General features: G+C 43.6%; 2 pseudogenes; both read left to right on the forward strand.

The window, feature by feature from the left end:
* Positions 1–44,111: 44,111 nt before the first annotated feature.
* On the forward strand, positions 44,112–45,043 carry LOC102392765 (annotated as a pseudogene).
* A 12,278-nt stretch (positions 45,044–57,321) lies between these two features.
* Positions 57,322–58,239, forward strand: LOC102393094 (annotated as a pseudogene).
* The last annotated feature ends 2,709 nt before the right edge of the window (positions 58,240–60,948 follow it).

Raw genomic sequence — 60,948 nt, forward strand, 5'->3', positions numbered from 1 at the left:
TTCCCATGAAGTGATGGGACCAGATGCCATGATCTTCGTTTTCTGAATGTTGAGCTTTAAGCCAACTTTTTCACTCTCCATTTTCACTTTCATCAAGAGGCTTTTTAGTTCCTCTTCACTTTCTGCCATAAGGGTGGTGTCATCTGCATATCTGAGGTTATTGATATTTCTTCTGGCAATCTTGATTCCAGCTTGTGTTTCTTCCAGTCCAGCATTTCACTTAGTAATATAAGCGTTAGATTCATGGTTTTCTTTTTTTATAAGTGGGTTGGTTGTTCATTCCTTTATATCTCTGAGTACTATTGTATTGCATTATGTGAGAGGAAAAATAATTTACCCTCTACCCTCAATGTTCTTCACTGAGATGCTCGTAGTGAAAGGGAGATGGACTGGAGAAAAACAATCAGAAGTTTAATATATGCCATGCATACCTCCTGTATAGTTGAAAGATACCTGGGAAAACTGAGTCACTTCCTAAAATGATCCAAGACTTTACCTTAAATGCTATCATCAGCTAAGAATGAAAGAAGGAGGTTAGGGAATGGAAGAAGCCACTTAAGGGAGATAATTGAGTGAAGCAGAGTAAACAAAGGTATGGTGGTTATGCAGATTAACATCCAGGTCCACTGCATAGATCTTCTTGATATTTAGTCAAGTCAAGTCATTCTTGATATTTAGCCATCCTCCATTTCCTTGTCCAGAGAGGGACACATCCTTACAGATGGAGCTATCCTTAATAAATGTAAATCTACTTCATAAAATGGCTTTTCTACATGGTTTTCAAAGATTCTCCAGGGGCTGCTGTTTTTTTTTAAATTAATCAGTCTAAAATAATCCTTTTGTCAATTGGGCATATTTTGGGTGTGCTGTTTTGAGCTCCCTTTGAAATGTCTGTGCCCTAATTTACCTATGAAAGCACATCTATGGAAGGATATCCTGATATTTTTAAGTTTTTAATTATTATGAATAGTGCTCTTGTACATTACTTGATGGTAGTTTTTATTTCAGTTTTCCAAAGCAGTTGTCTAAATACAAGAGGTGCACTTCTTGATTCCTAAGGTGAGACTTTTTTAGATTTGGAGAAAAGTGCCAAACTGTCTTCTAAAGTTGACTGTACATGCATTCCACCAGCATCTTGAGTATACTCTTGTATGCTTATTTACAATCTCTTTACCTTCTTTGGCCAGGTGTGTGTTTCAATCTTCACCAAATTTGGATACTGTGGATACAGTCTTGAATAATTGAACTTTTCTAAAAATCTATCCATTTCTTCCATTTATCGATTTTATTGACATATAGTTGTTCATAAGTCTATTATAATCGTTTGTATTTCTGCATTGTCTTTTGTAACCGCTACCCAGGTTCAGGTTCTGGGAGGTGGGTTCACCATGGAGACTGTGGATGTGTGACCCCAATAGAGGGTCTAGGAGGTGGGGTTCACCCTTGAGACTGTGGATATGTGACCACAGGTACAGTGTCTGGGAGGTGGGGTCACCCTGGAGACTGTGGATGTGTGAACCCACAAGCAGGGTCTTGAGTGTGGGGTCACCCTAGAAATTGTGGACATGTGACCTCAGTTGCTGGGTGTAGGGAGCGGGTTCACCATGAAGATGGTGGATGTGTGACTCAGTTTCTGGTCTGGAGGGTGCAGTCATCCTAGAAACTGTGGACATGTGACCCCAGTTTCAGTTTCAGGGTCTAGAAGGGTGTCACCCTGGAAAGTGTGGACATGTGACCCCAGGTTTAGGGTCTGGGGAGGAGTGTCACTCTGGAGACTGTGGATATGTGACCCCATAGACAGGGACTGGGGTGATCACCCTGGGGAATGTGGCTATGTGACCCTAGGGGAATGGTCAGGAGGAGGTCACCCTGGAGACTGTGGAATTGTGAGCACAGTTTCAGGGCTTGGGAAGGGGTCACCCTGGAGACTGTGGATGTGTGACTCGAGGTACAGTACCTGGGAGGGATCACCTAGGGGACTGTAGCTATGTGACCCTAGGTATAGGGTTTGGGAGAGTGTCATCCTACAGACTGTGGACCTGTGACCCCAGGGACATGGTCTGGTGTGGTGGGGTCTCCCTGGAGATTGTGGAAGTGTGACCCTAGGTGCAGGGTCTGGGGTGAGGTCACTCTGGAGACTGTGGATGAGTGACAAATGTGCAGAGTTAGGGAATGGGGTCACCTTGGAGACTGTGGACATGTGACCCCAGGTGCACTCTCTGGGAGGGACATCATCCTGGAGACTGGACATGTGACCATAGATACAGGGTCTGAATGGGGTCACCCTAGACACTTGGATATCTGACCCCAGGTACAGGGTCTGGGACGGGAATGACCCAGGGGACTCTGGACATGTGACCCCAGGTATAGTGTATGGGGGGGGGGTCACTCTGGAGACAGCAGACTTTTAACCACAGGTAAAGGGTCTTCAAGGGGTGTCACCCTGGAGAATGTGGATGTGTGAGCCCATGTGCAGTGTGTGAAATGGAGTTCATGCTGGAGACTGTGGACATGTGAATCCAGCTGCAGGGTCAAGGAGGGCAGTCATCTTGGAGATTGTGGACGTGTGGAAACAAGTATAGTGTCTGATGGGGGGGGGTGCTGTACCCTGGAAACTGTGGACAACTCACCCCAGGTACAGATTATGAGAGGTGGGGTCACACTGGAAACTGAGGACATGTGGTTTCAATTACAGAGTCTGGGAAGGGGGTTACACTGGAGCCTGTGGACCTGTGACCACAGGTTCAGTGTCTGGGAAGTGACATCACACAGGAGACTGTGGACATGTGACCCCAGGTGCAGGGTCTGGGAGGGAGTCGCCCTGGAGACTGGATGTGTGATCCCAGGTACAGGATTTTGGATGAGTCACTCTGGAGACTGTGGATATGTGACTCCAGGGGGAGTGTCTGTGAGGGGCTCACCTTGGAGACTGTGTAAGTGTGATCCCAGGTACAGGGTCTGGAAGTTGGGGTAACCCTGGCAACTGAGAACATGTGACACCAGGTGCAGCATCTGAGGAGGGTTGTTATCCTGGCCACCATGAATATGTGACCCCCAGGTACAGGGTCTGAGATATGGGGTCACCATGGAGACTGAGGCCAAGTAAACTGAGGAACAAAGTTTGGTGAGGTGGGCGTCACACTGGAGACTGTGGATATGTAACCCCAGCTGCAGGGTCTGGGAGGGGTGTCACCCTGGAATCTATGGACATGTGACCCTAAGTGGAAGAGGGGAGTCACATTGGAGACTGTGGCCACATGACCCCAGATGCAGTGCCTCAGACATGGGGTCACACTGGAGACTGTGGATGTGTGAGCCAGGTACAAGAAATGGGAGGGGTGTTAACCTGGAGACTGTGGACATGTGAAACCACGTACATGAACTGGGAGGGTTTACACCCTGGTGAACGTGGACCTGTGACCCTGCTTCAGAATCTGTGAAGGGTGTCACTCTGTAGAATGTGGAAACCTGATCTCAGAGTTCCTCTAGATTTTCAGCGGGGAACATGGGGTTCCTCTCGAGTTGCAGCAGGAAACTTGGGATTCCTCTTGAGTTGTATCAGGGGACTCAAATCTCCCCTCTAGTTGGAGTGGGAATTCAGTGTTCCTCTCCAATTACAGCATGGGACTCAGGGTTCCACTCAAGGCATGGTGGGGAACTTGGGTTCCTCTCGAGTTGGGGGGTTACTCAGGGTTCTTCTCGACTTGTGGTGGGGCCTCCTCTCGAGTTTCCTTGGGGCAATTCATCTCTAGCAGGGATGTGGACGGTGGCTCCTTTCTTCTTGCAATGTGCTGGTGGCTACTCACCAGTTTTGGCATGGGATTTCTCTAGTTGTGGTCAGGGTCAACTCTAGCTGTGGTGGGTTCGATTCTCTCTAGCTGTGGTGTGCAAGCTCCTCTCTAGTTGTGGTGTGAGGTTCTTCTCTATTAGCAGCAGAAGGGCTCCTCTCAATGTGTGATGTCCATTGAGTTCCTCTGGAGTAGCGGTGGAGGGCTCCTCTCGAGTTGCAGGGCAATGTCCTCTCTGGTTGGGGTGTGGGTGGCTCCATGGGGAAGGTCCTCTACTTTTGGAGATACGGGTTCCTCATTAACATTAGTGGGATTGCTTCTCTGTTGTTGTGAAGGATGCCACTCAACTTACTTCAGGGAGCTCATCTCTATTTGTGGGAGAGTGGGTTCTCTCTAGGTGTGGTGTCCTGGGGGAATCCACTCTAGTTTTTCTGGGGGAATCTGCTTCAGTTTTATCTGGGAAGCCCCAGTATCATTATGGCCAGTGTCCCCTTTTCTTGTTATTGCCTAGGGCTCCTGTCAAATTGCAGCAGGGAACTCAGCGTGCCTCTTGAGTTACAGCAGGTGACTCAGGGTTCCTTTAGAGTTGTGGTGGAGCCTCCTCTCGAGCTGCAGTGGGGCAGATCCTCTCTAGTAGTGCTGTGCAGTCTAGTCCCTGTCTACCTCCATTGTGTAGGAGGCTAGTCTCTAGTTGAGCCATGGGGATCCACTCTAGTTGCAGTGGGGGTCCACTCTTTATTTGTGGTGGGTCAGCTCCTCCCTACTTGTCATTTGCAGACTCCTCTCTAGTTGTGTTGGGGGGCTTCTCTTTAGTTGTGGTAATTGGGCTCCTCTCTAGTTGTGGTAGAATGCTCTCCTCAAACTGTGATGGGGTGGCTACTGTCTGGTCGTGATGTGAAGGGGCACGTTTTCTAGCTTTAATGTGCAGGAGGCTACTCTGTAGTTGCAGCAATGGGAGGCCTCTTTAGTTGTAACATGGTGGGCTCTACTCTACTTGTGGAAGGAGGCTTCTGTCTAATTGTGATGTGTGGGTATGCTTCTCTCTAATGGCGATGTTAAGGGGGGGATTATCCCTAATTGTGGCAGGGGTCTCCTCTCTAGCTGCAGTGTTGGCCTCTTTCATTTTGATCCGTGTGGGTGTTTCACTCTAGTTGTGATGTGCATGGGAACTTTTTTCTAATTGTGATGTGTGGGGCGTGCTCATATCTAACTGTGGGAGGGGTGTCCACTCTAGTTGTGGCAGTGGTTCTCCACTCTAAATGCAATGTAAGGGAGGGCGGGGCACCTCTCTAGGTCCGGCAGTGTGCTCCTCTAGTTGAGCCTGAGGGTCAACTATCTGGTTGTGGTGTGTATTCAACTCTGCAGTTTTGGCTGTTGGACTTCTCTCTAGTTGTGATGTGCCAGGGCGCTCCTCCCTAGCTGTTTGTGCCTGGGGAAGTCCTCTTTAGCTGTGGAGTGGGAACTCCTGCCTTGTTGCATTAAGCTGTGCAGCTTTTCTCTAGGTGCAGTTTTCTGGCTCATCACTATTTGTGGTTTTATGGGCTACTCTCTAGTAGTGGTGTAAAGCCTCCTCTCTAGATGAGGTGTACGAGATTGCTCCTCTCTAGCGGTGGGGTGTGGGACCCCCTTTCCTCATGCGGAGTCTGGGTGGGCTCCTTTCTTGTTACAATGTGTGGGCTCCTCTCTAGTTGTGGTGGGGGACTCCTCTTGAGTTTCATTGGGAGACTTGGTGTTCCTCTCGAGGTGAGGTGGGGCCTCCACTCGAATTTTGGTGGGGTAGCTTCTCTCTAGTAGCATTGTTCAGGGTGTCTTCTGTTTAGTTGTGATGTGTAGGTGGCTAAACTCCCTGCGGAATGGGTCTCCTCTCTAGCTGGTGTGGGGGGTCAACTCTTAGTTGTGTTGGTTTGGCTTCTCTCTAGTTGTGGTGTGCAGTCTCCTTTCAAGTTGCTTTAGGGATTTCTTCTCTATTTATGGTGTTCGGGGGGGCACCTCTAGAGCTGCAGTGGAATGTTCCTCTCGAATTGGGAAGGGGGTTTCCTCTCTGGTAGTGATGTGCACAGGCACTCTTTCCAGGTGTGAAATTTGCAAGCCTACTTTCTAATTTTGGCATGGCCCCTCCTCTTTAGCTGTGGCATGGGAGCCTCCTCTCTAGTTGTGGAAGGAGGCTTCTGTGTAATTGTGATGTGTGGGAATGCTCCTCCCAAGTGGCGGTGTTCAAGAGGCTGCTCTCTAGTTGGGACATGAGGTCTGCTCTCTAGATGTGGTGAGGATACTCCTCTTGATGGTGGTAGGGGGATGTACTCGACTTGCATCCGGGGATCATCTCTATTTGCGATGGAGGGGACCTTCTCTAGGTGCAATGTCCAGGGTTTCCTCTCCTGTTGTGGTGGTGGGACACTCTCCAGTTTAGGCAGGTGAGCTCCTCTCTCATTGTGGCCATGGGCCTCTTGAGTTGTGGCATAGGCCTCCTCTCAAGTTCAGGAGGGGACCTGGGGCTCCTCTCTAGTTGGGGTGGTGATTCCTCTGAGAGTTCTATGTAGGGAGTTTGTTCTACTTGTGGCACTGGGGATTCCTCATTAGTTTTCATGGGGTTCCTCTGCTCTAGTTGTGACAGGCTCGTCTCAAGTAACTTCAGGGGCCTCATCTCTATTTGCAGCAGAGGGTCTCCTCCCAGGGTACAATATGCTGGAGGGCTCCTATCTAATTTTGGCAAGGGAATCCTCTCCAGTTTTGGCAGGGGGCTCCTAGCTTTGTCGCTGGGGGCTCCTTCCTTGTGATGGCATAGGGCTCCTCTCGAGATGCAGTGGGGGACTCTGTTGTGGTTTGGACTCCTCTCTAGTTGTGGTTTGCAGACTTCTCTCTAGTTGTGGTTTGCAGACTCCTCTCTAGTTGTGGCAGGGTAGGACTCCTCTTTATTTGTGGTATGAAGCTCTCTCTCTTGTTGTGGTAGAGTTCTCTCGAATTGTGGTGGGGGTGGCTCCTCTTGGGAATCCTCTCGAGTTGCCTCAGTGCTTGGGGCTCGTCTTGATTTGTGGTGGGGAACTCGGTGTTCCTCTTGAGTCACAGCAGGGGAATTGGGCCTCTTCTCCAGTTGAGGTGGGTAACTCTGGGTTCCTCTTGAGTTTCAGTGAGAAACTCAGGATTCCTCTTGAGTTGTGATGGGGAAACTTGGGGTTCATCTCAAGTTGCAACAAGGGAGTCAGGTCTCCTCTCGAGTTGAGGTGAGGAACTTGGGTTTCCTCTCGAGTTGCAGCAAGGGAGTTGGGCCTCCTCTCAAGTTGTGAGGGGAAACTCAGGGTTCCTCTCTAGTTGCAACAGGGTACTTGGGTTTCCACTTGAGTTGTAGCTGGTAACACTGGGTAGCTCTCAAGTTGCAGCATGAATCTTGGGGGTCCTTTTGAGTTACAGTAGGGTACTCAGAGCTCCTCTCGAGTTGTGGAAAGAACTCAGGGTTCCTCTTAGAGTTGCAGTGGAGGACTCAGGGCTCCACTTGAGCCATGGCAGGGAACTCAATTTCTTCTCAAGTTGGGGGGCTACACATGGTTCCTCTTGTGTTGTGATGGGGCCTCCTCTCATGATGTCTTGGGGCGACTGGCCTATAGTAGGGATGTGCAGGTTGGCTTCTCTCTTGTTACAATGTGTGGGTGACTACTCACTAGTTTTGGCATGGGACTTCTCTCTAGATATGGTCGGGGTCAACTCTGTGGTTGTGTTGGTTTCATTCTCTCTATTGTGGTCTTCAACCTCCTGTCTAGTTGTGTTGTGAGGGTTGTTTCTATTAGCAGCAGAAGAGCTCCTCTCTATGTGTGAAGTCCAGTAGGCTCCTCTCAAGTTGTAGTGGAGGGCTCCTCTTGAGTTGGAGGGCTGTGTCCTCTCTGGTTAGGGTGTTGGTGGCTCCATGGGAAGGGTCCTCTCTACTTTTGGTGCTAGAGGTTCCTAATATTGGTGGGCTTGCTTCTCTCTGGTTGTGAGTGACTCCACTCGATTTAATTCAGGGAGCTTATTTCTATTTGCTGCAGAGGGACTTCTGTCTAGGTGTGATGTCCTGGGGGACTCCACTCTATTTCTGCCTGGGGAATCCACTACAGTTTTGCCAGGGGAGCTCCTCTGTCATTTGGCCAGGTTATCCTTTCTTGTTACAGCATAGTGGTCCTGTCAGACTGCAGTGGGGAACTTGGCATTTCCCTTGAGTTTCAGCATGGGACTGAGGGTTCCTTTAACTTGTGGTAGAGCCTCCTCTTGAATTGCACTGGGGCAGATACTCTAGAAGTGATGTTCAGGCTGACTCCTGTCTTGTTGCAATTTGTGGGACTCTACTCTCTAGTTGCAGCATGGGGCTCAACTCCAGTTGCAGTGGGGATCCACTGTTTATTTGTGGTGGGTCAGCTCCTCTCTAATTGTCACTTGCAGACGCCTCTCTAGCTTTGCCAGGGGGGATCCTCCTCTCTAGTTGTGGCAGGAGGGTCCTCCTTAGTTGTGTAGTTGGGCTCCTCTCTAGTTGTGGTGAAGAGCTCTTCTCAAATTGTGATGGGTGTAGCTCCTCTCTGGTTGTGATGTGAAGCGGTCTTTTTCTAGTTGCAATGTGCAGGAGACTACTCTCTAGTTGTGGTAGTGGGTGTTTTCTTCAGTTGTTGCATTGTGTGCTCCTTTCTACTCGTGGTAAGGGGTTTCTGTCTAATTGTGATGTGTGGGTATGCTCCTCTCTAATGGCAATGTTCAGGGGGGCTTATCTCTAGTTGTGGCAGGGGTCTTTTCTTTAGTTGCAGTGTTGGTCTCCTCTTTCATTTTGATCCGTGTGGGAGTTCCACTCTAGTTTTGATGTGCATGGGCACTTTTCTCTAATTGTGATGTGTTGGATGCACTCCCATCTATCTGTGCAAGGGTTATTGACTCTAGTGATGGCAGTGGTGCTCCACTCTAGTTGCGATTTAAGGCGGGGGTCGCACCTCTGTAGTTGCAGTGATATGCTCCTTACCATGTTGTTGCAGTGATATGTTCCTTATTCCTGAATGTCAGATATCTAGTTGTGGCATGTATTCCACTCTCTAGTTTTGGCAGTTGGGCTTCACTCTAGTAGTGATGTGCTGCAGTGCTCTTCCCTGGTTGTATTCTTCCTGGGGTTGTCCTCTCCAGTTGTGGAGTGGGAACTCCTGTCTTGTTGCATTGTGCTATGCTACTCCTCTCTAGGTGCAATTTTCTGGCTCATCTCTATTTGTGGTTTGAGTGGCTATCCTCTAGTATTGGAGTGGATCCTCCTCTCTAGATGTGGTCTGCAAGACTGCTTCTCTCTAGGGGCGGGACGTGGGGCCTCCTTTCTACATGCGGTGTCCAGTTTGGCTCCTCTCTTGTTGCAGTGTTAGGCTCCTCCCAAGTTGTGGTGGGGGACTCCAATCGAGTTGCACTGGGGGACTTGTTGTTCCTCTCGAGTTGAGGTAGGGCTCCACTCGAGTTTTTTTTTTTTTTTTTTTTTTTTTTGGGTGGCTCCTCTCTAGTAGCAGTGTGCATGGTTGTTTCTGTTTAGTTTTGATGTGTAGGTGGCTAAACTACCTGTGACATGGGGCTCCTCTAGTTGGTGTGGGAAGTCAACTCTTAGTTGTATTGGGTGGGTTCCTCTCTGGTTGTGGTGTGCAGGCTCCTCTTGAGTTGTGTTAAGGGAGGTCTTCCCTAGTTGTAGTGTTCAGGAGGGCACCTCTAGAGTTGTGGTGGAGTGCTTCTCTCGAATTGTGTTGGGGGTTTGCTTTCTGGGAGTGATGTGAACAGGCACTCTTTCTAAGTACGATATCTGCGAGCCTACTCTCTAATTTTGGCATGGCCCCTCCTTTTTAGTTGTGGCATCTGTGCCTCCTCTCTTGTTTTGGCAGGAGACTTCTGTCTAATTGCATTGTGCTGGAATCCTCCTCTCAAGTGTCGATATTCAGGGAGCTGCTCTCTATTTGTGGCATGTGGTCTACTTGCTAGTTTTGGCTAGTTTGTTCCTCTCTGACATTTGTAAGGACATCTACTCGACTTGCAGGAGTGGGTTCGTCTCTTTTTGCTATGGAGGTGACCCTCTCTAGGTGCAATGTCAGAGGTCTCCTCTCTAGCTGTGGTAGGGGTGATAATCTCCAGTTTTGGTGGGTGGGCTCGTCTCTCATTGTGGCCATTGGCTTCTCTTGAGTGGCTTCTCATTGTGGCATACACCTTCTCTCAAATTCAGGAGGGGTCAGGGGGCTCCTCTATCGTTGCAAGGTGCCTCATCTGGGTGTTCTCTGTGGGGTGGTTGTTCGCTCTAATTGTTTTTGGGGGCTCCTAACTGTTTTTCATGGGGTTGCTCCACTCTAGTTGTGACGAGCTTCTCTTGACTTACTTCACTGGCTTCATCACTGTTTTGTGGCACAGGGATTCCTCTCTAGGTGCAATGTGCCAGAGGGCTCCTCTCTAGTTTTGGCAGGGAAATTCTCTCCAGTTTTGGTGGTGGTGGGGGGGTCTCTTAGTTTCATCTCTGGGGGCTTCTTCCTTATGATGGCAAAGGACTCCAGTGGGCTTGTGGTGGGGCCTCCTCTCGAGTTGTCTTGGGCTGACTCATCTCTAGTAGGGATATGCAGCATGGCTCATGACTTGTTGCAATGTCTGTTGGCTACTCACTAGTTTTGGTCTGGGACTTCTCTGTAGTTGTGGTCGGGGTCAACTCTGCAGTTGTGGTGGTTTAAATATCCTCTAGTAGTGGTGTGCAAGCTCCTCCCTCTTTGTGGTGTGAGGTTCATCTCTATGAGCAGCAGAGGGGCTCATCTCTCTCTGTGATGTCTAGCAGGCTCCTATTGAATTGTGGGGCTGTGTCCTCTCTGGTTTGGGTGTGGGTGGCTCCATGGGGGAGGTCCTCTGTACTTTTGGTGCTAGGGGTTCCTCACTAATATTAGTGGGATTGCTGCTCTCTAGATGTGAGAGACTCCACTCGACTTACTTCATCTCTATTTGTGGCAGAAGGGTCTTCTTTCTAAGTCCTGCAGGACTCCACTCTAGTTTTGCTGGGGAAATCCACTTCAGTTTTGGCTGGGGAGCCCCTTTGTCATCTTGGCTAGTGGCTCCATTTCTTGTTACAGTTAAGCACTCCTGTCAAATTGCAGCAGGGAAATCCTGGCGCCTCTTGAATTACCACAGGTGACTTGGGCTTCCTTGAGATTGGTGGTGGATCCTCCAGTCGAGCTTCAGTGGGCCAGATCCTCTCTAGTAGCGATCACAGAAAACTAGCCAAACTAATCACATGGATGGACCACAGCCTGGTAGAGGGAAGGGTCATGGTGGAGAGGTCTGACAGAATGTGGTCCATTGTAAAAGGGAATGGCAAACCACTTCAGTATTCTTGCCTTAAGAACCCCATGAACAGTATGAAAAGGCAAAATGATAGGATACTGAAAGCGAACTCACCAGGTCAGTAGGTGCCCAATATGCTACTGGAGATAAGTGGAGAAATAACTCCAGAAAGAATGAAAGGATGGAGCCAAAGCAAAAACAATACCTAGTTGTGGATGTGACTGGTGATAGAAGCAAGGTCTGATGCTGTAAACAGCAATACTGCATAGGAACCTGGAATTTTAGGTCCATGAATCAAGGCAAATTGGAAGTGGTCAAACAGGAGATGGCAAGAGTGAACATCGACATTCTAGGAATCAGTGAACGAAAATGGACTGGAATGGGTGAATTTAACTCAGATGACCAGTATATCTACTACTGCGGGCAGGAATCCCTTAGAAGAAATGGAGTAGCTATCATGGTCAACAAAAGAGTCCAAAATGCAGTACTTGAATGTAATCTCAAAAATGACACAATGGTTTCTGTTTGTTTCCAAGGCAAACCATTCAATATCACAGTAATCCAAGCCTATGCCCCAACCAACAGTAATGCTGAAGAAGCTGAAGTTGAACGGTTCTATGAAGACCTACAAGACCTTTTAGAACTAACACCCAAAAAAGATGTCCTTTTCATTATAAGGGACTGGAATGCAAAAGTAAGAAGTCAAGAAACACCTGGGGTAACAGGCAAATTTGGCCTTGGAATATGGAATGAAGCAGGGCAAAGGCTAATAGAGTTTTGCCAAGAGAACGCACTGGTCATAACAAACACTCTCTTCCAACAATAAAAAAGAAGACTCTACACATGGACATCACCAGACGGTCAACACCGAAATCAGATTAATTATATTCTTTGCAGCGAAAGATGGAGAAGATCTATACAGTCAGCAAAAACAAGACCAGGAGCTGACTGTGGCTCAGATCATGAATTCCTTATTGCCAAATTCAGACTTAAATTGAAGAAAGTGGAGAAAACCAATAGACCAATCAGGTATGACCTAAATCAAATGCCTTATGATTATACAGTGAAAGTGAGAAATAGATTTAAGGGCCTAGATCTGATATACAGAGTGCCTGAGGAACTATGCATGGAGGTTTGTGACATTGTACAGGAGACAGTGATCAACACCATCCCCATGGAAAAGAAATGCAAAAAAGCAAAGTGGCTGTCTGAGGAGGCCTTACAAATAGCTATGAAAAGAAGAGAAGCAAAAAGCAGAGGATAAAAGGAAAGATCAGCATCTGAATGCAGAGTTCCAAAGAATAGCAAGGAGAGATAAGAAAGCCTTCCTCAGTGATCAATGCAAAGGAATAGAGGAAAACAACAGAATGGGAAGGACTAGAGATCGCTTCAAGAAAATTAGAGATACCAAGGGAACATTTCATGCAAAGATGGATTCGATAAAGGACAGAAATAGTATGGACCTAACAGAAGCAGAAGATATTAAGAAGAGGTTGCAAGAATACACAGAAGAACTGTACAAAAAATAGCTTCATGACCCAGATAATCACGATGGTGTGATCACTCACCTAGAGCCAGACATCTTGGAATGTGAAGTCAAATGGGCCTTAGAAAGCATCACTACAAACAAAGCTAGTGGAGGTGATGGAATTCCAGTTGAGCTATTTCAAATCCTGAAAGATGATGCTGTGAAAGTGCTGCACTCAATATGCCAGCAAATTTGGAAAAGTCAGCAGTGGCCACAGGACTGGAAAAAAATCAGTTTTCATTCCAATCCCAAAGAAAGGCAATGCCAAAAAATGCTCAAACTACTGCACAATTGCACTCATCTCACACGCTAGTAAAGTAATGCACAAAATTCTCCAAGCCAGGCTTCAGGAGTACGTGAACCGTGAACTTCCAGATGTTCAAGCTGGATTTAGAAAGGGCAGAGGAACCAGAGATCATATTGCCAACATCTGCTGGATCATGGAAAAAGCAAGAGAGTTCTAGAAAAACATCTATTTCTGCTTTATTGACTATGCCAAAGCCTTTGACTGTGTGGATCACAATAAACTGTGGAAAATTCGGAAAGAGATGGGCATACCAGACCACCTGACCTGCCTCTTGAGAAATTTGTATGCAGGTCAGGAAGCAACAGTTAGAACTGGACATGGAACAACAGACTGGTTCCAAATAGGAAAAGGAGTACGTCAAGGCTGTATATTGTCACCTTGCTTATTTAACTTATGTGCAGAGTACATCATGAGAAACGCTGGGTGGAAGAAGCACAAGCTGAAGTCAAGATTCCCGGAAGAAATATCAGTCACCTCAGATATGCAGATGACACCACCCTTATGGCAGAAAGTGAAGAGGAACTAAAAAGGCTCTTGATCACAGTGAAAGAGGAGAGTGAAAAAGTTGGCTTAAAGCTCAACATTCAGAAAATGAAGATCATCCGGTCCCATCACTTCATGGGAAATAGATGGGGAAACAGTGGAAACAGTGTTAGACTTTATTTGGGGGCTCTAAAATCACTGCAGATGGTGATTGCAGCCATGATATTAAAAGACGCTTACTCCTTGGAAGGCAAGTTATGAACCAACCTATATAGCATATTGAAAAGTAGAGATATTACTTTGCCAACAAAGTTCTGTCTAGTCCAGGCTATGGTTTTTCCAGTAGTCAGGTATGAATGTGAGAGTTGGACTGTGAAGAAAGCTGAGCACCAAAAAATTGATGTTTTTGGACTGTGGTGTTGGAGAAGACTCTTGACAGTCCCTTGGACTGCAAGGAAATCCAACCAGCCCATCCTAAAGGAAATCAGTCCTGGGTGTTCATTGGAAAGACTGATGCTAAAGCTGAAACTCCAGTACTTTGGCCGCCTCATGCGAAGAGTTGACTCATTGGAAAAGACTCTGATGCTGGGAGGGATTGGGGGCAGGAGGAGAAGGGGACAACAGAGGATGAGATGGTTGGATGTCATCACCAACTCAATGGACATTAGTTTGGGTGAACTCTGGGAATTGGTGATGGACCGGGAGGCCTGGCGTGCTGCAATTCACGGGGTGGCAAAGAGTTGGACACGACTGAGTGACTGATCTGAACTGACTGGGTATGCTCCTCTCTAATGGCAATGTTCACGGGATCTTATCTCTAATTATGGCTTGGGTCTCCTCTCTTGTTGCAGTGCTGGCCTCCTCTTTCGTTCTGATCAATATGGGCGTTCCACTCTAGTTTTGGTGTGCATGGGCACTTTTCTCTAATTGTGATGTGTGGGGGCGGGCTCCTATCTACCAGTGGCAGGGGTGTCCACTATAATTGTGGCAGGGATTCTACACTCTTGATGCAATATATGGGGTGGGGGCTCTTCTCTAGTTTCAGTGGTGTGCTCTTCACTAATTGCACCTTTAGGATCAACTATCTAGCTGCAGTGTGTATTCGGCTCTCTAGTTTTGGTGGTTGGGCTCAAAATTCTGATGTTTCTGGATGCACCTCCCTAGTTGTGCTGTGCCTAGGGAAGTCCTCTCTAGTTGTGGAGTGGGAACTCCTGTCTTGTTACATAATGCTGTGAGGCTCTTCTCTTGGTGCAGTTTGCTTGCTCATTTCTATTTGTGGCTTGAGGGGCAACTCTTTAGTAATGTCGTGAAGTCTTTTCTCTAGATGTGGTGTATGAGATTGCTCCTCTCTAGAGGTGGGGTGTGGGGCCTCCTTTCTACATGTGGTGTCCAGGTGGGCTCTTCTCTAGTTGCAGTGTATGGGCTCCTCTCTAATTGTGGTGAGGGACTCTCTTCGAGTTTTGTCATGGGACTTATTGTCCCCCTCGAGTTGAGGTGGGGTGGCTCCTCTTTGATAGCAATGTGCAGGGTGGCTTCTGTTTAGTTGCAATGTGTTGGTGGCTAAACTACCTGCAGCATGAGGTACTCTCTAGTTGGTGTTGGGGGGGTCAACTCTTAGTTGTGTTGGTGGGCTCCTCTCTAGTTGTGTTGTGCAATCTCCTCTCAAGTTGTGTTAGTGGGGCTCTTCTCTAGTTATGGTGTGCAGAGGTCACCTCTAGAGTTGGGGTCGAATTTTCCTTTTGAAATATGGAGAGGATTTTCTCTCTGGTAGCAATGTGCACAGGCACTCTTTCCAGGTGCAATATCCGTAAACCTACTCTCTAATTATCACATGGTCCCTCCTCTTTAGTTTTGGCATGGGAGCCTCCTCTCTAGTTTTGAAAGGAGGCTTCTGTCTAATTGTGATGTGCAGGGATGCTTCTCTCAATTGCAGATGTTCAAGGGGCTGCTCTCTAGTTGCACATGACATCTACTCTCTAGTTGTGTTGAGGTTATTCCGCTCTGTTGGTGATAGGGGATTCTACTAGACTTGCAGCAGAGGCTCATCTCTATTTGTGGTGGAGAGGGACCTCTCTAGGTGTGATGTCCTGGGTCTTCTCTCCAGTCGTGGTGGTGGGACAATCTCCAGTTTGGGCGGGTGGGTTCCTCTCTCATTGTGGCCATAGATTTCTCTTGAGCTTTGGCATAGGTCTTCCCTCAAGTTCAGGTGGGGACTCGGGGCTCCTCTCTAATTGCAGTGGTGCAACCTCTGGGGGTTCTCTGTGGGGAGAGTGTTCTCTCTACTTGTGACATTGGGGACTTCTTTCTAGTTTTCACATGGTTGCTCCACTCTAATGGTGAGAGGTTCATCTCGAGTTATGTCAGGGTCCGTGTCTTTATTTGTGGCTGAGGCCACCTCTCTAGGTGCAATGTGCCAAAGGGCTCCTCTCTAATTTTGGCAGGGGAATCATTTCCAGTTTTGACGAGGGGCTCCTCTATTTGTCTCCAGGGGCTCCTTTGTGATGATATAGGGCTCCTATAGTTATGGTGGAGGACTCAGGGTTCCTCTCGAGTTGGGACAGGTGACTTGGGGTTCCTTTATAGTTGTGATTGGGCTGAGCTGCATGGGGCAACTCCTCTCTAGTAGTGATTAGCAGCTGGCTCCTGTCTCATTGTTATGTGTGGTATGTAACTGTATAGCTACACATTGGGCTCCACTCTAGTTGCAGTGGGGTTAACTGACATTTTTGTTTCAGGTCCTCTCTAGTTGTGGTTTGTAGGCTCCTCTCTAGTTGTGTCAGGGGCGGGGGTCTACTCTTTAGAAGTGGTATGGGGCTTCCTCTCCTGTTGTGGTAGAGTGCTCCTCTCATATTGTGGTGGGTTTGGCTCCTCTTGAAAAGCCTTTCAAGTTGCACCAGGGGGCTTGGGGCTCTTCTTGAGTTGCTCTGGGTAACTCAGGATTTCTCTCGATTTGCAGAAGAGGAGAAGGGCCTCCTCTGGAGTTGTAGTTGGGATCTCGGGGTTTATCTTGAGTTGTGGTGACTTGGGGTTCCTCTAGAGTTGCAGCATTGGTCTCAGGGTTCCATTTGAGCTGTGGTGGGGAAACTGGGGTTTCTCTCGAGTTTGGGGGGGTACTCAGGGTCCCTCTCGACTAGCAGTGGGGCCTCCTCTCAAGTTGTCTTGGGGCGACTCATCTCAAGCAGGGATGTGCAGGGTGGCTCCTGTCTTGTTGCAAGGTCGGGTGGCTACTCACTAGTTTTGGCATAGAACTTCTCCATCATTGTGATCGGGGTCAACTCTGTAGTTGTGGTGGGTTCGATTCTCTTTAGTGTGCAAGCTTCTCTTTACTTGTGGTGTGAGGTTTGTCTTCATTAGCAGCAGAGTGGCTCCTCTCTATATGTAATGTCCAGCAGGCTCCTCTCGAGTTGTGGTGAAGGCCTCCTGTTGAGTTGCAGAGATGTGTCCTCTCTGGTTGGGGTGTGGGTGTCTCCACAGGGGAGGTCCTCTCCATCTTTGGCACTAGGGGTTCCTCTAGCACCATAATTTTTGGGGGGTTGACCCTTTTTCATTGCGACGGATAGTCAACTCTGTAGTTGTGTTGAGGACACTCCTCTTGGTGCCTTGGAAGGGGCTTTTCCTCCATAGGCTGAATGTCTATGTGGCTCTTCTCCACATGAGGAATGTAGGCTCGTCTGGAGTTGTGGCAGGGTGCTTGTCTATTGTTGTGCCGGTGGGCTCCTCTCTAAGTTGATTTCCAGGGGCTCCTGGCCAGTTGTGGGCAACTTCTCTCTAGTTGTGATATGCACACTCCTCTCTAATTGTGGCAGGGGACTCCAAGCTAATTGTGATGTTCATGGGGTTCTCGAGTTGTGGTAAGGGCATCTCTGTACTTGAGGTTGTGGGCTCCTCTTTATTTGTCTCAGAAAGCACATATCAATATGCTGTAGGAGCTTGGGAATCCTCTAAAAGGGGGCAGTAGATCCTGTCAAGATGAATCAGGGGACTCCTCTCAAGTTTCGGTGAGGGGCTCCACTCTAGTTGTGGTTGGTTTTCCAATCTAGTTTTATCTAGAAAGCTGCTCTATATTTGCAGTGGGGTTCAACTCTCTAGTTGTGGTGGGGGTCTCCTCTCTATTGGCAATGGGCAGGGGTTTTCCTCAATATTTGCAATGTGCAGTGGGGTTCTTCTCCAGATGTGGTGTGTGGGCTCTACACTAGATGTGTGGAGCTTCACTTCTCTAATTGTGCTGTGGGTGCTCCTCTCATGTAGTGACATGTAGTGATATGACCTGGCCTGGGCCCCTCTCTTGTGATGGCATGGTGCTCCTCTCTAGTTGTGCTGAGGTCTTATCTCGATTTTCCATGAGACCTCCTGTTGAGTTGAGGAAGGGGGCTCAGAGCTCCTCTTGAGTTCTGGCGCTGCCTCCTCTTGAGTTGCAGCAGCCAGCTTGGGGTCCTTTCAAATTGTGGCAGGGAACTTGGGGTTCTTCAAGAGTTGCAGCAGTGGACTTGGGGCTCCACTTGAGTTGTGGAGGGTACTTGGTATTCTGCTCCAGTACAGAGGAACTAGGACTTCCTCTCCAGTTGCCATGGAAATCCCCTCTTTAGATGAATCACAGGACTCACAGCTCCTCTCAAGTTGCGGTGATGCTTCCTCCCAAGTTGTGGTGGGTTGTCTCCATGGGGTGGGGCATCCTCTCTACTTCTGGCATTGAGTCTCCTCATTAGTTTTTCACGGGATTGCTCCTCTCTGATTTTGTGGAGCTCCTCTAGAGATACTTCAGTGGGATCATCTCTATTTGTGGCTGAGAGATTCCTTTTTAGGTGCAGGGTCCTGGGGACCCCGCTCTTGTGGTGAGAGGATCCTCTCCGTCTGGTGGGGGAGTTCCTCTGTCTTTGTTTCTGGGGGAATAGGGCTCCTCTTCAGTTGAGCTGGATTCTCATGGTTGCTCTTGAGTTGCAATGATGGTCTTGGGAATCTTATCAAGGCGCATCATGGGGCTTGGTGCTCATCTTGAGTTCCAATGGGGAGCACGGGGTTCCTCTTGAGTAGCGGCAGGGGAGTCAGGCCTCCTCTCGAGTAGAAACAGGGAACTCGGTGTTCCTCTCAAGTTGCACCGAAGAATTTGAGGTTCCTCTTGAGGTGCAGCACAGGACTCAGGGTACCCCTTGCACTGTGGCAAGGAACTCGTGTTTCCTCTTGAGTTGGAGGTTGCTCATCTATATTTACCACATAGTGACTCTTCTCTAGGTATGATGTCTGTGCACATACCTTCACATTGTTGCCAGTGGCTTCTCTTAAGTGGTGGAGTCCTCCTCCTGAGTTGTGGTTGTGGACTCAGGGCTCCTCTCGGTTTTCAGTGGTCCCTCCTCTTAGGTTGTGATGAGGGGCTCTGAAGAGGGTTTCTCTCTTCTTTTGGCACTAGGTATTCCTCACAATTTTTATCGTGGTTGCTCCTCTCAACTTATGAGGGCCCCCTCTCGAGTTAATTCAGGATGCTTCTCTCTATTTGCTACAGAGGGGATTCTCTGTATGTTTGATGTCTCGGTGGACACCTCTCTACTTGTGGTGGGAGAAATCTTGCTAGTTTTTGTGGGCGTCTCCTCTGTCATTGTGGCCAATAGTTCCTCTCGTGTTGCAACAAAGGACTCAGTTGTTCCTCTCTAGTAGCATTGGGGAGTGGTGTTCTTCAATCTTTGTGGTATGCAGGGGACTCTTGTCCAGATTTGGGGTGCCAGCTCCTCTCTCATTGTGGAGCATGTTCAACACACTAGTTGTGGCCTGGGGCTCTCTCTAGTTGCATTGTACTAGGGGTTTCTTTCTGTTTGTGGTGTGGTGGCTCCTTTGAGTTGTTGTAGTTGTTACTGTGTTTGCTGTGGGCAAGGGGATACTCTCTAGTTGTGGTGGGGTTCCAATCTAGTTTTATCCAGAAGGTTCCTCTCTAATTCAAGTGGGGGTCCACTGTCTGGTTGTGGTGGTGAGTCTCCTCTCTAGTTGCATTGAGCAGGGGTTTTCCTTAACAGTTGCAATGTGAGGTGGGCCTGTTCTCCAAGTGTGGTATGTGGGCTCCTCTCAAGTTGTGGTGAGATGCAGTTCTCTAACTGTGCCGTGGGTGCCCCTCTCTTGTAGTAATGTGTGCCTGAGTCCCTCTCTTGCAGTGACATGGTGCTCCTCTAGTTTTGCTGATGTCTTGTCTCAGTTTGCCATGGGAGCTCCTCTTGAGTTGAGGCAGGGGACTCAGCTCTTCTTGTGTTCTCATCGTGCCTTCTGTTGAAATGCAGCAGGGCGCTTGGGGTCCTTTTGAGTTAGGGTGGGTTAACTCTGGGTTCCTCTCCAGTTGCACCTGGGGAGTCAGGCATTCTCTTGAGTTGAGGCAGGCAACTCGGGGTTCCTCTCAAGTTGCAGTGGGGAACTTGGGGTTCCTCCCAAGTGGCAACAGGGGACCTGGGGCTCCAGGTAAGTTGCGGCTAGGAACAGGGGTTTCTTCTCAAGTTGCAGAGAGAAACTTGGGGTCCTTCTCCAGTTGCAGCAGAGTACTCACAACTCCTCTTGAGTTGTGGTGGAAACTCAGGGTTCCTCTTGAGTTGCAGTACAGGTCTCAGGGTTCCACTCGAGCCGTGGTGGGGAACTCAGAGTTCCTCTCTAGTTGGAGGTTACTCAGGGTTCCTCTTGAGTTGCAGGGGAGCCTCCTCACGAGTTGTCTTGGGTCGACTCTTCTCTAGCAGGGATGTACAGTATATCTCCTCTCTTGTTGCAATTTCCCTGTGGCTACTCACTTGTTTTGGCATGGGTCTTTACTCTAGTTGTGGTTGGGGTCAACTCTGTAGTTGTTGTGGGCTTGATTCTCTTTAATTGTGTTGTGCAAGTTCCTCTCTAGTTGTGGTTAAGGATTATCTCTAGCTGTGGTGGGGCTACTCTTTTCTAGTTGTGGTGTGCTAGTGGCCTACTCTCTAGTTGTAGTGTGCAGGCTCCTTTCTAGTTATGATGCAGGGCTCTTCAGCTGCAATATCTGAGGGTAGTCCACTCTCATTGCAATGTGCAGGGCCTCCTTATTGTGGTTGGGGGACTCATCTATATTTTCCTCAGAGTGACTCATTTTTAGGTATGGTGTCTGGAGGCATGGTCTCACCTTGTGGCCTGTGGCTTCTCTCAAATAGCAGTGGAGTCCTTCTCTTCAGTTGCGGTTGTGGACTTGGGGCTCCTCTAGAGTTGCAGTAGTCCCTCCTCTTAGGTGGTGATGGGTGGCTATGAAGAGGGTTCCTCTCTTCTTTTGGCACTCGGTGTTACTCACAAATTTTTGCATGGATGCTTCTGCTTGTGAGGGCCTCCTCTTGAGTTACTTCATGGGGCTCATCTCTATGTGCAGCAGAGGAATCTCCACTCTATGTGTGATATCTTGTTGGTCACCTCTCTATGTGTGGCAAGGGAAACCTCTCCAGTTTTGGTAGGGGTTCCTCTGTCACTGGGCCAGTGGCTCCTCTTGTGTTGCAGCAAAGGACTCAGTGTTTCCTCTTTAGTTGCGTTGGGCAGTGGTGTTCCTCAATCATTACAGTATGTGGGTAAGTCATCTCCAGATGCAGTTTGCATGCTCCCCTCTTGTAATAATGCATGTTCAACACACAAGTTGTGGCCAGGGGCTCTCTCTAGTTGCACTGTACTGGGGGTTTCCTTTTAGTTGTGATCTGGTGGCTCCTTCAAGTTGTTGCAGTCATTACTTTATTTGCGGTGTGCAAGGGGCAGATCTCTAGTTGTGGTGGGGTTTCCAATCTAGTTTTATCCAAAAGACTCCTCTCTAGTTGCAGTGGGGTTCAACTCTCGAGTTGTGGTAGGTAGTCAAATTTCTAACTGTGGTGGGGGTCTCCTCTCTAGGTGCATTGGGCAGGGCTTTTCCTCAATAGTAAAATGTGCTGTGGAGCTTTTCTTCAGATGTGGTGTGTGGGCTCCTCTCTAGTTGTGGCGAGCTGCACTGCACTAATTGTTCTATTGGTGTCTCCTCTCTCATAGTGATGTGTTCCTGGGCTCCTCTCTTGTGGTGGTATGGTGCTCCTCTCTAGTTGGTCTGAGGTCTTATCTTGATTTGCCAAGCAAGCTCCTCTTGAGTTAAGGCAGGGGACTCAGAGCTCCTCTTGAGTTCTGGTGGTGCCTCCTCTCAAGTTGCAGCAGGTGTCTTAGGATCCTTTCAAGTTGTGGTGGGGAACTCAGGGTCCCTCTCAAGTTGCAACAGAGGACTCAGGGCTCCTTTCAATTTGCTGCAGGAACTCAGTGTTCCTCTTGAGTATAGCACACAACTCTGAGTTCCTCTCAAGTTGCTGTGGAAGCCTCTTTTTAAGTTGAGGCAGTGGACTCAGAGCTCCTCTCGAATTGTGGTGATGCCTTCTTTTCAATACTGGTGGGTTGTCTCCGTGAGGTGGGGCATCCTCTTTACTTTTGGCACTGGGATCTCCTCACTAGTTTTTTGCGGGATTGCTCCACTCTAATTTTGAGGCAATCCTCTCGAGTTCACCTCATCTCGAGTTGAGGTGGGAAACTCAGGGTTCCTCTCCAGTTGCAACAGGTATCTCAGGGTTCCTCTTGAGTTGTGATGGGGATCTCATGGAGCCATTTGGATTGCCTCAGGGGAGTCAGGGCTCCTTTCTAGTTGAGAGGGGCACCTCGGGATTCCTCTCGAGTCACTGCATGGGAATAGGGCCTCACCTCGAGTTGAAGCGGGAAACTCGGGGTTCCTCTCGAGTGGTAAGAGGGAAGTTAGGCCTCGTCTCATGTTGAGGCATGAGACTCTGCTTTCTTCTCGAGTGGTAAGAGGGGTGTCAGTTGAGGTGAGGTGAGGAATTCGGGATTTTCTCGAGTTGCAACAGGGGAGTCAGACTGCCTGTCGTGTTGTCAGGGGAAACTCAGGGTTCCATTCGAGCCACGGCAGAGTAAACAGGCCTTATCTCGAGTTGAGGGGGAACTCGGTGTCCTTTCCACTTGTTGTGGGAAACTCAGGGTTCCTCTCGAGTTGTGACGGGGATCTCAGGGAACCACTCGGGTTGCCTCAGGGGAGTCAGGCATCCTTTCGAGTTGCGAGGGGAACTGCGGGATTCTTCTTGAGTCGATGCTGTGGAATGCAGCCTCGTCTCGAGTTGAGGCAGGAAACTCTGGGATCCTCTTCAGTTGTGATAGGGATCGTGGGTTCCTCTTGAGTTGTAACAGGGAAGTTAGTCCTCGTCTCCTGTTGAGGCATGGAACTCCGCTTTCCTCTCGAGTGGTGAAAGGGGTGTCAGGCCTCCTATCAAGTTGAGGTGGGAAACTCAGGATTTTTCTCGAGTTGCAACAGGGAAGTCAGACTTCACTTCATGCTGTGAGGAGAAACTCGGGATTCCATTCGAATCGCTGCAGGGGAATCGGGCCACATCTCAAATTGACGTAGAGAACATGCGGTTCTTCTCGAGTTGTGGTGGGAAACTCGGAGTCTCTCTCGAGTTGCGACGGGAAACTTGGGGATCCTCTGGAGTTGCAATAGGTGAGACAGGCCTACTCTTGAGGTGTGAGGGAGAAGTCAGAATTCCTTTTGAGTCAAAGCAGGGGATTTGGCCCTCATCTTGAGATGAGGTGGGGAACAAGGTGTACTTCTGCAGTTGTGGTGTGAAACTCGAAGTTTCTTTCATGATGCGATGGGTATCTCGGGGAATATCTCAAGTTGCAAAGGGAATCAAGCCTCCTTTTGAGTTGCGAGGGGGAACTCAGGATTGCCCTCGAGTCACTGCAGGGGAATCAGGCCTTATCTCTAGTTGAGGTGGAGCTCAGTGTTCTTTTGACTTGTGGCAGGAAACTCGGGTTTCCTCTCGAATTGTGATGGGAATCTGGGGATTCCTCTCGAGGGGCAAGAGGGGAGTCAGGATTCCTCTCGAGTTGAGGTTGGGAAGTCGTGTTTCCTCTAGAGTTGCAGCATGGGAATCAGGCCTCCTCTCGAACTGCAGGAGAAACTCAGGGTTCTTTTCTAGTTGTTCCTGGAAACTTGGGGTTCCTTGAGAGTTGCCACAGGGGACTGAGAGCTGCTCTCAAAGTGCAGTGAGAAATCAGTGTTCCTCTGGATTTGCAGCACGGGATGCAGGATTGCAGTGGAGTCATGGCAGGGAAGTTGGTGTTCTCCTCGAGCTTGGTTGTTACTCAGGGTTCTTGACAACTTGGGGTGGGGCCACCTGTCAAGTTTTCTTGGGGCAACTTGTCTCTAGCAGTGATATGCATGGTGGCTCCTGTCTTGTTGTAATGACCGGTGGCTGCTCAGTAGTTTTGGCAAGGGACTACTCTATCCTTGTGGTCGGGGTCCACTCTGTAGTTGTGAGGGCTTTGATTATATCTAGTGGTGGTGTGAAAGCTCCTCTCTCCTTGTGGTGTAAGGTTCATCTGTATTAGCAGAAAAGGGGCTCCTCTTTGTGTGTGATGTCCAGCGGGCTCCTCTCAAGTTGTGGTTGAGGGCCCCTCTTGAGGGGCGTGGCTGTGTCCTCTGTGGGGTGTATGTGTCTCCACGTGAGAGGTCCTCTCTGCTTTTGGTGATATGGGTTCCTCACCTCTATTCATGGGATTGCTGCTTTCTAGTTGTGAGGGCCTCCACTCGACTTCCTTCAGGGAGCTTGTCTCCATTGGAGGCAGAAGGTCTTCTTTCTAGGTGTGATATCCTGGGGGAGACCTCTTGAGTTGTGCCTGGGGAATCCACTTCAGTTTTGGCCAGAGAGCCCCTCCATCATTTGGTGCGGTGGCCCATTTTCTTGTGCCAGACTAGGGATCCTGTGAAACTGAAGTGGAGAACTCAGGGTGCCTCTTGAGTTGCAGCATATGTCACGGGGTTCCTTTAAAGGTGTGATGGAGACTCCTCTTGAGCTACAGTGGGGGCAGATCCTGTCTAGTAGCAATGTGCAAACTGTTCCTTATCTAAATGCAATGTGCAGGAGGTGACTCTCTATATGTGGCTTGGGGTCCACTCTCTTTGTAGTGAGTGTACACTCTTTATTTACACTCTTTATTTGTAGATCAGCTCATCTCTTGTTGTTTTCAGCCACTTCTCATGCTGTGGCTGAGAACTGCTCTTTAACTGTGCTAGTTGGAATCCTCTCTAGATGCCGTAGAGTGCTCTTCTCAAATTGGGAGTTGGGTGACTCCTCTACGGTTGTAATGAGAAAGGGCACTTTTTCTAGTTGCAAAGGGCAGGAAGCTCCGGGCTATTTGTGGCAGGCTGGGCCTCCTGCTTAGTTGCGGTATGAGGCTTCCTCTTTGGTTGTGGTAGAAGGCTCTTCTCCAATTGGGGTGGGGTAGGCTCCTCTTGGGAATCCTCTGCAGTTGCATCAGGGTCTTGGGGCTCGTGTTGAATTGAGACGGGGAACTTGGGGTTACTCTCGAGTCAGTGCAGGGGAATCAGGCTGCATCTCGAATTGAGGCCAGGCACTCTGGGTTAGTCTCGAGTTCTGGCGGGAAACTCGGGGTTTCTCTCGAGTTGTGATGGGGAACTCAGGGATCCTCTGGAGTTGCAATAGATGAGACAGGCTTCCTCTTGAGGTGCAAGGGGGAAATCAGGGTTCCTCTCGAGTTGAAACAGGGGAATCAGCCTTCATGTCAAGATGAGGTGGGGAACATGGGGTTCTTCTAGACTTGTGGCTGGAAACTTGGGCTTCCTCTCGAGTTGCAACGGGAATCTCGGGGAACCTCTCGAGTTGCCAAAAGGAAGTCAAGCATCCTTTCAAGTTGGGAGGGGGAACTCGTGATTGCTCTCGAATCACTGCAGGGGAATTGAGACTCATCTCACATTGAGGGGGGAATCTTGTGGTTTTTCTTGAGATATGGTGGGAAGCCTTCATGTTGCCTCAGGAACCTTTTGTTTTGCCTTAGGGGAGTCAGAAAACATTCAGAAAACGAGGATCATGGCATCTGGTCCCATCACTTCATGGGAAATAGATGGGGAAACAGTGGAAACAGTGTCAGACTTTATTTTTCTGGGCTCCAAAATCACTGAAGATGATGACTCCAGCCATGAAATTAAAAGATGCTTACTCCTTGGAAGGAAAGTTATGACCAACCTAGACAGCATATTCAAAAGCAGAGACATTACTTTGCCAACAAAGGTCCGTCTAGTCAAGGCTATGGTTTTTCCTGTGGTCATGTATGGATGTGAGAGTTGGACTGTGAAGAAGGCTGAGCGCCGAAGAATTGATGCTTTTGAACTGTGGTGTTGGAGAAGACTCTTGAGAGTCCCTTGGACTGCAAGGAGATCCAACCAGTCCATTCTGAAGGAGATCAGCCCTGGGATTTCTTTGGAAGGAATGATGCTAAAGCTGAAACTACAATACTTTAGCCACCTCATGCGAAGAGTTGACTCATTGGAAAAGACTCAGATGCTGGGAGGGATTGGGGGCAAGAGGAGAAGGGGACAACAGAGGATGAGATGGCTGGATGGCATCACTGACTCGATGGACGTGAGTCTGAGTGAACTCCGGGATTTGGTGATGGACAGGGAGGCCTGGCATGCTGCGATTCATGGGGTCGCAAAGAGTCGGACACGACTGAGTGACTGATTTGATCTGATCTGAGGGGAGTCAGGCCTCCTTTCAAGCTGCGAGGGGGAACTAGGGATTCCTCTTGAGTAGCTGAAGACTCGAGAATTGGGCCACATCTCAATTTGAGGTGGGGATCTTGGGGTTCTTCTGGAGTTGTGGTGGGAAACTTGGAGCTTTACTTGTGTTGTGATGGGGAACTCAGGGATCCTCTCGAGTTGCCATAGGTGAGACAGGCCTCCTCTTGTTGTGCGATGGGAAGTTAGGATTCCTCTGGAGTTGAAACAGGGGTATCAGCCCTCATATCAAGATGAGGTGTGGACCACAAGATTCTTCTAGAGTTGCGGCAGGAAACTCGGGTTTCCTCTCCAGTTGTGACAGGAATCTTGGAGAACCTCCTGAGTTGCCAAAAGGGAGTCAAGCCTCCTTTCAAGTAGTGAGGGGGAACTCGGCAATCACTCTTGAGTCCCTGCAGGGGAATCTGGCGTCATCTCGCATTGAGTGGGGGATGTCGTGTTTTTTCCCGAGTTGCGGCAGGAAGCCAGGGTACCTCTTGAATTGCGACAGGGACCTCAGGGAACCTCTTGTGTTGCCTAAGGGGAGTCAGGCCTTCTTTCGAGTTGCAAGGGGGAAGTTGGGATTGATCTCAAATTGCTGCAGGGGAATACGGCCTCATCTCGAGTTGAGGTGGGAAACTCAGGATTCCTCTCAAATTGCAACAGGTATCTCGAGGTTCCTCTAGAGTTGTGATGGGGACGTCAGTGAACCACTTGTGTTGCCTCAGGGGAGTCAGGCCTCCTTTGGAGTTTCGAGGGGAACCTCAGGATTCCTCTCAAGTTGCTGCAGGGGGAATGGGACCTCATCTCTAGTTGATGCAGGAAGCTCGGGGTTACTCTCCAATTGTGACAGGGATCTCGGGTTTCCTCTCAAGTTGCAACAGTCAGGTCAGGCCTCATCTCATGTTGAGGCATAGAACTCTGCTTTCCCCTCGAGTTGTGAAAGGCATGTCAGGCTTCCTATAGAATTGAGGCGGGGAACTCGGGCTTTTTCTAGAGGTGCAACAGGGGTGTCTGAGCTCCGTTCATGTTGTGAGGAAAAACTCGGGGTTCCATTCAAGTCACTGCAGGGCAACCAGGCCTTATTACGAGTTGAGGAGGAACTCAGGGTTCTTTCAACTTGTGGCAGGAGCCTCGGGGTTCCTATTGCAGTGCAATATCTGAGACAGGCCTCCTGTTGAGGTGCAATGAGATAGTCGGGATTCATTTCAAGTTGAAGCAGGGGAATTGGCCTTCATCTCGAGATGAGGTGGGGAACATGGGGCTCTTCTTTAGTTGTGGGAAACTCGGGGTTCTCCTCGTGTTGCGATGGGTATCACAGGGAACCTCTGGAGTTGCATAAACGGAGTCAAGACTCCTTTCAAGTTGCAAGAGGAAACTCGGGATTGCTCTCGAGGCACTGCAGGAAAAAAGGGCCTCATCTCGCATTGAGGGGGGAATCTCGTTTATTTCGAGTTGTGACTGGAAGCTCAGGGTTCCTCTCAAGTTGCGACAGGGACCTCAGGGAACCTCTTGTGTTGCCTCAGGGAAGTCAGGCCTCCTTTCGAGTTGTACCTTGGGTTTCCTCTCGAGTTGCTGCAAAGGAATTGGGCCTCATCTAGAGTTGAGGCATGAAACTCAGGGCTCCTCTCCAGTTGCAACAAGGATATTGGGGTTCCTATCGAGTTTCAACAGGGGAGTCAGGCCTCGTCTTGTGTTGAGGCATGGAACTCTGCTTTCCTCTCAAAGTGTAAAAGGGGTGTCAGGCATCCTGTTGAGTTGAGGCATGGAACTCGTGCTTTTTCTAGAGGTGCAACAAGGTAGTCAGACCTCCCTTCGAGTTGTGAGGGGGAATCTAGGGGTTCCATTTGAGTTGCTGCAGGGAATCAGGCCTTATCTCAAGTTGAGGGGGAACTCTGAGTCCTTTTTTCTTGTGGCAGGTGACTTGAGAGTACTCTGGAGTTGAAATAGGTGAGACAGGCCTCCTCTTGAGTTGGGAGGGGAAAGTCGGGATTCCTCTTGAGTCGAAGCAGGGGAATCGGCCCTCTTCTTGAGATGAGGTGGGGAACATGGGGCTCCTCTCGAGTTGTGGTGGGAAATTCGGGGTTTCTCTCAAATTTCAATGGGTATTTTGCTGAACCTCTAGAATTGCATAAAGGGAGTCAGGCTTCCTTTCAAATTGAGAGGGGAACGTGGGCTTTATCTTCAATCATGGCAGGGGAATCGGGCCTCATCTCAGTTGAGGGAGGAATCCGGTGGATTTCACGATTTAGTGTGGGAAGAGCAGGGTTCCTCTCGAGTTGCTACAGGGACCTCAGTGAACCTCTTGTGTTGCTTCAGGTAAGTCAGATCTCTTTTCAAGTTGTGAGTGTCACCTTGGGATTCTAGTCGTATTGCTGCAGGGGAATTGGGCCTCATCTAGACTTGAGACGGGAAACTCAGGGCTCCTCTCTAGTTGTAACAGGGATCTCAGGGCTGTTTCAGTGCGAGATGAGGCCTGTATCGAGTTTCAACAGGGGAATCAGGCCATGTCTTGTATTCCAGCATAGAACTCAGCTTTCCTCTTGAGTTGTAAAAGGTTGTCAGGCCCCCTTTCAAATTGGGGTGGGCAACTCAGACTTTTTCTAGTGATGCAAAGTGGATTCAGACCTCCCTTCATGTTGTGAGGAGAAACTTGGGGTGCCATTCGAGTTGCTGCAGTGGAATCAGGCCTTATCTCAAGTTAAGGCGGGAAACTCAGGGTTGCTCTCCAGTTGCGACAGGGTTCTCAGGGTACCTATCAAGTTTCAACAGGGGAGTCAGGCCTCGTCTTTTGTTGAGGCATGGAACTCTGCTTTCCTCTTGAGTTGTAAAAGGGGTGTCAGGCCTCCTATCGAGTTGAGGCGGGGTACTCAGGCTTTCTCTAGAGATGCAACTGGGGAGTCAGACCTCACTTCATGTTGTCATGGGAAACTTGGGCTTATATTCGAGTCTCTGCAGGGGAATCAGATCTTATCTCGAGTTGAGGCAGAACTTGATGTCCTTTTGACTTGCGGCAGGAACCTCGGGGTTCCTCTCGAGTTTCAATAGGTGAGACAGGCCTCCTCTTGAGGTCAAAGGGAAAAGTCGCGATTTCTCTCAAATAGAAGCAGGGGAATCGGCCCTCATCTAGAGATGACCTGGGGTACACTGGGCTCTTCTCGAGTTGCAGCAGGAAATTGGGGGTTTGTCTAGAGTTGTGTTGGTATCTCGGGGAACCTCTAGAGTTACATAAAAGGATTCAAGCCTCCTTTTGAGTTTCAAGGGAAAACACGAGATTGCTCTCGAGTCACTGCAGGGGAATCGGGTGTCATCTCGCATTAAGGAGGGAATCTCGTGGTTTTTCTCGAGTTGTGGAAGGAAGCTTGGGGTTCCTCTTGAGTTGCTACAGGAACATCAAGGAACCTCTCATGTAATCTCAGGGAAGTCAGGCCTCCTTTCGAGTTGCAAGGGCCACCTCGGGATTCCTCCCGAGTCACTGCATGGGAATAGGACCTCATCTCGATTTGAGGCAGGAAACTCTGTGTTCCTTTCTACTTGTGACAGGGATCTCAGAGTTCCTATTGAGTTTCAAAGGGGAGTCAGGCCTCGTGTCCTGTTGAGGCATGGAACTATGCTTTCCTTTCGAATTGTTAAAGGGGTGTCAGGCCTCCTGTTGAGATGAGGTGGGGAACTTGGGCTTTTTCTAGAAGTGCAACTGGGGACTCAGACCTCCCTTCGTGTTGTGAGGGGATACTTGGGGTTCCATTTGAGTTGGTGCCGGGGAATCAGGCCTTATGTCGAGTTGAGGGGGAACTCAGTTTCCTTTAGACTTGGGGCAGGAACCTCGGGGTTCCTCTTAAGTTGCCATAGGTGAGACAGGCCTCCTCTTGAGGTATGAAGGGAAAGTTGAGATTCCTCTCGAGTTGAAGCAGGGGAATCGGCCCTCATCTCGAGATGAGGTGGGGAACACGGGTCTCTTCTTGAATTGAGGCAGGAAACCCAGGGTTCCTTTCGAGTTGTGATGGGTTACTCAAGGAACCTCTGGAGTTGCATAGAGGGAGGCAAGCCTCCTTTCTAGTTGTGAGGGGGAACACAGGACTGCTTTAGAGTCACTACAGGGGAATCAGGCTTCATCTTGCATTGAGGGGGAAATCTTGTGGTTTTTCTTGAGTTGCGGCTGGAAGCTTGGGGTTCCTCTCGAGTTCCCACGGGGATCTCAGGGAACCACTCATATTGCCTCAGGGAATTCAAGCCTCCTTTCGATTTGCAAGGGACAAATCCGATTCCTCTTGAGTCACTGCAGGGGAATAGGGCCTCATCTCGAATTGAGGCAGGAAACTCAGAGTTCTTCTCGAGTTGTGACAGGTATCTTAGGGATCCTCTGGATTTGCATAAAGGAAGTCAAGCCTTATTTCTAGGTGCCAGTGTGAATGCAGGATTGCTGTCCAGTCACTGCTGGGGAATCGGGACTCATCTCGAGTTGAAGTAGGAAACTCGGGGTTCCTCTCCAGTTGCAACAGGGATATAGGTGTTCCTGTCGAGTTTCAACAGGGAAGTCAGTTCTCATCTCATGTTGAGGCACAGAACTCCACTTTCCTTTCATGTTGTAAAAGGGGTGTCAGGCCTCCTGTTGAGTTGACGTGGGAAACTCGGGCTTTTTCTAGAGGTGTACAGGGGAGTCAGACCTCCCTTCCTGTTGTGAGGGGAATCTCGGCATTTCGTTTGAGTCTCTGCAGGGGAATCAGGCCTTATCTTGACTTAAGGGTGAACTCAGTGTCCTTTCAACTTGTGGCAGGAACCTCGGAGTTCCACTCAGGTTGTAATGGGTAAGACAGGCCTCCTCTTGAAGTGGGAGGGGAAAGTTGGGATTCCTCTCGAGTTGAAGGAAGGGAATCGGCCCTTATCTGGAGATGAAGTGGGGAACATGGGGCTCTTTTTGAGTTGCGGTGAGAAACTCGGGGTTCCTCTCGAGTTGTGATGGTATCTCGGGGAACCTCTGGAGATGCATAAAGGGAGCCAAGCTTGCTTTCAAGTTTTGAATCGGAACTCAGGATTACTCTCGAGTTGCTTCAGGGGAAATGGGCCTTGCGTTGATGAGGGAATCTAGTGGTGTTTCTCGAGTTGCAGCAGTAAGCTTTGTGTTCTTCTCAAGTTGAAATGGGGACCTCAGGGAACCTCTCATGTTGCCTCACGGAAGTCAGGCCTTGTTTCAAGTTGCAAGAGGCACCTTGGAATTTCTCTTGAGTCGCTGCAGTACAGTGGGGTCTCATCTTGAGCTGAGGCGGGAAACTCAGGGTTCCTTTCCAGTTGCGGCAGGGACCTCAGGGTTCCTACCGAATTTCAACAGGGAGTCAGGCCTCGTCTTGAGTTGAGGCATGGGACTCTGTTTTCCTCTCAAGTTGTGAAAGGGGTGTCAGGCCTCCTGTCGAGTTTGGGGGCGGGGGGAGTTGGACTTTTTTGAGAGGTTCAACAGGTGAGTCAGACCTCCGTTTGTGTGTGAGGGGATACTCGGGGTTCCATTGAGTCAGTGCAGGGGAATCAGACCTTATCGCAAGTTGAGTGGGTACACAGTGTCCTTTCGACTTGTGGCAGGAAACTCGGGGTTCCTCTCAATTTTCAATAGGTGAGGGGGCTTCCTCTTGATATGCAAGAGGAAAGTCAGGATTCCTCTTGAATTGAAGCAGGGGAATTGGCCTTCATCTCGAGATGAGGTGGGGAACACGGGGCTCTTCTCAAGTTTTGGCGGGAAACTCGGCATGCCTCTTGAGTTGCAACGGGTATCTTGGGGAAGCTCTTGAGTTCCATAAAGGGAATCAAGCCTCCTTTTGAGTTTTGAGAGGGAACTCAGGATTTCTCTCAAGGCACTGCAGGGGAAAACGGCCTCATCTCGTGTTGAGGGGGGGATATCATGCTTTTTCTGGAGTTACGGCAGGAATCTTGTGGTTCCTCTCGAGTTGTGATGGGGACCTCAGGGAACCTCTCATGTTGCCTCAAGGAAGTCAGGTCTCCTTTTGAGTTGCCAGGGAGAGCACGGGATTGCTCTCGAGTCACTGCAGGGGAATCAGGCCTCATCTAGTATTGTGGGGGGAATCTCGTGGTGTTTCTCAAGTTGTGGCGGGAATATTGGGGTTCATCCTGAGTTGCAGTTAGCACTCAGGGAGCCTCTCATGGTGCTTCAGGGAAGTCAGGCCTCCTTTCCAGTTGTGATGGGCACCTGAGGATTCCTCTCCAGGTGCTTCAGGGGAATAGGGCCTCATGTCAAGTTGAGGTGGGAAACTCAGGGTTCCTCTCCAGTTGTGACTGGCATCGTGGGGTTCCTATCAAATTTCAACAGGGGAGTCAGGCCTTGTCTTGCCAGCCTTCCCTGCCCATCACCAACTCCCAGAACTTACACTCCTGTCCATTGAGTCAGTGATGCCATCCACCCATTGCATCCTCTGTTGTCCCAATCTCCTCCTGCCTTCAATCTTTCCCAGCATCAGGGTATTTTCTAATGAGTCAGTTCTTCACAGCAGGTAGCCAAAATATTGGAGTTTCAGCTTCAGCATCAGTCCTTCCAACGAATGTTCAGGACCAATTTCCTTTAGGATGGACTGGTGGGATTTCCTTGCAGTCCAAGGGACTCTCAAGAGTCTTCTCCAACACCACAGTTCAAAAGTATCAATTCTTCAGTGTTCAAGTTTTTTTATAGTCCAACTCTCATATCCATACATGACTACAGGAAAACCATAATTTGACAAGATGGACCTTAGCTGGCAAAATAATGTCTTTGCTTTTTAGAATGCTGTCTAGGTTGGTCACAGCTTTTCTTCCAAGGAGCAAGCATCTTTTAATTTCAAAGCTGCAGTCTCCATCTGCAGTGATTTTGGAGCCCCCAAAATAAAATGTCCAGTAGTTTTAGAAAATTACGATTATTTACTTTTCCCAAGTGTATTTACTTTGATAAAATCTTTGTGTCCCTCTTGGGAGGGTAGGATAAATATTACAAATAAAAATTCTGGCTATTGTTGAAAGTCCTTCTTTAGAGGACCAAAACTACCCTTCATTGAAAGGTTTCTGGGTCTGTAAAGTGGCTCAATTCCAGGAAGTAATGAGGAGCCAAGACTATCTGTTTTAATAATTTTATCTCGATTTTGGTTGACTAAGTTGATTTAGGTCAGTAGGTGCCCAATATGCTACTGGAGATCAGTGGAGATATAACTTCAGAAAGAATGACGAGATGGAGCCAAAGCAATAACAACATTCAGTTATGGAAGTGACTGGTGATGGCAGTAAGGTCAGAAGCTGTAAAGAGCAATATTGCATAGGAACCTGAAATGTTAGTTCCTTGAATCAAGGCAAATTGGAAGTGGTTAAACAGCAGATGGCAAGAGTGAATGTCGACATTTTAGGAATCACCAAACTAAAATGGGCTGGAATGGGTGAACTTAACTGAGATGACCATTATATCTACTATCATGGGCAAGATTCCCTTAGAAGAAATTGAGTAGCCATCATAGTCAACAAAAGAGTCAAAAATGGATGCAATTTCAAAAACGACAGAATGATCTCTGTTCATTACCAAGGGAAACCATTCAATATCATAGTAATCCAAGCCTATGCCCTGACCAGTAATGCTGAAGAAGCTGAAGTTGAATGGTTCTATGAAGACCTACACGACCTGTTAGAACTAACACCCCCAAAAGATGTTCTTTTCATTATAGGGGACTGGATGCAAAAGTAGGAAGTCAAGAAACACCTGGAGTAACAGGCAAATTTGGCCTTGGAGTTCAGAATGAAGCAGGGTAAAGGCTAATAGAATTCTGCCAAGAGAACGCACTGGTCATAGCAAACACCCTCTTCCAAAACCACAAAAGAACACTCTACACATGGACATCACCAGAGGGTCGACACTGAAATCAGATTGATTATATTCTTTGCAGCGAAAGATGGAGAAGCTCTATACAGTCAGCAAAACAGGACTGGGCGCTGACTGTGGCTCAGATCATTAACACCTTATTGCCAAATTCAGACTGAAATTGAAGAAAGTGGAGAAAACCACTAGACCATTCAATCAGTTCAGTTCAGTTCAGTTCAGTTGCTCAGTCGTGTCCGACTCTTTGCAACCCCATGAATCACAGGACACCAGGCCTCCCTGTTCATCACCAACTCCCAGAGTTCACTCAACCTCATGTACATTGAGTCCGTGATGCCATCCAGCCATCTCATCCTCTGTCATCCCCTTCTCCTCCTGCCCCCAATCCCTCCCAGCATCAGGATCTTTTCCAATGAGTCAACTCTTCACATGAGATGGCTAAAGTATTGGAGTTTCAGCTTCAGCATCAGTCCTTCCAATGAACACCCAGGAACTAATCACCTTTAGAATGGACTGGTTGGGTCTCCTTGCAGTCCAAGGGACTCTCAAGCGTCTTCTCCAACACCACAGTTCAAAAGCATCAATTCTTCTGTGCTCAGCTTTCTTCACAGTCCAACTCTCACATCCATACATGACCACAGGAAAAACCATAGCCTTGACTAGATGGAACTTTGTTGGCAAAGTAATGTCTCTGCTTTTGAATATGCTATCTAGGTTGGTCATAACTTTCCTTCCAAGGAGTAAGTGTCTTTTAATTTCATGGCTGCAGTCACCATCTGCAGTGATTTTGGAGCCCCCCAAAATAAAGTCTGTCACTGTCTCCACTGTTTCCCCATCTATTTCCCATGAAGTGATGGGACCAGATGCCATGATCTTAATTTTCTGAATATTGAGCTTCAAGCCAACTTTTTCACTCTCTTCTTTCACTTTCATCAAGAGGCTTTTTAGTTCCTCTTCACTTTCTGCCATAAGGGTGTTGTCATCTGCATATCTGAGGTTATTGATATTTCTCCCAGCAATCTTGATTCCAGCTTGTGCTTCTTCCAGCCCAGCATTTCTCATGATGTACTCTGCATATAAGTTAAATAAGCAGGGTGACAATAGTGGCAGGGCCTTACTGATGGTGGCTGTCTTGTGCTTGTGGACAGGCTTCATGATGCTGATGATGCTGCTAGGCTGCAGGGAGAGCTGTAGCCAGTAGGAGGTGTTCTCCACGTTGGCCATGTAGATGCCCAGGCTGCTATCCTCACACAGCAGGATTATCATCATCTGCTGTTGCTCGTTGCAGGCCGTGTGCCTGATGGCCACCATATCCTGGATCTAGGAGGAGGGGACGGGTCGTGTTAGTTCCCACACCTACGGACCAAGGCCTACACAGAGAGGCAGAGAAGCCTCTCTGGTTTCACGGTGACCTAAATCAAATCCCTTATGACTATACAGTGGAAGTAAGAAATAGATTTAAGGTATTAGATCTGATAGACAGAGTACCTGATGAACTATGTACAAAGGTTCATGACATTGTACAGGAGACAGGAATCAAGACCATCCTCAAGAAAAAGAAATGCAAAAAAAGGGAAATGGCTGTCTGAAGAGCTCTTAAAAATAGCTGTGAAAATAAGAGAAGCCAAAAGCAAAGGAGAAAAGGAAAGATATATCCATTTGAATGCATAGTTCCAAAGAAGAGCAAGGAGATTTATGAAAGCCTTCCTCAGGGATCAGTGCAAAGAAATAGAGGAAAGAGTAGAATGGGAAAAAATAGAAATCTCTTCAAGAAAATTAGAGATACCAAGGGAACATTTCATGCAAAAATGGGCACAATAAAGGACAGAGATGGTATGGACCTAACAGAAGCAGAAGATATTAAGAAAAGGTGGCAAGAATACATAGAAGAACTACATAAAAAAGATCTTCATCACCCAGATAATCATGATGGTCTGATCACTCACCTAGAGCCAGACATCCTGGAATGTGAAGTCAAGTGGGCCTTAGGAAGCATCACTACGAATAAAGCTAGTGGAGGTGATGGGATTCCAATGGAGCTATTTCAAATCCTGAAAGATGATGCTGTGAAAGTGCTTCACTCAATATGCCAATATATATGGAAAACTCCTCAATGGCCAGATGCTGTGAAAGTGCTTCACTCGATACGCCAATATATATGGAAAACTCCTCAATGGCCATAGGACTGGAAAGGTCAGTTTTCATTCCAATCCCAAAGAAAGGCAATGCCAAAGAATGCTCAAACTACCATAAAATTGCACTCATCTCACACGTTTCACACACTAGTAAAGCAATCAAAATTCTCCATGCCAGGCTTCAATAATATGTGAACCATGAACTTCCAGATATTCAAGCTGGTTTTAGAAAAGCCAGAAGAACCCGAAATAAAAATGCCAACATCCATTGAATCACCGAGAAAGCAAGAGAGTTCCAGAAAGACATCTATTTCTGCTTTATTGACTATGCCAAAGCCTTTGACTGTGTGGATCACAACAGACTGGAATATTCTGAAAGAGTGGGTATACCAGACCACCTGACCTGCCTCTTGAGAAACCTGTATGCAGGTCAGGAAGCAACAGTTAGAACTGGACATGGAACAGCAGACTGGTTCCAAATAGGAAAAGGAGTATGTCAAGGGTGTATATTGTCACCCTTCTTATTTAACTTCTGTGCAGAGTACATCATGAGAAACGCTGGGCTGGAAGAAGCACAAGCTGGAATCAAGATTGCTGGGAGAAATATCAATAACCCCAGATATGCAGATGACACCACCTTTATGGCAGAAAGTGAATAAAAACTAAAGAGCCTCTTGATGGAAGTGAAAGGAGAATGAGAAAGTTGGCTTAAAGCTCAACATTCAGAAAGCTAAGATCATGGCTTCTGGTTCCATCACTTCATGGCAAATAGACGAGGAAACAGTGGAAATAGTAGCAGACTTTTTTTTTTGCTTCAAGGTCACTGCAGATGGTGACTGCAGCCATGAAATTAAAAGAGACTTACTCTTGGAAGAAAAGCATGACCAACCTAGACAGGATATTAAAAAGTAGAGACATTACTTTGCCAACAAAGGTCCATCTAGTCAAGGCTATGGTTTTTCCAGTAGTCATGTATGGATGTGAGAGTTGGACTATAAAGAGTGCCGAAGAATTGATGCTTTTGAACTGTGGTGTTGGAGAAGACTCTTGAGAGTCCCTTGGACTGCAAGGAGATCCAACCAGTCCATCCTACAGGAAATCAGTTTCTGAATTTTCATCGGAAGGACTGATGCTGAAGCTGAAACTCCAATACTTTGGCCACCTGATGCGAAGAGCTGACTCATTTGAAAAGACCCTGATGCTGGGAAAGATTGAGGGCATGAGCAGAAGGGGACGACAGAGGATGAGATGGTTGTATGGCACCACCGACTCAATGGACATAGGTTTGAGTGAATTCCGGGAATTGGTGATGGACAGGGAGGCCTGGAGTGCTGTGATTCATGGGGTCGTAAAGAGTCAGACATGACTGAGTGACTGAACTGGAACTGAAACAAAGCTAAAATAGAATCACACACTTTGCAAACAAACTTAAAGTTACCAAGAGGGAAAGGTGGAAGGGGAGAGGTAAACTGAGAGATTGAGATTGAAATATACAAACTAACCTGTCTAAATAGATAGCTAGTAAGAACCTACTGTGTGGAGAAGGAAATGGCAACCTACTCCAGTATTCTTGCCTGGAAAACCCCATGGACAGAGGAGCCTGGTAGGCTACAATACCTAGGGTCGCAAAGATTTGTGTTGGACACAACTGAGCGACTTCACTAACTAAGAACCTACTGTATAGCAGGAACTGTACTCAATACTCTGCAATAATCTATATGGGAATAGAATCTTAAAAAGAGTCAAAGTATGCTTATGTATCACTGATTCACTCTGCTGTATAGTAGAAGCTATATAACATTGGAAATCGACTGTATTCTCATAAAAATTAATTTAAAAAGAATAAGTGTAAAGCAATAATACAAAACAAAAGATAAGATTGTCCAAATAGGAGTATTTTCTTTTCAGGATATCAACATTCATATTAAAGTATATAATTTTTTTAATGATAGATTGTATTAAGCAAATATTTATTTTACAAACTCTACAGTTACAGCTAAAAAATTAATAAGGAAAATTGGATAAAAAAATGGTTCAGTTCAGTTGCTCAGTCATATCCGACTCTTTGAGACCCCATGGACTGAAGCATGCCAGGCCTCTCTGTCCATCACCAACTCCCAGAGTTTACTGAAACTAATGTCCATTGAGTCAGTGATGCCGTCCAACCAGCTCATCCTCTGTCATCCCCTTCTCCTCCCGCCTTCAACCTTTCCCAGTATCAGGGTCTTTTCAAATGAGTCAGTTCTTTGTATCAGGTGGCCAAAATATTAGTTTCAACTTCAGCATCAGTCCTTCCAATGAATATTCAGGACTGATCTTCATAGGACGGATTAGTTGGATCTCCTTGTAGTCCAAGGGACTCTCAAGAGTCTTCTCCAACACTACAGTTCAAAAGCATCAATTCTTTGGTGCTTAGCTTTCTTTATAGTCCATCTCTCACACCCATACATGACTACAGGAAAAACGATAGCTTTGACTAGACGGACCTTTGTTGGCAAAGTAATGTCTCTCTTTTTTAATATGGTGTCTAAGCTAAGCTAAGTCATTTCAGTCGTGTCCGACTATGTGTGACCCCATAGACAGCAGCCCACCAGGCTCCTCCGTCCCTGGAATTCTCCAGGCAAGAGCAATAGAGTGTTTTTCCATTTCTTTCTCCAATGCATGAAAGTGAAAAGTGAAAGGGAAGTTGCTCAGTCGTGTCCGACCCTCAGCGATCCCATGGACTACAGCCTTCCAGGCTCCTCCATCCATGGGATTTTCCATGTACTGGAGTGGGGTGCCATTGCCTTCTCCGATATGGTGTCTAAGTGATACATAAACACTAAAAGTATATTAAAATCACAAAAATATAATAAGAAAAAAAGTGAAAATATATATGTATGAGAAAATACATGTATAAGAGAAACAAAACACAAACAGTAAGGCAGTAAATTTAAATTTAGTCATATTTATAAAACTACTATTGAAATGTATAGGAATCCAATCAATGTACAGCATGGTGCTGATGTTGTTCAGTGGCTAAGTCTTGTCTGACTCTGCAACCCCATGAAATGCAGCACGTCAGGCTTCCCTGTCCTTCACTATCTCCTGGAGTTTGTTTAAACTAATGTCCATTGAGTCAGTGATGCCATCTCATCCTCCATCTTCCCCTTTTTTCAGTGAGCTGGCTGTTCACATGACGTGACCAAAGTATTGAAGTTTCAGCTTCAGCACCAATCCTCCCAGTGAATATTCAGGGTTGATTTCCTTCCTGTTCAAGGGATACTCAAAAGTCTTCTCCAACACCATAGTTTGAAAGCAGCAATTCTTCGGCACTCAGCCTTCTTTATATTCTAACTCTCATATCCATATGTGACTACTGGAAAAAAAGCTACTATAGCTTTAAGTATACGGAGCTTTGTCAGCAAAGTGATGTCTTTGCTTTTTAATACTCAGTCTAGGTTTGTCATACCTTTTCTTCCAAGAAACAAACACCTTTTGATTTCATGGCTGCTCACTGTCCACACTGATTTTTGTGCCCAAGAAAATAATATAGAGCATGGTAACTATAGTTAAATAATTTTGCATATTTGAAAGTTGCTAAGAGAAATTTTTAAAAATTCACATCACAAGAAAAAAGTGTATAACTTTGGGTGGTGATGGATATTAACATTGAAGATATTAACATTAGACATTGTGATGATCATTTAAAATATATTTGTTGTTCAGCAGAAGTTAATATAATGCTATAAGTCAAGTATATCTCAACATATCACTGAATTTTAAAGGTCATGCTTTATGTTGTGTAAATTATGCCTCACCACTATTGCTAATTTAAGCATCAAAGCCTAATGAAAATAATAATGACGTTGTGTTGTTAGGTTCAAATATATCTATAAAACAAATTAATATGCATAAATATGTACCATGAATACTTATTCTGTTATGTGTCATGCTAAGTCATCAGTCTAAAGGTATACATGTTGCAGCATGCTATAACACCCTTTTTTAGTGAGCAAAGTGAGGACTGCGGCAGTCTGGCTTTATGCTCTTCAAATACATCTGTTTTATTGACATACAATGAACATCATTCCCTAACCTTCTCAGAACTACATTGAACCAGGTGATTAGTTTCTACAATGACATATGGGTTGGAGTGAAGTGTTTATTATGTATAGAGGCTCTGAATAGTATATTTGTTTCCTTATGTTCTGTCTGTCTTGGCATCTTAGCTTTCTGCATGCTGAAGATCCAGTAGGAAACTACAATGAAGAAGTAGGTACAGTGGGACTCTTGGATGGAAACAACCAGAGTTTCTTCATCACTGACTGTAAACATGTGCTGTAATATGTTTGCAAGATGTTTCTTTATTTTGTTACACTGATATATTTGAGGTATTTTCACGGAGTGTAGATTTTTTTAATATAAATTTATTTATCTTAATTGGAAGCTAATTACTTTACAATATTGTATTGATTTTGCCATACATCAACATGAATCCACCATGGGTGTACACATGTTCCCCATCCGGAACCCCCCTCCCACCTCCCTCCCCATTTGTTTTCAGGTAATGATGATATTGAATTGAACCGAGAAGCATTCAATTCACTATCTTAAGGATAGATTTAAGGATTAGATCAGTTTACTCACATGGGTGATGGGTGACCGACATTCAGTTTGTTCCATCCTGTATGTAAAACCTAGTTGAAAAAAATCATCAGTGCAATTCTCATTTGTAAGTAAACATGACACTAAATGACATGGATACAACACCAATCCTAAAAAAAAGGTACATAAGTCCAATTTACGAGGAACATGCTGTAAGAAAGAAAAGCAAATTTAAAATACAAAAAAGAAACTCAATCTTAGAAACACAAATAGTGTTTCAAATTGTCAAAGAATCTCTAAACAGAAAGAAAAAAATGTACTTATGAGCAGAAGTGGATATTGGCCTTGTAACCTCATTCCTGATAATTTTATCTACATATCTGCCTGGAAGTAGCTGAAATAGAAAAAGCATTTTGACAGAGGAAATTTTCTTTTTCTTTCCTGTCTTAAATAATTGTGTTTAAATGTTTATTTAAAAAGGAAAATGTATTAATTGGAGGATAATTGCTTTACAATGTTGTGTTGGTTCTGCCGTACAACAAAGTAAATCAGTCATAGGTGTACATATATTTCTCTGTCTTTAACCTCCTTTCCACACTCTACCCCACCCCCTGCCCCCAGGTTGTCACAGAGCATCAGGTTGAGCTCCCTGTTTTATATATTTAGAAACTTCCCACTAGCCATCTGCTTTACATGTGGTGGTGTGTATGTCTCAATGTTAATCTTTCAATTTGTCTCATCCTCTCCTTCACTCACTGAGTCCACAAGTCTGTTCCCTATGTCTGTGTCTATATTCCTGCATTGCAAATAGGTTTATCAGTATCATTTTTCTCAAGCACACACACACACACACACACACACATGCATATATATGCGTGTGTGTGTTAATAGAGGATATCTGTCTTTTTCTTTCTGACTTACTTGACTCTTCATAACAGGCTATAGGCTGTTTTTAAGGTGCCTTTCATTTTGAATCTGCTAGATACCTACGCTGATGACCAACTAGATATCCTAACATGAATAAAACTACCCAGATTTTTGTCAGCAGATACAACATGCTTTAATTTCCACAGAAGTTAATCTAGGAACAGTGTTCCACTTCTGAGAAGGGATCTAATCCTCCCCACAGTGTATTGGAAATAACAACCATAGCACGTTTGTGTATTAGTAAGTGACACACTTTTCTAAAGATGTGAAAAATGAGATATGGGAATAAAATTAAGGAAGGCAAACTTACAGACATTACTAATGGTCTGAAATGCAATAAGTTGAAAGTTTTAATTTTTTTTCCAGAAAGTATAATTGATACTAGATAATTAAGTGTCATTTTTCCACTATTGGTACTAGATAATTAAGTGTCATTTTTCCATCCCCACAGAGGGGAACCTTTGGGCCAAGAAGGAGCTTCAGAGGAAAAATCATCTACAGAAAAAGTAGTCTTAAAACATAAACCCAGATGATCACTGAACAGAAGCAATCTTCTAGAAATTAAACTGATACTCAAGAGAAAATGTCCCCCAGGGTGAGCATGATTACTTCCTACATAGGAGCAGCTGATCTTTCAAGAATACTCCAGAATGACAGTGACTTTCTGATTCAAAAGAATTGTAAAAATTTACAGGGTCAAAACATCTATATTCTCATAAATAACTTCATGTAAATCCATGAAGGTAAGATGTTAGATGGTTTTATTTAAAAGTAGTTCTGAATTTGAGGTTTAAGATAAAAAGGATAAAACAGAAAAATATGAAATTCTGAGATCTTTATCTGAAAATTAGTTAACAACTTAAACTAACCAATATATTTCTTAACTTTTTTAATATAAAATAAAATTAGAAATAAGTGAAATAGAAATAATAATATTTATAATAAAACTTTCACTTAAGGTAATTTTGAAAACTAATTCTAGTGGAAATAGAGAAATATGAGAGAACATTTGTTGACTCAATATCTCTTTTTATCAAAGTATTAATGCAAAAACAATAGTTTGTGGAGATGGAAGATGGGAACAAACATAGTAGATTTAATAAAATATGAAAACACAGTTAGAACACTAATAAAGTGTTATGAAAATTGTTGCACAGTGTTGACTGCCTGATATCTGATTACATGAACTTGAAGTGAAGCAAGATAACAGGCCTCTGTGTGTGTGTGTTAGTCCCACTCATATGCTTTTGCCATTTGCATTCCTAAAATAAATAATCATGGGGTTTAAATAAAGTTACACTTATTAGATAAAGTTATAAAGGGATTACATAGGAAGTATTTTATTTGGTTGTAAGAGAAATAGATGACAATGGATCAGAGAATCACATAAGTTAAGAACAGACTATATTAAAGTATCATGAAAGTGAAAATCACTCAGTCATGTCTGACTCTTTGTGACTGCATGGACAGTCCATAGAATTCTCCAGGCCAGAATACTAGAGTGGGTAGCCTTTCCCTTCTCCAGGGGATCTTCCCAACCCAGGGATCGAACCCAGGTCTCCCGCCTTGCAGGCAGATTCTTTACCAGCTGAGTCACAAGGGAAGCCTGAGAATACTGGAGTGGGTAGCCTATCCCTTCTCCAGTGGATCTTCCTGACCTTGGAATCAAACCAGGGTCTCCTGCATTGCAGATAGATTCTTTACCAACTGAGCTATCAGGGAACCCAAAATATCATAAAGAATGGGTCATATTTATGGACTGAGTTAAAGGTTAATTGGTATTTGTAATGCAGTGTATCATGGGTATTAATAGGGAATGTTATCGGACCCCAAGATGTAACTAATACTTTCCATGTGTAGCATAACTGATGGGTGAGGTACACAGTAGAGAACAATACTATTACATGTATCTGTTCCCCCAGTAACAAGAAATGAGTTTAAGAAAGTCAGTTCTCATTGAAGTAGAAATGGGAGGGCTTAAAATGTTTTGAATAAGAATTAGGCATAAGTTTTAAGTGAAAAGCTTTGAATTGAAAGGAAATGGAATAAGTCAATAGGTACGGAAAAAGAAATTGATGAACTCAAAGGAAAACAATAGCAAGACTGTGTCATATATAATTTCACTTTTAAAAGGGGTGAAATAATTTAATACTATTCTTGTACAATAAGCTCTAAATAAAAATGCATACATCGTATTGTTTCTGGTATCATTACTGCTGCTGCTCAGTCACTTCTGTCATGTCTGTCTCTTTGTGATCCCATGGACCATAGTCTGCCAGGCTCCTTGTCCATGTAATTCTCTTGGTGAGAATATTGGAGTGGGTTGCCATCCCCTCCTCCAAGGGATCTTTCTTACCCATGGATCAAACCTACATCTCCTGTATTTCCTGCATTTCAGGCAAATTCTTTTACTGCTGAGATACAGAGAAGCCCTCTAGTATCAGCACATCCAAGTGTAAAAAATGAGGATTTTATTTCTCTAATTGATTTTAACTGCACATCAGTTCATTGCTGAAGTTTCAAATCTCATTTCTTAGAAACTGAGCAAGGCAAAGGCAGAAATAATTGAAGGGATTATGTAAATAGGTTCATGCATCTAATCCAGTTAACATAAGGGAAATGTTGCTCAAAAGCATTAATGAATTAACCATCTTGAATTTATCATATCTACAGATGAAGTACAAATTAAGAACAGAAAAATCAAATATCACCACAATGAAGGAATTTATCCTCTTGGGGTTTTCTGATATTCCCAATTTCCAATGGATTCTTTTGGGGATATTTTTAGTCCTCTATTTGACCATCCTGATGTGCAACAGTGTCATTGTATTGATAACAAGAGTTGACCCTATTCTCCAGACCCCCATGTACTTTTTCCTCAACCACTTTTCCATTTTAGAAATCTGTTATGTAACTGTCACTATCCCAAGAATTCTCACGAACCTCCTGAACCAGAAAGGGCATGTTTCTTTCATTGCCTGTGCTACACAAATGTTTTTGGTCCTTCTGTTTGGAGGTTTAGAGTGTCTCCTCCTGGCCTTGATGGCCTATGAATGCTACGTGGCCATTTGTAACCCTCTTCACTATGGTCTGATTATGAGCCCCCAGGTCTGTGTCCAGCTGGTCACTGCCTCCTAGGTCAGTGGAGTTCCTGTTGTAATTGGGCAAACATGGCAGGTTTTCTCTCTGCCCTTTTGTGGGTCTACCACAATTAATCATTTTTTCTGAGACCTCCCCCCATATTCAAGCTTGCCTATGGGGATGCATTTGTGAACGAGATAGCAGTCTATGCAGTTGCAGTGGTGTTCATCATGGTTCCATTTCTGCTGACTATGATAAAATAATCTCCAACATTCGCCAGAGTGAGGGCTTTAGCTAAAGCCTTCTCTACTTGCTTGTTTCACCTCACAGTGGTGGTCTTATTCTATGGCACAGCCTCTACCACCTATTTGCAACCCAAACCAAATCAATCTGAAGAACCTGGGAAGCTGATCTCTCTGTTCTACACAGTTTTGATCCCAACGTTGAATCCCTTTATATATACTGTGAGGAACAAAGATATCACCATAGTACTGAGAAAACTACTAAGTAAATTATCAACCTGACTCGAAGGCTTGAAATTATAGAAGCAATTTGTTTCTATGTTTCTCACGTAAATACATCAGAAAATATCATCTAGTTTGTTTCTATGTTCCTATAAAATGATAGTTAATATCATCACTGCCATCTCACATTATATGAAAGGACCTTAGTTTCAAAGAGCTAAGGGTTTCTGGGTTATCAAAGCACACATTATCTCCATGGCAATGATCTATTCTGAAGACCTATCTTTCCTCTCACTAGGAAAGAGTGAGTTAAAAGATTTCCTGATCAATAAAATGATAGTTAAATGCTATATAACTAATGATCATGGTCATGCTGTGTAAGAAATTTGCTTGAAACTTCCCATTCCTTCAGGCATATTCACTGTCCTTTTCTGTACTTATGATTGGATTTAGATGATGAGAAAACAACAACCACATCCAAGTTGGTGGGAGTAGGGGAATCTGAGTGCTTTCTTGCAGTTTTTCTTTCTTTCTCTGTTTTGTAACTGTCCATAACCCTTTCAGAGTATAAACCCTGAAAGGATCCTTTGTTACCTCAATGCTGACTGTTCTCTAGTGACGTCATTTCCTCTGGCTTGTAGCTTCATGTTTTGCTTTTGTAGTGTCTCCTTAGTATTAGGACTATTAGGAATTTAAACTATAAACTGCATTGGGTTGAATGTTGATCCCTCTAAATATATGTCAGGTTATAACCTGAAAACCTGAACTTGTTAGGAAAATAAAAGCCTTTGCAGATGTGTAAAATATCATGTATGAAATGAGTTGCCAGTCCAGGTTCGATGCACGATACTGGATGCTTGGGGCTGGTGCACTGGGACGACCCAGAGGGATGGAATGGGGAGGGAGGAGGGAGGAGGGTTCAGGATGGGGAACACATGTAAACCTGTGGCGGATTCATTTTGATATTTGGCAAATCTAATACAGTTATGTAAAGTTTAAAAATAAAATAAAATTAAAAAAAAAAAAAAAAAAAAAGATTATCTCAATTTAAGGGAAGGGCAGTATGTCCTATGATCAGTGTTTTAGTTCTTATAAGGGGGGAAGAGAGATTAAGTTAAACATAGAGACGCAGTGACACGGAAGAACACCATGTGAAGATGGAGGAAGCAACCAGGAGTGACACAGCCATGAAGCAAAGCAGGTCAGGGACCACCAAAAGCTGAAAGAGGCCAGGAGTTACTATCCGTTTAGAGTCTGTAGAGGAAAACCCTGCCAGCACTGTGATTTGGGACACTGGCTTTTAAAGATGTGAGAAAGTCAACTTTTGTTCTTTAAACCACTCAATTTGTGATAATTTGTTACAATAGATCTAGGAATGTAATACACTGTGTAAGCAGTCATTTTATTAAGGTGTTTTTATTCTAATCATCTGGAATAAATTCTGTATCTTTTGAGAACAGTGATTTAAAAAAATATGTAGATTTTTTTTTTTACTTTAAAAACTATGTCAATGAAGCCTCATAAAAAATATTTGCTCAAGAATGATGGTTAGTTGCATTTGTTCAAGGATGTTTATTAAAAGCTTTTTTTTTAATACTGCAAAAGACAACACTAGCAAAGCAAAGGTAAGCTGTTCTCATTTGGAACATACTACTCATGGGAGTCCGTTTACCATGTGATGCTGCACAGTCTCTCAAGACAATGTTTTAGAGCCACGCCAGTGAGGAAATCCCAAGCTTTTCAGACATGTAAGTACATAAATACATGTATAAAACATAACTCTATTTTTGCAAAACAAAGGGATATAGCTTCCCTATATTCATATAACATTTCACATGTGCATCTTTCTACTTGGTGTGTATATATGTCAGCAATATCTGGATATGTATTAGAAGAGAGAATGGGCTTCTCTACAGTGACAGGAGTTCAGATAATGTCTGACTTATTTATTTATTTATACTTTTTTGTAGTATGGATTTATTACAAAGAGAATAATATGCCCATCACAAAAATAATAAATTTTATTCAGAAAATAAAAACTAAATATGGAAGAAAATTACTGCATTTCTTCTTTTCTTATTGCCTCCCAACATTTTACAGAATATTTAGTAGCTAACAGAAATTTCAATATCAGCCAAATGATATTTGATGTTTGAAAGAAACAGCACATTTTTTATGAACTAAACAGAGCCAGAATATATAATGTTTGGTCATATCTTTAAAAGAGGACTAAATTGGCTTTAATAATAGTTACAAACAGAGATAAATTTAAGATTATGAAATGGATACTTATGCACATAGGTACTTTTACATATTTATAATATATATTTTATATAATATAAACATATATATTTCAATATTCATTGGAAGGACTGATACTGAAGCTGAAGCTCTAATACTTTGGCCACCTGATGCAAACAGCCGACCCATTTAAAAGACTCTGATGCTGGGAAAGATTGAGGGCAGAAGGAGAAGAGGGCATCAGAGGGTGAGATGGTTGAATGACATTATGGATGCAATGGACATGAACTTGGGCAAACTCCAGAAGATGGTGAGGGACAGGGTGGCCTGGAGTGCTGCAGTCCATAGGGATGTAAGGAGTCGGACACGGCTGGAAGACTTAACAACAATGAATATATATTTATATATAGCTATACTATATAAAATAAAGTTACTATATAAAATAAAAATAAAAATTACTTATTTCACTCTTTTCACAGAGAGAACATCAAACACACACACACACAACCAAGAAGCACATCTCACTTCAGTGATAACACTGGTTCTTTTTGATTTTTCTGTATTCACAATGTCTGAGTGTTTCTCTTTGTAATGTTTTCCTTTTTTATGTGATTATCCTGGTGAGAAGCAACAACAATACTCTTATAATCAGAGTTGACCAGGCTCTCAAATTCCCATGTATTTTTTCATCAGTAACTTTTCCTTCCTGGAAATCTGTTATGTATCTGTCACTCTTTCTAGAATATGCATAAACCTTTGGTCAGACACAAATTTTTTATACATATATAAATATACATATATATATATATTTTTTTGGATGCACTACAAAGATATATTTTATTTGTATTCTTGGGGACACAGAATACTTGGCCTTGACAGTTATGGCCCATGACTGCTATGTGGCCAACTGTAACTTTTGCAACTTCTCCTACTTCTAAACCAGGAGCTCTGTATTCAGCTGATGATGCTTGGCTCTTGGATCAGGGGTGTTACAGCCAGGATAAGGCAAACATGCCAAATTTCCCCTCTGTCATTTTTGGATCTAACTACAAGCTGGGCTGTGGCAATGTTTTTCTGAATGAGATGTCAGTCTCTATAGTTGTACTATTAGTGAATCATTTGTCATGACCCCTTTTCAGTTGACACTTGGCTCCTACAGTAAAATCTCTTCTCCATCCTATGTTGCCATCAGCAGCGTGATGAGCCAAAGTTTTCTCCACCTGCTCACCTCACATCATGCGTGTGCACTAAGTTGTTTCAGTAGTGTCCAACTCTCTGCAACCCTGTGGACCATAGCCCAGCTGGCTTCTCTGTCCATGGGGTTCTCCAGGCAAGAACACTGGAATGGGCTGCTGTGCCCTTCTCCAGGGGATCTTCCCTACACAGGGATTGAACCTGCTTCCCTTATGTCTCCTGCATTGACAGGTAGGTTCTTTACCATTAGTGCCACCTGGGAAGCCCCATAGTTGAGCCTTTATTTTGTGGACCCAGAACCATTACATATTTATGATGTGATTCCAAACATTTTTACAGGAAAGATTTTTTCTCTCTCCTTTCTATACCGTGTTACCCTGATGTTTAATCCCATGATATATACTCTGAGGAATAAGGATGTCATGACAGCCTTGAGAAAATGACTGCCTTAACGTTTAACATCTTATCCACTGCTTTGAGCTAGTGATCTTTTTCCCCGCTTAGTTCTGCTCTTGTCTTAATCAGACATTATTTGAAATTTTGCTTCCTGTATTAATATAAATTGATTATCCTCATGAACTTGCCATTTTATGCTTGACTTTCTGATACAGGATTATCTCCCTAGTGTTTGTATTTATAAGAAATTAATTTTTTTGCTGATCTCATATTTAATGGACTAGTCTCTGTCAGCAAAATTTCACTGCTTATTTGATTTGTTGTTGTTGTTCAGTTGGTAAGTCATGTCTGACTCTTTGTGTCTTCATGGACCGTAGCATGCCAGGCTCCTCAGTCCTCCACTGTCTCTCGAAATTTGCTCAGATTCATGTCCATTGAGTCAGTGACACTATTAATATTCAACCATCTCATCCTCTGTTGTCTCCTCCTTTTTGCCTTCATCTTTACTAGCATCAGGGTCTTTTACACTGAGTTGGCTCTCTGCATGAGGTGGCCAAAGTACTAAAACAATATAGTATATTTTATCTATCAATTGGCCTCCTAATATTTTTATCCAAAATTCATAATGTATATTCTATTTTGTCTCCAAAATTCATAATGTATATTCTATTTTGTCTCCCTCTGTATTGTTATAACTTACTTAAAAACAAAAGATTTCAGCTAGCAAAGATTACTGCATATGGGAAAGCTTTAGAGAATACTTGTTGAATGACTATAGAACATGGGCACACTTGAATAAGCAAAAGTTCATACTACAGAAAATGTAGAAAAAAATGGCCTTTTAATAGAGTATATTAATTTAATTATATATAATGGTGCAAAAAAAGTGAGCTTGACCCTCACTTCACAAAATTTATTTTAAAATGTAATCTCAGATAACTTGTAAACAAGTAAAATGCATAACAATGAGTCTTTTCTAAGATAATGTTTATTAACTTCATAACGTTGGTGTGAAAAAAGTGTTTTTGATAAAATTATTAGTCATAATGTAAACATTAATCTGTTACACTTCCTGGATTAAGAAATACTGCTATTCAGAATGAAAATTTTCAACATAAAATGTTTAAATACACTATAGTTAAAGGAGTGCTCTAAATCAAAAGCATCAAAAATTCAGGAGAAAAATTGACAACAGACTTAAAGGTGCATTTCATAAGACAGAATAATCTAAATGCCCAGAAAAAAGAAGAAAATAACTCACTAGCAACCAGTAAATGCAAATTAAAAGCAGATTTAAACCAAATGAAATCTATGACACATTCATTACAAGGATGAAATAAACAAAAAGACTCATCCTATCACATATATAAAGGATGTGGAGTAATGAAAGCTCTCGCCTGATGCTGGTGTGTGAATTGTACAGCGTATTAGCACACAGCCTGCCTTCATCAAGAAAAGCTTACCCTTGGCCATGTACCAGAAGAAATGTGTGCACATGGGTGTCAAGGGACACATCTGAGAATGCTCATTTCACACCATTGATAATATCAAATCTTTATCAAACTAGAATTGACTGTAATTGTGATAATTTCACACAGAGGAAAACCAAGGAGTTATAGAAATGAATAAAATGCAATTACATACAGCATGGATTAAGCATATTTTTCAGCAAACCAAATCATAATCATATTGTACATATCCTTTTTGTTAAGGTAAAAAGCAGTATTTAGAACACCATTTATCATATGTATATACATAATTCCTTCTATTTCTTAAATTTTATTTAATGAGCATTTTCTATCATTGAAAAAAGCATAATACTCTTTCTTACTTTTGGCTATGCTTCTATTTTTTTCTGAAACTAATTTAGAAAAATGAATTACCTTTTATTATAAAAAAGTAGTGATTAAACAACAAAAATATGATTCAAGACTGATGATGCTACAGAATTGCTTTGAAAAATAAATCAACATCTTTATAAAAGGACATAGTTAAAGCCAAGTTTAATTTTCCAACCTCTAAAACAATAAAAAACAAATAACTTTTATTTGTGGTTAAGAGGCACCGGTCACAATAAGCCAGTCTACTTTCAAGCACTAGAAATTTTTGATAAGTTATATAACATATTTTAAAGATATACAACTGTGGGAGAAAAAAGAATAGACAATATCAAAATCAAGGCTCATTAAGTCATAAAATAGTCACAGTTTTTCAAGCACAAATTTGTTGCAATATCATGCTACTGCATATCTTAGTATGTGTGCATGCTTACTGATTAATTCAAAGAGTGAGCACAATTGTGATATTGGTCAACTGGATAGTCCTCTCCACACATACACAATGCATAGGAAAATGACTCAGACTTTTTAACACTGTATCACTGTTCAGATTACAATTTACTTATTATTATTATTATTATTTTTAACAAATGAAGCTGCAGTCTGTATGTTGAAGGAATAATTTTCTTCTGTGAATTGTTAATTCATCTGCTTTACCCATTTTTAAAATTTATACTTTGGACTTTTCCTCTGTATTAAAGAAGGAGCCAAGATCACTTTATTTGAAATCAATTGTAACAATTTTTTCCATTATATTAATTATATTTGATACTTATGGGGCTTGCTGCTTTTTAGCATCTAGAATCATTTATTTTTACACAGTTTTTTGTTTGTTTGTGTGTGTGTGTGTCCTGCAGTCTAAATTTTAATGAGTTAAACTTTCCTTACTCCAAAACAATAAAACCCATTTCTTAGAATACTGTCATCATTTCACTCTAAAATATACAAAATTGTGTATAATTTAGGGTTTATCCTGCTGTGGGATAGTTATCAAAAATACATATACTGTTTTTTTTTCCCTCTAAGCCTGCACAGTTGTCCGTAATAACAGTTATTTTAAATGCCCATGCTTTACCAATTTGGTAGGCTATTTTAGTCAATGACAAATGTTCATGTATATTTGAGCCTTTTATAGAATTTCTATTCTATTCCATCAGAAGACTTCTTTATTTATGCATGATACTGCACTGATCTGTGCTCAGTTGCTCAGCTGTGTTGGACTCTTTGTCAGATGCCATGGACGATAGCCTGCCAGACTCCTCTGTCCCTGGGATTTCTCAGGCAAGAACACTGGAGTGGATTGCCATTTCCCACTCCCAGGGATCTTCCTGACCCAGGAATCAAACCTATGTCCCTGGCCTTTCCTGCCTTGGTAGGCAGATTCTTCACCACTGAGCCACCTGAGAAGCCCATTAATAATACTACATTCTGTGAATCATGAGGTCTTGTAACTCCTTTCCAGCACTATTTCTTGGATGAGCCTCTGCAGGAGCTTAACCTGGCTGGCCTCTGACTCCCTTTCTGTCCTTTATCACATCTGGTCCCCGTGAGAAGCCTGTCCCACCACCCACTACTCACAGGCCTGCCATGATCTTTGCCATGAGGCTCCTGATACTTTTTAATTAACCTTCCAAATCACTCCCACTGTCACATTACTATATGTGTTCTCTCTCTTGTAAATATTTTTTCTTCATAATCATACATCTTAAGAAATCACTATTTACTAAATAATAGGAAACAATATCCAATTTTTGGGGTTATGAGAAACTGGCTGTAAGCCAAGATTTTAAAACAATCTTAATGTTGGAGAAATTTCTTCACATTTGAAACATATAACTCACAAACTTTTTGCTTAGCATCTTTCCCATGATCTCAGTTGGACTTATTCCAGAATCTCATTTTATTGTAATTAGAGTCTGAAAGTATTCATGCCTTGAACATGTAAAATAAATTTGGGAAAAATTAATGGTAGGCTGCAAAAGAGAGGAAACATTTTCTCCTACTACAATTAAACTTGGGTTACATTTTAAAATTTTGATGTATGTTTAATACATTCATCAGCTAAATCTCAGGTTGCTGAAGAAATCAATAACACACTAATTTTGCACATAAAAATATTTGCCATCAGAATATGTATTATAACTATTACACAGATCTGTCCTCTAACTAGGAATCAAGGAACATATCATACAGAGGCTCTTCATAATGCATTCATAATAGTTAAGGTAAGAATTGGATGCATGTCTGTTTTGGATTGACCCAAATAATATTGTGTGCGTGTGTGTGCTCAGTCATGTACGACTTTGTAGCCCACCAGGCTTCTCTGTCCATGGAATTCTCCCGGCAAAGATTCTGAAATGGGTTGCCATTTCCTACTCCAGGTGAATTTCCTGACCCAGGGATCAAACCTGTGTCTCTTGCATCTCCTGCATTGGCAGGCCAATTCTTTACCAACTGTACCACCTGCTGCTGCTAAGTCGCTTCAGTCGTGTCCAACTCTGTGTGACCCCATAGATGGCAGCCCACCAGGCTCCCCCATCCCTGGGATTCTCCAGACAAGAACACTGGGGTGGGTTGCCATTTCCTTCTCAAATACATGAAAGTGAAAAGTGAAAGTGAAGTTGCTCAGTCTTGTCCGACTCTTTGCGACCCCATGGACAGCAGCCTACCAGGCTCCTTCGTCCATGGGATTTTCCAAGCAAGAGTACTGGAGTGAGGTGCCATAGTCTTCCCTGTGTACCACCTGGGGAGCCCACAGATAATACTACTTAGCACCCTGTTCACATCTAAGAAATAAAATACTCTGTGTCCTCTATTCCCTGGAGAGGGTAAAGAAAAATGTTCTCTGAGTAGAGTGAGAACTATCTGGGAAAAATTTTTTTTTTAATATAACGTCAGAAAATTCATGAAGTGATGATTTTAATTGGAAATTTAAATGTGCCAGGCGGCAGAGATCCCTTGGGTAGAGATAACTACTTTTAAAGAACACTTTATGTTTAGAAAGAACAGAATATTTAAAGGCCAGTTGAATAGCTTCGATGAAACAAGTAATTTCACTTACAGGAAATTAAATATTCTGACCTTCTCTAGTGAGAAAAATCAGCAACATCTTAAGTAAGAAAGGTAAATATGAAAATTATTATAGTAAGGTTTAATTCTTATTTTAAATTTAAAATTAATAATTTACCCATTAAAACATGTGTAAATTATAAATTTTAACATGGTAGCAAATGTTTTGGTTTATTAAAGCAACTTCTATATATTTCTTATTCTATTAAATAAAAATTGCAATTAAATAATAATAATAAATAATGGTACTAAGTCACTTTGAAATGTCAAAAATTGTAATAATTAAAGCCTAGGTATAGATGATAGTAAAGAAAACTTCATTTCAGTCAACACATTGTAACAAAAAGTTATATATGTTTATTCAGTTTGATATTATAATAAGAGATTTAATATGACATAACACATAAAATAAAGTTACAACCTTTGGGGAATTCAAAGAACAATTATTTTGAAGAAAGAAACTTATAGAATTCAGGATTTATAAAATAATAAAGATAGCTTTAAGTCCAACATTGTTTTTAAATTATTTTCAAGGATTACATTGCTAATTTTTATCAGATATACAAATATACTTGAAATACACCTTGTTCTACTCTTGAAAAATTCAAACTCAAATCTTGCCTACTTCATGTTATACAAGATTTGATCACAAAAATGTATCTGTACAATTAAAAACTATTTTATATAGCACTGGAAATAATTTTATTCAAGTAATGGGTGAAATTGCTTATACTAAATGTTTTTATTCATAAATGATAAAGATTAAAATTATATTCTTTTGCATATTAATCTTTTCTCCCTTTTCAGATTGACAATTTTAAAAGTGTCTGTTCCTTTTCTCAATTTCAGAATCAAATAATGAACACCATATTAAGTAAACAAGCATTTTCTAGGTTCTGTATTGTTCCCAAGTATGAAAATAGTCTCAGTCCTTCAATCCCAGATCATGTAATATCAGTGGGAAAATAAAAGGTATATGAAAAGAATTAGCCAAATTGCAACACTATGTGCTACAAAGTCGTGTGTGTTCTCCCTATTAGTTCTAAAGAGTGGAGGTGATAATATTATTGAAATTATTGGGAGAAAATTCTTGGAGAATTCACATCTAAGAGTCTGGGATTTTTATAACACTGTGATGATAGTTTTAATATCTTATTTCATTCCCTCATTAACCATGTGATACAAAGTCAAGGTAAATTAGAGAGCAGTTTTTCATAGTGGTAAAACAGAGAGTGAAATTTAGAATAATAAAATTTAGTTTTTAATATCAAAAATAATAGCTAGCTTTTAAATAGACTTCTATGAATGCCAAAACATCTTTAATTTGCTTTACATGTATCAAATGAATTAATTCATATAGCAATCCTAACTGTTGGTACAAATGTTAGTTTTGCAGCCAAGTGATCTATGGCACAGGGAGATTAAGCAGTTTGCATTGTCACACAGCTGGCAAGTGAAGCCATGATTTGATTGCAGGCTATCTTGTCAGGATTGTAGTTTTTGCCCATGACACTATATTTAGACTATGCTTGCATGGAAAAACTCGAAACATAAAGGATGGGGAAATGAGAAGCAGGGCTGAAAGTCATGTTGAGTCAAGTGATTGCCTGGCTGCTGCTGCTGCTGCTAAGTTGCTTCAGTAGTGTCCGACTGACTCTGTGCGACCCCATAGACGGTAGCCCACCAGGCTCTGCCGTCCCTGGGATTCTCCAGGCAAGAACACTGGAGTGGGTTGCCATTTCCTTCTCCAATACATGAAAGTGAAAAGTGAAAGTGAAGTCGCTCAGTCATGTCCGACTTTTCGCGACCCCATGGACTGCAGCCTACCAGGCTCCTCTGTCCATGGGATTTTTCCAGGCAAGAGTACTGGAGTGGTTGCCATTGGAGTGTAATATTTAAGGAGGCAGTCACTTTAACAATGGTGCAATGCAGAGTCAGCCCTGAAACTGAGTGCTCTGAGATTCTGTACTAGAGGAGTCTCATTCCTTATTTAGCTAAGACCATATTCTACTCCTGGCTCTGATGAAAGGAAAAAAATGCAAAAATGTAATAATCAACAAGTAACTCAATAACTAGCAAAAACAATTTTTCTAGGGAATGTGTTACAAACCTGGCAACTAAATATTTAAGAACATTATACCATATTAATAATTATAATTATAGGACTATAACTTATACATAAACATATTAAAAGTGATAGGTAATTTTTTCAATAATATCATATTTAATTATCTCAAATAAGAAAGCAAACAGAAAATTTAAACAATTACTTAATATAACAGATGATAAATAACAGAGTTAGGATTCAAACTTAAGTATGATTTAAAAAATAGCCACTGATTTGCAATCACAGAATCAATGTGTAAATGATCAATGTATCCATCATTGCTAAATCTCAATATCCTGGCTCAAGAAAAGTGAGTTTAGAAACTGTTATCTGAATTATTATTATTTTTTGAGGAACAACAAAGACTTCAGAGAGGCACACAGAACCAGGGTAAAGCATGACAGGAGGTGTCTTACACAGCTAGTGAACACATTCCAGGAAACCCCTGTTTTCCCAGAGTGACCCTTTTAATTGCTTGTATCTGTATCTATTCCCACAGAACTTTTCCAGAATAAAACCCTCTTATAGCCCCCATATAGTATCTTACTGAAATATATGTATTTTATTCCCCTATGTACAATAAAATAAAATATCTCATTTTTTTTGTAAACTGCATAATAATGTGAATTGTATATAAGAACGTGTATGATCAAGATCATCAAGTGATGGGAGGGAAATGAAGAGTTGAAATATGTAGCTGAAAATATATAAGGAAGATAATTTCTGTTATATTAATAGTTCTACTGAAGTATGTAAAGTTAGAGAAATACAATAAAATTTCCAAAAAATGTAAATATTTAAGGGAATTCCCAGAAGTCCAATGATTAAGACTGTACTTTCACTTCAGTCTCTGGTTGGGGTACTAAGATCCCATAAGCCATGAGATATGACCACAAAATAATGTAAGTATTTAAAACTGAGATCACATAGCAACACTGTGGGTCTATCTTCAATGATTATCAATTTGTCCAATGCCTGTGCTGATCAGGGCATTTGGTGCTTCCCTGGTGGCTCAGCTGATAAACAATCCACCTGCAATGCAGGAGACCTGGGTTTGATCCTGGGTGGGGAAGATCCCCTGGAGAGGGGAATGACAACCCACTCCAGTATTCTTGCCTAGGAAATCCTATGGACAGTGAAGCCTGGTGGGCTACAGCCCATGGGATCAGAGAGTCCGACATGACTGAATGATTAACACTTTAACCTTTTTGACTTTGGGTTGTATTTGAAAAGAATGCCTTAATAGACATTTCAAGGGAGAGTGTATGGTGATAACACATGGATTATAAACTAGGAAAGGAGAAAAGCATAAATAATAAAATTCTTAAATTAGAAACAATTGCATTGATGATGAAAATCAATCTGGGTATCCTGATACAATTTATAAAACAGGCCCTGACCTTGATGGTAAAATAAAAAGTAGATAATACATTTCCACCTTTTCACAGATGAAACACCAAGAAAAAACACCAGAAGGTAATCTCACTAAACTGATGGAGTTTGTTCTCTTGGACTTTGCTGATATTCCTCATCTCCAGGGGTTTTTATTTGGACTGTTCTTACTCATATATAATTATCTTGAGGGGCAATGGCATCATATTTCTGATAACAAAACTAGACCCTGGTCTCCAGACCCCCATGTCCTTTGTACTTGGCAATTTTTCCCTTTTGGAAATCTGCATATAGCAGATTCTGTTACACTCCCCAGAATGCTCACGAGTCTTTGGACACAAAGAACAATTTCTTTTGTTGCTTGTGCCACACAAATGTGCTTCATTCTTATACTTGGGGCCACCGAGTACTTCCTTCTGGCCGTGATGGCCTATGACCGCTACGCAGCCATTTGTAGCCCTCTTCACTATCCTCTAGTCATGAACTACAAGGTGTGCATCCAGCTAGTGGTTGGCTCCTGGATCAGTGGAATCCCAATCCAAATAGGCCAGACAGGCCAGATTTTCTCTCTGCCCTTTTGTGGTTCTAACTTCATCAACCACTTCTTCTATGATATTCTTCCCATACTCAAGCTGGCCTGTGGGGACACATTTCTGAATGAAATGTTAGTCTTCACAGTTGCTGCGCTGTTTGCTTTGGTTCCATTTCTGTTGATACTTGTCTCCTATGGCAAAATCATCTCCACAATCCTTAAATTGCCATCAGCCACAAGTCGGGGCAAAGCCTTTTCCACCTGCTCCACTCATCTTATGGTTGTGGCATTGTTCTTCGGATCAGGCCTTGTCACATATTTAAGACCCAAGACCCAAGGCTCAGCAGGAACTGGCAAAGTGCTTTCTCTCTTCTACATGATTGTGATGCCTGTGTTTAACCCCATGATATACAGTCTAAGGAACAAGGATGTCATCATGGCACTGAGACAATGGCCATGCAAATACCTTAGTTCATTGAAAAAATAAGTTGTATTTCAGAACTTGATTTCTTATATATTTGTTATAAATTTTCAATATTTATCTTAAAGTCAATTTATCTGTCTATAAAGTGGTAGTTATTAAAAAATAAAAATTACTGGTAACACTGAGAAACCTTTCTGTCTCCAGTTATACAGTTATGTATGGGTCAACAAATAGCAAATCATTCACTTGGGAATTCTATAATCTTATTGTGAAATGTTCTCTTGTAGTAAGAACTTTAGACAAGAATTGCTATAATAGGCCCAGTTGTAATACAGACTCAGTTATATCACTTATTTGAAAATATATTATTCAGTTCCATAGATTTGTCACAGAAATTTTAAAAACTAAGTTAGTTATGGACATTAATTAAAATGTTATGTATAGTTCAGCCTAGCAATTATTCTACAGAGAAATAATTTCTTAGAGTGAAAAGTAGTTCTCATTGGGAATGTAGTTTAATAAATGAAGTTGTACAATGATATTAGTAATTATTAGGCATCATTTATGTGTACATCATGGGGTTCTCAAGGCAAGAATACTGAAGTTGTTTGCTATTCCCTTCTCCAGTGGACCACATTCTGTCAGACCTCTCCACCATGACCCGCCCATCTTGGGTGGCCCCACAGGGCATGGCTTAGTTTCATTGAGTTAGACAAGGCTGTGGTTCTAGTGTGATTAGATTGACTATAGCTCTCTGTGATTATGGTTTCAGTGTGTCTGCCCTCTGATGCCCTCTTGCAACACCTACTGTCTTACTTGGGTTTGTCTTACCTTGGATGTGGGGTATCTCTTCACGGCTGCTCCAGCAAAGCACAGCTGCTGCTCCGTACCTTGGACAAGGGGTATCTCCTCACTGCTGCCTTTCCTGACCTTGAACGTGGAGTAGCTCCTCTAGGCCCTCCTGTACCCATGCAGCCACCTCTCCTTGGATGTGGGGTAACTCCTCCACGCCACCGCCCCTGGTCAGGCAGCAACAGTTAGAACTGGACATGGAACAACAGACTGGTTCCAAATAGGAAAAGGAGTACGTCAAGGCTGTATACTGTCACCCTCCTTATTTAAATTATATGCAGAGTACATCATGAGAAACGCTGGGCTGGAAGAAGCACAAGCTGGAATCAAGATTGCTGGGAGAAATATCAATAACCCCAGATATGCAGATGACACCACCCTTACGGCAGAAAGTGAAGAGGAACTAAAAAGCCTCTTGATGAAAGTGAAAGAGGAGAGTGAAAAAGTAGGCTTAAAGCTCAACATTCAGAAAACAAAGATCATGGCATCTGGTCCCATCACTTTATGGGAAATAGATGGGGAAACAGCGGAAATAGTGTCAGACTTTATTTTGGGGGGCTCCAAAATCACTGCAGATGGTGATTGCAGCCATGAAATTAAAAGATGTTTACTCCTTGGAAGGAAAGTTATGACCAACCTAGATAGCATATTGAAAAGCAGAGACATTACTTTGTCAACAAAGTTCCGTCTAGTCAAGGCTATGGTTTTTCCTGTGGTCATGTATGGATATGAGAGTTGGACTGTGAAGAAGGCTGAGCGCTGAAGAATTGATGCTTTTGAACTGTGGTGTTGGAGAAGACTCTTGAGAGTCCCTTGGACTGCAAGGAGATCCAACCAGTCCATTCTGAAGGAGATCAGCCCTGGGATTTCTTTGGAAGGAATGATGCTAAAGCTGAAACTCCAGTACTTTGGCCACCTCATGCGAAGAGTTGACTCATTGGAAAAGACTCTGATGCTGGGAGGGATTGGGGGCAGGAGGAGAAGGGGACAACAGAGGATGAGATGGCTGGATGGCGTCACCGACTTGATGGATGTGAGTTTGAGTGAACTCCGGGAGTTGGTGATGGACAAGGAAGCCTGGCGTGCTGCGATTCATGGGGTATCAAAGAGTCAGACACGACTGAGTGACTGAACTGAACTGAACTGACTGATGTGTATATCAGAGTAAATCCATAATATGATTTGTTGAGTTGATAAAACAAAGATATTGTTGAAATCTTTACATATAATAAGATGAGCATGGAACAAGTGATGGAAATATTCACAAGTCATGTTTTTTTTTAATATATTTTCCTAGAGATGATAGTTGGGATAGGAAAGTTAAGGGGAAAGACAAAGGATTTAAATTTTTTTTAAAAGTAAGTATATGCTATAAAAGCACAAGTATTGTACACCTTAAACCTTACATACATACACATATTAGACACAGTCAATACAAAAATAATCATCATTGTTTATTATGAAAATCACAGAGTAAATCATTCTATTTTTCCCTTTGTTTTATTGAAATTGTGCAGTTTATTACAATAAGCTTGTGCTATTTAGGTAATCAAAATAACAAACAATAAATTTGTATTCATTATGGACAAGGAAAATCACAATTATTAGCTGTGTTTCTATTTCTGTAGTTATATAATTTTCAAAATTCTATGTATATATAATAATCCTTCATATAGACAGGCAACAGATCATTGGAGAAATATGACTTGTCACTAGTACTCAAAGTTAAAATATATGATGAAGCTTGAACAGTTGCTTTTAAAGTTTATTCCCATAAAAATACTTGTCAGTTTTGTTCACATTTATATGGAGCTGGCTATTTCCAGATGGATAGGGAGGTGCAGTACCACTGTCTTCTTGGGAGAAAGCAACCAGATGACATGTGACCAATTCTGATAATAAAGTGAAGAAGGAAAAACC

The sequence above is a fragment of the Bubalus bubalis genome, chromosome 10 (assembly GCF_019923935.1).
Source record: "Bubalus bubalis isolate 160015118507 breed Murrah chromosome 10, NDDB_SH_1, whole genome shotgun sequence".
NCBI classification, from domain to species: Eukaryota; Metazoa; Chordata; class Mammalia; order Artiodactyla; family Bovidae; genus Bubalus; species Bubalus bubalis.